The sequence below is a fragment of the Rutidosis leptorrhynchoides genome, chromosome 6 (assembly GCF_046630445.1).
Source record: "Rutidosis leptorrhynchoides isolate AG116_Rl617_1_P2 chromosome 6, CSIRO_AGI_Rlap_v1, whole genome shotgun sequence".
In the NCBI taxonomy this organism is placed as follows: Eukaryota; Viridiplantae; Streptophyta; class Magnoliopsida; order Asterales; family Asteraceae; genus Rutidosis; species Rutidosis leptorrhynchoides.
Window position 1 is genome coordinate 45,992,017 of NC_092338.1, and position 72,089 is coordinate 46,064,105.

The window sequence follows — 72,089 nt, forward strand, 5'->3', positions numbered from 1 at the left end:
AGCGAAAAAACCAGAAAAAAACCTCCCAAAATCACAATTTTTAACCGTTAATCATCAAATCTTTTACTAAAATCATGTTGAGAAGGATGCTATCAAGGAATTACTCAAAAAAACGGTAAATTTCTACCCCTAAACACCATTTAATCCGAAATTAGTGTTCTTGAGCAATTTTTTTCCCCAATTTGATTTTGATGCTTTTTAGTGTAATTATGCTTAAATTGTTTATGTATTATGCTTGTATAACCTAGATTGATGCTATTTAACATGATTAGAAGCCTTAAACTTCAAATTTTGAGTAATCTAGGGTTTGTGTTCTTGAGCAAATTTGGGGGCTTTTTGATATAAACAGGTTATGGCCGATTTTTGTCATGAATTGTTGCTAAATTAAGTAGTGTAACATGTTTAGGTAGTTAAATGATCCAAACTTTGAGCCTAAACATGATTTTGAGAATTAAAGTGGACTTTTTCAAGTCTAAAAATTCATGAACTTGATTTTTGAGAGATAATGCCATTTGAAACTTGTTTAATTGCTAGTAATGATTATTTTGACATGTTATTTGAGTTGAATGCTTATGAACTTGGCAAACATTTTCGTATATGCTTATTTGAAAAAGTGTAGATTTGATAAAAATGTGAAAATGAGCTTAAGTTTGATATAAATTGATCATGTCATTCTAATTATTTTGATTGATGATTTTGCTGACACTAATGCATATTTGGATGCACAAAAATTGTGTTTGATGTGTTTTGCAGACTGAAAGGGGTGAATCTTCATCCCAAGCTCGCAATGCTCCTGCTGAGAATGCGGAACAACAGGAGGTGGATAACTACTACAAGCAAGATATACCTCATCCAGTCATGACATTTTCTGATATGCACTTGGAAGATTTGCACCCGAACCTGAGATTTGACAGACTTTGGATAGATTATCCAAAATACCAAAGGGGTTTGCATACTCTTCATTCTAAAGTTGTTGAGGTACCTAGGGTCATAGAATGGGGACCATTAGAAGCTGTAGAATTGGCCGGGCCAATTAGGGAATTACTTGCACAGAGGTATGGTAATTCTACTTTTAATGACTGGGTACGTTTATTCACCATGCGTAGACTTGTATATAAAGTATGGTGTGAAGAATTGTTGTGTAGTATAGAATTAAATGATCGGGTAGCTAGTTTAACCGATCGATCTTTTATTAGATTTTTGTTAGGAGGTTCGATGCGCCACATGTCTTTACTAGACATGGCTCAGGCTTTACGTATATATACGCCTGAGGAGTTAGCATCTGCCGATTGTAGAGGGTTGATACTAAATGGTAGAAAAATAGATGAAAATTTTGATACACATGGTGTATGGAGTCAAATGACAAGCCATCACCGATTCAAAGGGGGGAATTACTCTTATTTGGATATAGATAGAGCTGAATTAAGAGTGATTCATAGGTTTTTAGCTAATTCGATTACACAAAGAGGTAAGAACAAGAAAAAGGTAAATGAACAAGATTTGTTTTACCATATGTGTATTCGAGACCCACAAAGCGCTGTAAGTATACCTTATTGTGTGGGTTATTATTTATCAGCTATGGTTAGGGGGATGAGACCGCATAGCATAATAGGAGGTGGTATTTTTATTACTTTGATTGCTGAATATCTCGGTGTGGATATAAGTTGGGGGGGATTATTAGTCGAAGAACCAGAACCCCGCGATACTATAGGTTTAAATGTATACCATGGTGCGAAAGTTGTGAAGAGGTGAAATAACGCCGCAGTACAATACCATGGTAGACATCCACAGGTTGAGAGAAACCAACAGCAAGGTAATGTAGGAGGGGGAAATGAAATGCAAGAAATGCAAAGGTTTATAGCTTCACAGGAGTACGAAAATGCTAGACAGAGAGCATTTGAAGATTGGCAAGTTCATCAAAACCAAATCATAGCTCATTGCCAACATATAGGTAGAAACTATATTCCTACGCCAAAACCCATATTCCCTCCCTGGTCTATAGAGATGCAACCACCGTATCCTACGTATAACCCTGCCGAAGCATTTTATAGCACCTATGGTTATGCATGGAACCCCTATTGGTACCAGTATCATCCCTAGTCTACTTAGTTTTATTTATTTTGTAATTTGTAATGTTGATACGTTTAATACTTATGTTAATATTGTAATAGTTTTTATAATTTTATAACTTTTATTCTTAGATTTTAATAATTTTTGAATGTGGGGTAATATACCAAACTTCAAAAATATGTATATATGTTTGCAGTTTATCTTATGTACACAACAGGGTAAAACAACGCATTTTCAAAGACTGGCATTAAGTTCAGCAAAAGCAACTAATTTTGACGACAAGATGCAAAATATATGTGAAATAACAACAAGACGGAATGAACAAATGATGTGCACCATTTATCATTCAGCAAACAAACGCCAATATATTTGAAAACTTTGGTAAAATTTAATCATTTTCACACAAATCACCCTCAATAATTTAAATTGTTACTGATTTCTTGCAAATGAGGGCATTGCAAGATCTTAAGCGTGGGAAGGGGTTAAATTCTTTCGGATTTTAAAATTTTTACTTTATACACTTGGTTACCATTAAAAATACTAGTAAAGCAGTAGTTGTATTAGAATCTAGTGCTCTCTGATAATAAAGAACAGCCCTAATCTTATATACTGACTACCCAATTCTAGTAAAATTTTTCAAAATTTTCAATTAAATGAACTCAAAATCATGTTTATACATATTTATGAACGATAAAACTAGGTTTTAACACCGAAATTATTGTTACCTCAGAGAGGACATAAATTGAGAAACAAACCAAAATGTTCAAATTCATTTAAAATGGAATAGAGGACGATAAAAAGGAAAATAAAAGCTAAGTGTGGGAAAATTTACCAAGTTATCTTAAACATATGTCACATATATCTGTAACAAATAACTGAAAATACTTTTGCTTTGGACTAAACTAAACTGTTTTACCCGATGAAAGAAAAGAAGAGATGGATCTACACGATGAATCAATTCCATCATTAAAAGGAAGTAAAGTCTTTCGAAAAAGACACGCGCTTCTTGATTTAGGTCATGAAGTTGTCGTCCAGACCAGCTGTAGGTTGACGAAAAATCTAGAAAAGTCATCACTAAAATAGCAGGAAATCCACGGACCTCAGCATTAAACAGGGTCGCCGAGTGGTCAGATTTATCCTAACCATGAGAAGGATTTATCTCGTAAAATGGGGGGGGCACCATGCAAATTAGCTGGATAAGACTAATGAATCAGATCCCCAGAAAGGATAATCTCCTTAAAAGATCAAAAATCAGCTTTTAAGCCTGATATTACTCAATCCTTGAGATTGACCTTAAAGATTGAGAATTACAAACTCATGGAATTCAATGATATCTAAACTCGAGCTTGAACGAGAAAATATTTTGATCAAAATTACAAACCGATTTGTTTTCTGAAAACCCTATTTTCAATGCATTCATTACCATTGAACGTAAAATCCTAGGAATTCACCTGGAATTCATTAGGTCGCCTGAACTAAATCGGGTGTCAACCGTAAGAACGGTGGTTGCATAGTGGTCAAAGACAGGACCTTGTGCCAGACCGAAAAATCATAAGGGTGAGCTTTACTATTGCTCCTACCAAGGATAGTAATTGCGTCCGACACGTTATAGACCATAATTAAAAGCTTGTCAGGGGACATTGCCTTAACAGTTGCTTGTTCAACGCTTTCCTTTACAACCGGACGGTAGTTTACTGAAAGGTAATATACGGGACAAGTAAACTGGATGTGTTGCTTTCCAAATACAAGGTTAGCAAGTGGGTGACACAAAACCGCAAGTTTTGAGCTAAAATTTTCAAATCTGAAACCCACCAAATCCACAAAAATATTTTGCAAACACCGGTAAAGGGTTATTCCGGAAAACTTATCTAGGGTAAAAACTAGATTTAATTTTCAAAAGATCAAATGTTTTCATAAAGATCCAATTTCCTTAATGGATCTAAATTTTTATAGTCATGTGGGACTGTAAACCATATCGTTACTACCATTATTTATACCGCCGTATAGAAATCACTGATGTACAAAGTGTGAAGAATAAAGAAGTGATTCTAGTATTTCAAGACGATATTGCTTGAAGACAAGCAACGCTTAAGTGTGGGAATATTTGATAATGCTAAAAACGAACATATATTTCATAGCATTATTCCTCAAGAAAGACAAGCTTTTAGTTGCAATTGTTCTATTTAAAAGTGATATTCGTTTAAATAATAAAAGGTGAAGACAAAAGACAGATTCGACGAATTGAAGACGCAAACGACCAAAAAGCTCAAAAGTACAAAATACAATCAAAGAGGTTCCAATTATTGATAAGAAACGTCTCGAAATTACAAGAGTACAAGATTCAAAACGCAAAGTACAAGATATTAAATTGTACGCAAGGTCGTTCAAAAATCCGGAACCGGGACCAGAGTCAACTCTCAACGCTCAACGCAACGGACTAAAAATTACAAGTCAACTATGCACATAAATATAATATAATATTTAAATAATTCTTATAATTATCTATATATTATATAAATAAAATAAACCGTCGGCAAGAAAGACTCCAAAATGAGTGAGCTGTATTTACAAACTCCGCGACTCGCGGAGTTTGAAGGCAAAAAATGCCGCGAGTCGCGGAGCCCCAAATTCTGCAATTCCCTATAAAGCCAACCGAATTCTGATCATTTTTCATCATCTAATATCCATCTCTCTATCTATATCGTAATATTTATATTTATAATTTATATTTTAATTTTAATTTTAATTATAATTCTAATAATAAGGGTATGTTAGCAAATGTTGTAAGGGTGTAAGTCGAAATTCTGTCCGTGTAACGCTACGCTATTTTTAATCATTGTAAGTTATGTTCAACCTTTTTAATTTAATGTCTCGTAGCTAAGTTATTATTATGGTTATTTAATCCGAAGTAATCATGATGTTGGGCTAATTACTAAAATTGGGTAATTGAGCTTTGTACCATAATTGGGGTTTGGACAAAAGAACGACACTTGTGGAAATTAGACTATGGGCTATTAATGGGCTTTATATTTGTTTAACTAAATGATAGTTTGTTAATGTTAATATAAAGATTTACAATTGGGCGTCCCTATAAATTACCAAATACACTCAATCGGACACGATGGGCGGGGTATTTATATGTATGAATAATCGTTCATTTAACCGGACACGGGAATGGATTAATAGCCACTAGAATAAATAAAACAGGGGTGAAATTATGTACAAGGACACTTGGTATAATTGATAACAAAATATTAAAACCTTGGATTACACTCAGTCGACATCCTGGTGTAATTATTAAACAAAGTATTAAAATCTTGTTACAGTTTAAGTCCCCAATTAGTTGGAATATTTAACTTCGAGTATAAGGATAATTTGACGAGGATACTCGCACTTTATATTTATGACTGATGGACTGTTATGGACAAAAACCAGACGGACATATTAAATAATCCAGGACAAAGGACAATTAACCCATGGGCATAAAACTAAAATCAACACGTCAACCATCATGATTACGGAAGTTTAAATAAGCATAATTCTTTTATTTCATATTTAATTTCCTTTATTTTATATTTAATTGCACTTCTAATTATCACATTTTTATTGTTATTGTATTTAATTGTACTTTTAATTATCGTACTTTTTAATTATCGCAAGTTTATTTTATCGCACTTTTATTATTCGCAATTTCATTATCGTTATTTACTTTACGCTTTAATTTAAGTCTTGTATTTATTTTTAATATTTTACATTTGGTTTTAACTGCGACTAAAGTTTTAAAATCGACAAACCGGTCATTAAACGGTAAAAACCCCCCTTTATAATAATAATATTACTTATATATATATATATATATATTTGTATTTTTATAAAAGTAAACTAATATAGCGTTAAGCTTTGTTTAAAAAGATTCCCTGTGGAACGAACCGGACTTACTAAAAACTACACTACTGTATGATTAGGTACACTGCCTATAAGTGTTGTAGCAAGGTTTAAGTATATCCATTCTCTAAATAAATAAATATCTTGTGTAAAATTGTATCGTATTTAATAGTATTTCTTGTAAAATTTAATAGCTATTTTATATACACCTCGCGACACATCACTTGGCAGGGTCAACTTTAATTCCATGTTTACTGACAACATGGCCCAAAAATTGTACTTCTTGTAACCAGAAATCACACTTCGAAAATTTTGCGTACAGTTCTTCTTTCTTGAGTACCTCTAGTACCAGTCTTAAGTGTTGCTCATGTTCTTCCTTGTTCTTCGAGTAAATCAATATGTCGTCGATAAAAACAATGACAAATTTGTTTAAATACGGTCTACAGATGTGATTCATTAGATCCATGAATACTGCTGGAGCATTAGTCAATCCAAAAGGCATGACTAAAAATTCATAGTGACCGTAACGGGTTCTGAACGCAGTTTTAGGAACATCTTCTTCCTTTACTCTCAGCTGATGATATCCGGAGCGTAGATCAATCTTAGAATAAACACTTGATCCTTGCAATTGATCAAACAAATCATCTATCCTCGGTAATGGGTACCGATTCTTGATCGTTAATTTGTTTAATTCTCGGAAATCTATTCACATTCTCATAGATCCATCCTTCTTCTTGACGAACAGAATAGGAGCACCCCAAGGTGAAAAACTGGGACGAATAAATCCACGGTCCGATAATTCTTGCAACTGGTCTTGTAATTCTTGCATTTCTGAAGGTGCAAGTCTATATGGGGATCAGGCTACAGGTGCAGCTCCTGGTATGAGATCAATCTGGAATTCTACACATCTGTGTGGAGGTAGCCCCGGTAATTCTTCTAGAAATACTCCGGGATATTCTCTTACAATCGGCATGTCATCAATGCTTCTTTCTTCAGTATTGATCTTCTTTACGTGTGCCAGAATAGCATAACAACCTTTTCTTATAAGTTTCTGGGCCTTCATACAGCTGATAAAGTTCAGCTTTGAGTTGCTCTTCTCCCCATAAATCATTAATGACGTTTCATCCTTACGAGGGATGCGGATTGCTTTCTCAGCGCAAACAACTTCCGCTCTTGTTTTGGACATCCAGTCCATGCCAACGATTACGTCAAAACTTCCTAATTCTACGGGTATCAAATCGATTTTGAAGGTTTCACCAGCGAGATTCATTTCGCAACCATGGCAAATTTTATCGGCTTTTATCAGTTTACCATTAGCTAATTTAATAGTATATTTATCGTCTAGAGGTAATGATGCACATTTTAGTTTAGAATTAAAGTCTTTACACATATAACTTCTATCAGCACCCGTATCAAACATAATAGAAGCTAGTTGATTATTAACGGTAAACATACCCGTGACAAGATTAGGATCCTCACGTGTTTTACTGGCACTAACATTAAATACCCTCCTACGTGCGGGTTCTTTGTTCTTCTCCTTATCAGGGCATTGATTTATAAAGTGACCAGACTTCCCGCATCCATAACATTTCTTGACATCGGTCGATTTTGTCTTTACTTCAGAAACGGTGGCATAACAATCTTTTGCCACATGTCCTTTCTTGTTGCACTTATCACAGACCACTTGGCAATAACCTGCATGATGTGTGTAACATCTTTTGCAGAACAGATGGGGTCCCTTATAGTTTGGACTTGCAGTTGCCCCATCTTGTTTACCTTTAAAAGTTTCTTGTTTCTTCAGGTGAGTACTTTTGCCCTTATAGTCTTCCCATTTCCTCTCTCCTTCAGTTGTCTTGACTTCGGTAATTGGTGCCTTAATCGAACTCTCTGTGATCTGGTCCATGAGTTGGTGTGCCATTGTCATGGCTTCCTGCATCGTATTTGGTTTGGACGATGTAACATTTCCTTTGATATTGATCGATAAACCATCAATATACATTTCTATCTTTCGTTTCTCGTTTGGCACCAATTCGGGACACAACAAGGCTAGTTCCATGAAACGCTTTTTATAGTTATTGAGATTCGCACCGATAACCTTCAGATTACATAACTCAGATTCCATTTTTCTGATCTCGTTTCGAGGACAGTACTCCTCGATTAGCATCTTTTTCAGTTCTTCCCAAGAGATATCGTATGCCGTATCTATTCCTTCTGCTTTAGCATAATTGTTCCACCAAGTAAGTGCACCGTCTTGCAACGTGCACGAAGCATACTTTGACTTGTCTCCGTTCGCACAATTACTGATTTTGAAAACGGACTCCATCTTTTCAAACCATCGGGTTAGACCGACTGGTCCCTCGGTTCCACTAAACGTCAGTGGTTTGCATCCTTGAAAAGTTTTGTATGAGCATCCGTTTCGTGAGTTTGTGTTTATGGCTGCTGCTTTGGCTGCTGCTTCGGCTGTTGCTTTTGCTGCCTCGGCTGCAGCAATTCTTTCATTCACACGTTTCTCGACTAGTTGCTCAAACTCAGCATCCGACATTTGAGACATGTTTCTTCAATAAACACAACAGAGATAATTTAATCATATAGAATATTATAGGTAAAATGAGTTGTCAATAGTTAATCGTAGCATATTAATAATATGAACCAATTATTATAAAAGCCTTTTCTTCTTATTAGCATTTTATAATTATTTCTAGGGTATTACCTACCCGTTAAGTTCATACATAATAGCTAGTACAAGGAATTAACTACTAAAATCCTAATAATATTCCACTATGAAAAATTATAGCGAGTTACTACATTATTATGTAATAATAATAATAAGAAGTAGTAATAATACAAATAATCATTCCATGCATTTATTATTAATAAACCAAAATAATACAATACCATACAATACTAATATTTTACATATGCTTATTTTACATAACAAGATAGAGTAGCACACATAAGCAATAAAATAGCGCATGGAAGATTTATGGTTGCGAGGTCGTTTATTCAGAACTATAAGAAACTTCTTCCCATTTGGTTCTCTCTGCCAATTGTTTGTGTGCACATGGTCTGACAGACATTCTGGCAGTGTATTTTATTTTTTGTTGGGGTTTTGAGGTACTCGTTGCCTCAGTGGGTTTAATACAATAAGGGTGGTTACGGATCGAATGGTCCTGTTCCTTTTTAATAATTAAGGACTTTTTATTATTGTGGTTGTTTTTATTATCTATAGCAAGTTGGAATTTCTCCTTAGTGATCTCTTTTATTTCATTAGCGAAATCCTCCTCCTTACTGATCTCGTCTGATGACGAACTGTCTGAGTCATGTGTAGGAGAATATGATGACGAACTGCGAGAATATGTACCGGTGGTCATGAACCAAAATCTGCCAGGCGTAATCGGCACAACCCGCCTGTCGGTGGTATATCTGGACCAATGTCCATATTTGTTTAGAAATGGACGATCCTCGTTTACTCCAGGGATCATGGGTCCATGCCAATGATACTGTGGCTCCGGAAAACTAAAGCTGGGTGGAGCTGGAACCTCCTCTGGGTTTACCGGGAGTTGAGATTCCCCGGCTAACACAATTTCTTCTTTAATAGGTATTGGAACGCCCTTTTCAGTTGTGGATAGAATAGATTCAGTGTCCGATTCTGAGTCGTACAAAATGATAGGATTAGAAGAAGTCATCTATCACATAATTGAAACAACAATTACGTTAGCATATAAATATATCACATATAATGTTTTTGACCAAATAATAAGCAAAAATCAGTAAAAACATATATGGTCATAGTCCAGACTCACTAATGCATCCTAACAATTACCAGTTAAATACACTAATGTAATTTCTGGTTCCCTATGGCCTCAAGCTCGGATACCAACTGTAACGACCCGTCAAAATCGCTATTGACGCGGCACGTTAATCATTGATTCCATAGTGAGGTTTTGACCTCTATATGATACGTTTTGATAAAATATTGCATTCATTAAAATAAGTGACTTTCTAAACATAGAAAGTTATAAACATGTGGGCGAGTGCTTAGGTATAAGCCAAACCCCGAAATACATAAGTCTTTAATTTACAGGTTGACATCACAGTCCAATTATTTATTACACAACGCATTTTTATTTTGAATGCAATAAACTTTGTACAAAGCATGAGAGACTCCATGCAGGCAACAAGCACATCACAGCGGAAGCATTCTAAGGACCTGAGAATAAAACATGCTAAAAAGTCAACACGAATGTTGGTGAGTTATAGGTTTAATTGCTCGAGTCATAAACATATATAAAGATAGACCACAAGATTTCATCAAAAGTTTATCAATAGATTCTACGTAACAGAGCACCCTGGTAACTAAACTTAACGCTATAGTGATAATTACCCCATTCGTTTTAATACACGCAAACCAACGTGTCTTAAACTCAAATAACATACGTCCGTTAAAAGGCTAGCGCTCTAGCTCGGACGGGGATGTCAAGCCCTATGGATCCATATACAATTATTCGCGCCCACCAGTCCATATCCTATGTACTGGCAGCTACTAGATACCAAAGCTAAGGGATTTTCGGTTTAACTCAGTGTAGAATTTAGTATGTACTTGTGTCTTATTGCGTTTAAAATAATTTGCATGTATTCTCAGCCCAAAAATATTTAAAGTATTTAAAAAGGGAGACTATAACTCACAGTTCAATATTGAGACTCAATATTGTAGGCAAATTGCGTAGACGTAATGATGGTAGACGACTGTATGGTTGGCCTTGGATTCAAGAACAATACCCCGAACAATACCCAATATTTCCTTAGCTTAAAGCGGTTTGAAACCCGAATTAAAAACACCCTCGTATATACCATATTATTATTAAACTTAAATTTAAAATTATAATTATAATATAAATATTAATATTGAGAGATAATTGTGAAAAAACTTCGTCGAACAAACTGCGTATTTATATTACTTTCGATTTACTGTAGCTCATGCGATCGCATGAGTTTTCAGTGGTTTTGCCATGCGATCGCATGGCCGCCTTTTCCGTTTTTGTTTGCTAGTTCGTCGACATCTAATAGTGTTTACTACAGCAAATAGGGTTTACTGTAGCAAATAGTGTTTTACTGTAGCAAATAGTATTTTTACTGTAGCAAATCAGCAAAGTCGTTTCACTGTAGAACTGTAACAAAATACGGTTTCACTGTAGCAAATAGTGTTTCACTGTAGCAAATAGTATTTTACTGTAGCAAAGTAATTTTTACTGTAGCAAATAGGGTTTTACTGTAGAAAAGTCGTTTTTACTTGTACATATATATATATATATATATATATATATATATATATATATATATATATATATATATATACATACATATAATTGTTCATGAATCGTCGAGAGTAATCAAAGGTAATTGTATATATGAAACAGTTCTAAAATTTTGAGACTCAATCTAACAGACTTTGTTTAGCGTGTTAAAATAATAAATCGTATAGAGAATTGGTTTAAATAAATCAAAAATTTTCGGGTCATCACAGTACCTCCCCCTTAAAGAAAATTTCGTCCCGAAATTTTGAGTAGTACCTGTTTCATGAGCGATATCAATGAACAAATGTGGATACTTTTGCTTCATTTGATCTTCACGTTCCCAAGTAAACTCGGGTCCTCGTCTTGCGTTCCAACGAACCCTAACTATCGGTATTTTGCTTTGTTTTAATTGTTTGACCTCACGGTCCATGATTTCAACAGGTTCTTCGATAAAATGGAGTTTATCATTGATTCGTATTTCATCAAGAGGAATTACGACATCCTCTTCAGCTAAACATTTCTTCAAATTTGACACGTGAAATGTGTTGTGAACACTACTAAGTTCTTGCGGTAGCTTTAATCGATAAGCAACTGTTCCAATTCTTTCAGTGATTTCAAAGGGTCCTACGTACCTAGGACTTAGCTTTCCTCATTTACCGAATCGCACAACACCTTTCCAGGGTGACACTTTCAACATGACTTTGTCGCCCACTTGAAATTCTATCGGTTTTCTTCTTACATCAGCATAACTCTTTTGGCGACTCATGGCCGTTTTCAATCACTGTTGTATTTGAATGATCTTTTCGGTGGTTTCGTGAATAATTTCTGGTCCAGTAAGTTGTCTTTCTCCTACTTCACTCCAACATATAGGAGATCTGCACTTTCTACCGTAAAGTGCTTCAAATGGCGCTGCGTTGATGCTCGTATGATAGCTGTTATTGTATGAAAATTCTGCCAACGGTAAGTGTCGATCCCAACTGGTTCTAAAGTCAATCACGCATGCCCGTAACATGTCTTCCAATGTTTGTATTGTTCTTTCACTTTGACCATCTGTCTGTGGGTGATAAGCGGTGCTCATATCTAATCGAGTTCCCAATGCTTTTTGTAATGACTGCCAAAAACGTGATGTGAATTGGGTGTCGCGATCAGATATGATGGAGATGGGTACACCATGCATGGAAACTACTTCCTTCAAATATAGGCGTGCTAATCTTTCCATACTGTCTGTCTCCTTTATTGGTAGGAAGTGAGCTGATTTAGTTAGACGATCAACTATCACCCAAATAGTATCATGACTACTTGTAGTCCTTGGCAATTTCGTAATGAAATCCATGGTTATTCTTTCCCATTTCCACTGCGGAATTTCTGGTTGTTACAGTAATCCTGACGGCTTTTGGTGCTCAGCTTTAACCTTTGCACACGTCAAACATTTGCTTACATAAGTAGCAATTTCTGTCTTCATATTAGGCCACCAATAAAACTTCTTGAGATCGTGGTACATTTTCCCATTTCCTGGGTGAATTGAGTACCTTGTTTTGTGTGCTTCATCCAGTACTAGTTGCCTTAGATTACCATGTTTTGGTACCCATATCCTACCAGCAAAATACAGGGTTCCATCGGCTTTTACTTCAAGCTGTTTTTCTAACCCTCTGCTCATTTCGCCTTTTTCATTTTCTTCTTTTAAAGCCTCTAACTGTGCTGCTTGAATTTGCTTTGTGAGATCAGTACGAATTGTAATATTCAAAGCTCGGACCCTAAGAGATTTTACTCTTTCTTTCCGACTTAGGGCATCGGCTACAACATTAGCCTTTCCGGGGTGGTAACGGATTTCACAATCGTAATCGTTTAACAACTCTACCCAGCGACGTTGCCTCATATTGAGTTGTTTTTGATCAAAAATATGCTGAAAACTCTTATGGTCGGTGTCAAGGTTGGAGATCTCGGATCTCGGGGAGATCTCGTTTGGACAATTTTTGGGAGATCTCGGCATCTCGGAATAATCTCGGGGAGTTCTCGGACGTTGACTTACATTGACTTTTTAGTTTTTATAGAATAAATATATACAAATAAATCAATATATGTATATTTATATACATTTTTATAATATTTTAAAAGAAATACAAGAAATGAACAAGAAAATTCGAAAAATTACGAGATTTTATGAGAAAATTCTAGAAATGAGCGAGAAATTTTGAGAAATCGTGGCTTTGACCAAGTTTGACCCCGTTGACCGAGAAATCTCGGGAGATGGACATCTCGTCTCGGTGGCTTTCCAAAAACGAGATCTCGGAGAGATCTCGGGGAGAAATAAGGAGATTTACAACACTGGTCGGTGTACACTGTACACTTGGTGCCATATAGATAGTGTCTCCATATTTTGAGTGCAAAAACTACTGCTCCAAGTTCCAAATCGTGCGTCGTATAGTTCTTTTCATGAATTTTTAGTTGTCGTGAGGCGTATGCGATGACTTTTGTGCGTTGCATTAATACACATTCTAAACCTTGGCGCGAAGCATCACAATAGATCACGAAATCATCATTTCCTTCCGGTAATGACAAAATGGGTGCAGACGTTAACTTCTTCTTTAATAACTGGAATGAGGATTCCTGTTCCGTGGACCAATCATACTTCTTTCCCTTTTGAGTCAATGCAGTTAAGGGTTTGGCGATTCTAGAGAAATCTTGAATGAATCTTCGGTAGTAACCAGCAAGACCTAAGAATTGGCGGTTTTCACTGTAGCACTGTAGCAAAATACGATTTCAATGTAGCAAATAGTGTTTCATTGTAGCAAATAGTGTTTTACTGTAGCAAATAGTGTTATACTGTAGCAAAGTAATTTTTACTGTAGCAAATAGGGTTTTACTGTAGGAAAGTCGTTTTTACTTGTACACATATATATATATATATATATATATATATATATATATATATATATATATATATATATATATATACATACATACATATAATTGTTTATGAATCGACGAGAGTAATCAAAGGTAATTGTATATATGAAACAGTTCTAAAATTTTGAGACTCAATCTAACAGACTTTGTTTAGCGTGTTAAAATAATAAATCGTATAGAGAATTGGTTTAAATAAGTCAAAAAAATTTGGGTCATCACAACAGCTGACTTAATAAACTTAAAACAGTAAAACGTATTAAAAATGTTGTGAATATATTTTGAACATACTTTGATATATATGTACATATTTGTTATAGGTTCGTGAATCGACCAGTGGCCAAGTCTTACTTCTCGACGAAGTAAAAATCTGTGAAAGTGAGTTATAGTCCCACTTTTAAAATCTAATATTTTGGGATGAGAATACATGCAGTTTTATAAATGTTTTACGAAATAGACACAAGTAAATGAAACTACATTATATGTGTGACGACCCAGAAATTTTCGACCAAATTTAAACTTAAATCTCTATATGATTTCGACACGATGAGCAAAGTTATTCTAATTGAGTCTCTAAATCTTAGAACTGTTTACATAAACTTTTAACTATTCCCGACGATTCACGAACAGTTGTTTGTAAATAAATATGTACATATACATAACGTAGTATATATAATAATTTGAAATTTAATTTAAACATTAAAACTAAATATGTAAGATAAGATATAAAATAATTAAATTGTACTTCAAATGAATTTGTATATATAAATATAGGAATTCTATAGATAAATATTATAATATGTATATTGTAATATATATATATATATATATATATATATATATATATATATATATATATATATATATATATATATATATATATATATATATATATATATATATATATATATATATATATATATATATATATATATATATATATATATAAGAATTTAATATTTAATGTAAGTTACTATATAGATAATCATTGAAAATCTCATAACTAATAAATTGTATATATTAAATGTAAATACAAGTTAAGAATATAGTCGTTATAATAACCTTATTATTACTCTCATTAATACTAATACTAATATCAGTATCAATATTAGTTTTATGTATATATTATAATTGCAAGTTAAATATTATCAGTTATTATAATTGTTATTATCGTGTATTGTATTATAATTATTATTAGTATAATTATTATTAGGAATTATAAGTATTATGATTATTGTTATCATTTTTAATATCACTAGTATATTAGAATGAGAAAAAAAATTCTGATTAAGATTATTATTATTTAAAATTATAATTATCATGATCATTAAAATCATTATTTATATTATAAATATTATTATAAAAAAAAGAATACAATATATTATTATTATCATTAATAATATCATTGTTAATATGGTTATTAATTATTATTATTATCACTAATAGTTATAATATTGTTATTAGTGTGATTATGATTAGGATTATTATTATTATTATTATTATTATTATTATTATTATTATTATTATTATTATTATTATTATTATTATTATTATTATTATTATTATTATTATTATTATTATGAAAATAATACAAGTTATCATTACTCTTATTAATATTAGTAAAAGTATCACTTTTATAACTATCAGTATTATTTTTATTATTAAACAAAAGTATCATTATTAACAATGTCATTATTTTTATTAATACTATCATTTTAATAAGGATATTATTATTATTATTATTATTAGTGAATCATTAATATCATAACTATCGTAAACAGTAAAATTAATATCTTTATAAGTATTATTATAAATATCATTGTTATTAGCAATAATAGAGTTATTATTAACATAAGTATATTATTAAAGTTATTATTATTATATTTATTAATATTAACTTAGTATAATTAGAACTACTGTTTTGTTAAACAAATAAAATACATAAATATATATATTTAACACTTATAACATAACAAAAATTTAATACATTTTTTTTAATACAAAATGAACGTGTAAAACATCTATATTATTAATATAAAAATGATATAACTAATACATTTATATATATATATATATATATATATATATATATATATATATATATATATATATTTATGTGTTCAATTACAACTATGTATATTAATAAATATACAAATGTTATAGGTTCGTGAATCCGAGGCCAACCCTGCATTGTTCAATATAGTCATACGTATTTTTACTACAAAATACATTAGGTGAGTTTCATTTAATTCCCTTTTACTCTTTACATTTTTGGGACTGAGAATACATGCGATGTTTTTATAACTGTTTCCTAAATGCTTTTGAGATATATTTTTGAACTGAGAATACATGAACTGTTTCTATAAACGTTTGACGAAATAGACACAAATATTCAAAACTACATTCTATGATAGAATTATTTGGATTCAGAGGTTCGATTTCTATAAAGATTGTATTATCGACCATCAGTGAGATGATTTCGTCATTGCACTACGCGTTAGCTACTGATATGGTTTGATTTAGTAGTTAGTAACGGTGAGATGATTTCGTCATTGCACTACGCGTTAGCTACCGTTTTAACTACCATCGGTGAGATGATTTTGTCATTGCACTATGCGTTAGCTACCGATGTATTGTATTATATTGTATTATAGTCAACTTTGTAGTTGGTAACGGAGGGATGATTTTGCATTGCGTACGCATTAGCCCCCGTTTCAGCTACCCTCGGAGGGATGATTTTGCATTGCGTACGCATTAGCCCCCGTTGTAAGAATTATATTGTATTAACTACCACGGTGAGATTGAAAGGACCCGTTCATATACATTATAAACGATTCACAATAGTTGATTTCATTGCGAGGTACTTGACCTCTATATGATACATTTTACAAACATTGCATTCGTTTTTAAAAGACAAACTTTCATTTACATCGAAAGTTGACGGCATGCATACCCTTTCATAATATATCCATATATAATTGACTTAATAATAATCTTGATGAACTCGACGACTCGAATGCAACATCTTTTAAAATATGTCATGAATGACTCCAAGTAATGTCTCTAATATGAGCTAATGCACAGCGGAAGATTTCTTTCATACCTGAGAATAAACATGCTTTCAAGTGTCAACCAAAAGGTTGGTGAGTTCATAGGTTTATCATAAAACAATAAAATTCATCATTTTGATAGACCACAAGATTTAAATCCTGCATGGTACAAATGGGCCCGAATCCTATACCCACCTGTAATGTACATGCGATATCTTTTAAATACAGTACACCTTTCTCGTATACGAAATCATCTTTCATAAATCTTATTAACCGTACACATATCTTGTGCACAAAAATAACATACACATAACCTGTGTATAAAATCATTCTCTCGATACATAACATTCACTTTTCATTGCTTTCATAACTTGGAATGGTAACCGACCTTAACATATAATGCGCATAATAATATCTCCAAAATAGAACATCTCGTCTTTATAATAATCATATAAACTTCGAAGTACTAAACACCACGCCCACTAGCCCTTCCGTCTAGTGAACATTCTGGGTGGGGGTGTTAAATCCGGTAGCTACCTTTAGGATTCGCGTCAATTAGGCGTGCACTAATTCTCAAAATTAGTGATGTTCCCTAATTCTTAGGTTACCAAGCAATAATAATCAGGGAAAAAATATTCATATCAATTGTGGCAATTATCACGTTCACATAATTCAATGGTGGCAATTATCATGTCCACATAATTTATTCAAGGAATGTTTTGCTTGTGTCTATCTCATCAAACATTTATAAAAGCATTTCACATGTATTTCAAAAGCATTTAATAAAGCAATTGTAAAAACAGCGCATGTATTCTCAGTCCCAAAAATGTAAAGAGTAAAAGGGAATCAAATGAACTCACTATACGATATTTTGTAGTAAAAATATGCATATGACGAAACTGAACAATGCAGGGTTGGTCTCGGATTCACGAACCTATATCATTTATATATATATTAACACATATAATTGAAATCAAACAAATTTATATATATATTTATTAGTGATATCATTTTATATTATTAACTTGTATGTTTCATAAATGTATTCGTTTTATGTATAAAAATATAGTTATATTATATGTATTAAGTTATTAAGTATAGTTTTATATAACTAATAGTTACTTGATTAAATAATATTAATATGTAAAAATAATAATAATAATAATAATAATAATAATAATAATAATAATAATAATAATAATAATAATAATAATAATAATAATAATAATAATAATAATGATAATAAAATAATAATGATAATAATAATACTAATAATAATGATAATAATAAAAATGTTTCAAAATATTTATAATATTAATATTATTAGTTATATTAATAGTATTTATGAAAATGACTAGATTTAATAATGATAATGATAATAATAATAGGTTTGGTAATAATAATAATAATAATAATAATAATAATAATAATAATAATAATAATAATAATAATAATAATAATAATAATAATAATAATACGTAATAAATAAACTACCTCAAAGAAATAGCCCTTAAAAAAATGCCCAAGTCCAAGCTCAAACCCGAGACCTCTTGCTCAATAATCCATATCCTTAACCATCCCTCTGCTATTTTCCTTTCTGTTTTAATAAGGATTTTAAATCCTTTAAACCTTAAATTGCTATTTAACCCCAATCCCACTTGCATCTTCATCATTACTCTTTATCATCATAACACATAACCATCATCATTTTCATGATTTCATGCATCACTTTCATTATCATAACCTCAAAAATTTCATCATAATCCTAAACGTTAATACCATCATTATTTGGCATTAAATTCCTTGGCCCAGCAGCAAAAGGGATCGGCCCAACAGGACATAAAAGGTTTCGGCCCATTCATTAAATTAATATTACGGTCCAAGAAAAAAAATGAAATCCTCGTCCAACACAAACAGAATGAAATCTTCGGCCTACTCAAAAGAAAAATACAACTTCGCTGAATCCTTTATCCCAATTATCGTTATACTATTTATTCATAACCTATCATCTCTTAATTTCGTTATCTTCCTCCTTATTTATTACGATCATATTCATACTCAGCATCTCATCATCAACATGCACGTTTCATCTTGTCATCGTTATTGATTCAATATCTTCCTTCATCTCGTGCAATACCAATCATCACCTTAACACTATCATCATTGTCTAAAAATATCACCATCATTAAATCCCTAATCACCACTAATTTAATAAATCAAAGGGGTATGTTGTCTGCCATAAAAGAAAAAGGCACGCACTAGTAGTCTATAAAACAATATGTCACATTTTTCCTTCTTCACTATTATGCTTATTTTGGTTTGAACTAAAAGGGCAGACGCAGAGAAGTAGTACTTGTGGGTTTTGGAACAATGACCTGGAAAGAAAACGTGACCCACTTCTCCTTACATGTCCAATTATCTAAACCCAACAATTAACTAAACCCAAGTAAAAGATGTGGGATTCCGTTGGCGTTTAAAAGGAACGAATGGCAGTAAAAATTATATAACTCGTCCCACAAATAATACATTCTATCTCAACCCAATAAAATAAGTGATAGCAATTTGGTTCTAATATGTAAACCGAATCCTATGTCCCTACCAACGAGTGCTGTATCCACATCTCTATCACCTCATTCTTTTTAATATTCAAATTGTTTATTTGTTGTAAAGATTGTCGGCCAATAATTCCTACTTTGTTCTATATGAAATCATTTGATAATGTATTGTAAAGGTGTATATATTATATCCAAGTTGATAGAACTTTTAAATTATGAGTACAATCGACCTATTTTAATGTGTTAACTTACTCGACCTTATTCTCCTTTTCTTGCTGTACAGAAACAGAAGACGAACACGCAGTATGCAATTGGTTTGAATGGTTTGATCGATTGGATGTGTTGGTGTTTGGTTCTGGGTCTGATCGAGTTTAAAGAAAACAGTAAGCATGCAATTGGTTTGGTTGAAGGTGGTAAGCATCATAAAAAAAAATGAATGAGATGAGAGGGGTGTTATCGAAGGGGGTTTAAGGTGGTTCGAAATATTGGGTCTCGAACAGAAACATATTCAACCATAGTTTGATGGTAGATGGTGTTGGAGGAAGGTGATACTTCTCGTGGTTGTGATGGTTGTTGTAATAACCATGGTGGTGGTTTTCGTTTAGATTGGTGGTTTGGTGTGAGTGTTCAATTTAAATAGAAAACCTACTGTTGCAAAAGTAGATTGTGATGAGCAGATGTTAAATTAAGTGATGGCGATGGTGAGTGAAACTGGAAACAGAATCATAGAGTGGCAGTTGGAATCGCAAGCTATAGCAGTAATTACAAATGAGTTTCACTTGACCTTGTTCGAACCAAAACTCAAAAGTGAGTAGTAACAATTATAGCTCGGGTGGTGATCGATTGTACAAAGAAAAGAAGAAAGGAAGTATTAAGCAAGGTATGAAAAAGATTAGGTTGATGGGTTTTTCTGAGTAATGAATGAATGCTAATACTTATAATCGATCAATTTTTATTGTGTGGTGTTTATTGAGGTCGACGGGTAACAATACTCTGACAGGGTTATACAGTAACAAGATTTAAAGGACGATTGTGAAGTCGACGTGTAACAGAAGGTTCTTCAAACAAGAAGAAGAGAACAAGAATGTATAAGTCAGATGTAACAAATTTGTACAATTTATTATTTTGATATCTGACACATTTTTGTTTTGTATCTCCGAATGGAGATCGATATGATTTAGATGTAGTACAATTCATGAGCAGGAGATGAAGAATTTTATGAAAGTTGATTGTGATGGAAACAGAATATGTAACTATGTATTTACTTATGTATGACTGTATTTATCTATAACTATATTTGTATATATATATTTATATATTTATATATAACTGTATATTGTATATGTATTTATATATATATGTTTGGGTTTAGCTAATATTAATAATTATCATTGTATTAATGATAATAATATTATTTACATTGATAATAATATGAATATTAATGTTAATAACCATAATAATAGAAATAATAATAGTGTTAATATAAAACTGATAATAATAGTAATATTATTACTTATCACCCTAAATATAAAAATTTATATATTTCAATTAAATAATACAAATAATAATTTTTAATAATACTGATATTAATATTAATAATAATAATAATACTAATTATACTAATTCTAATATTATTAATGATAATAATAATATTTGTAATAACAATACTATAACAATATATATATATTTTATATATTATTATATAATAATATTAATGATACACTATTTATATTAATATTAACAATAATAATAATAAAAGTAATGAATATATTATTAGTATAACATTTATATTCAAACTCGTAATACAATTTATTAATTATATCCTATTTAGTAATTAATATAATGAATCTTTAATTTTTATTGATTACAATATATAATATTATTTATGTATAGAATATATATATATAATATTATTTATGTATAGAATATATATATATATATATATATATATATATATATATATATATATGTATATATATATATATATATATATATATATACACATTTATTTAAAAATAATTATTCGTGAATCATCGGGAATAGTCAAAGGTTAACTGAATCCATATAAATAGTTCAAAAATTTTGAGACTCAATATTACAGACTTTTCTTATCGTGTCGAAATTATATAAAGATTAAGTTTAAATTTGGTCAGAAATTTCTGGGTCGTCACAGAGATGATTTCGTCATTGCACTACGCGTTAGCTACCGTTGGTTAGTTGTTTGAAAGGTTCCGGTGTTCTTCATATGAATGATTTTTACAGCAGTGAGCAGACCTGCACAGATTGTTTTCTAAATATGAATATCTTGTGGTCTATTATACTATCGGAAATGATTATTTATGATAAACTAATGAACTCACCAACCTTGTGGTTGACACTTGAAAGCATGTTTATTCTCAGGTATGAAAGAAATCTTCCGCTGTGCATTTGCTCATATTAGAGATATTACTTGGAGTCATTCATGACATATTTCAAAAGACGTTACATTCGAGTCGTTGAGTTCATCAAGATTATTATTAAGTCAATTATAGTTGGATATATTATGAAATGGTATGCATGCTGTCAACTTTCGATGTAAGGAAAGTTTGTCTTTTCAAAACGAATGCAATGTTTGTAAAATGTATCATATAGAGGTCAAATACCTCGTGATGTAACCATATGTAATGTATTCGTCCAGATGGATTAGGACGGGTTATTATAGGTGGTATCAGAGCGGTGGTCTTAGCGAACCAGGTCTTGCATTAGTGTGTCTAACTGATAGTTGTTTAGATGCATTAGTGAGTCTGGACTTCGACCGTGTCTGCATGTCAAAAGTTTTGCTTATCATTTCGTGTCTAAAATTACCTGCTTATCATTCTTAGGGAATCACTTGATTATCATCATTAGTCTAGACACATCTTATTGCATTGATTTCATGATTAGTGTATACAAAAAATTCATATCTTAGCATATCTGCTAATTCATATCTTAGCATATCTGCTAATTCATATCTTAGCGTATCTGTTACTGTAAACTTTGCCTGACATATTTCGTAAATCTCTCCGTAATCTACGAAATCTTTTGTTCTATATATATATATATATATATATATATATATATATATATATATATACAGATAGATATTCTATGTAAATTAGAATACCATCCGATAGCCAGAAAATCATTTCATATTGAAAAATCCTTTACTCAATCGTACGAAATGGAACTCGTCACTAGTTCAAGTTCTTCGGAACCCGATAACTATTCCGACATGGATGTTCACCTAAGCTCCGGAAGCAGCGTCACCAAAATGAATCAGCCAATCAGCCATCCTCAATTCATCTGATGGGTTCGTAGTCGACTTAATCAATGGAGACGCGAAGAAGGTGATCCCTTCCATCCACCACATTTCCATCTTGGCAAAGAACCTGAAGCACTTACCGGCGAACCTGTTCGTAATACTATTTTCTCCATCATTACCCGAATATCTCATCATGATTATATACTATCTCAAATTCAAAACCTTATTCATCCACTCGTTCTGACCAACAATCATCCCGGAATAATAGAAGAAGTCAATGAACTTCGCGCTCGAGTAATTAATTTGGAGAATATGGTGCAAAACTTATCAGCTTCAGCAACATCATCGGCACCAACAGTACCACCAACAACCCAAGTTTCAACATCACATGCCTCAACATCTCATTCTGTACCTCGAGTATAATCATCGTTCTACATGACGTTCTACATCATTTATCTTCGTTCGACATGATGGTTATGTAACCTCTAATGTTTTAGAGATTATGTACTCTGGTTCTAACCGTAAACCAAATGAGTTTAATATCATATTAACTCACTAAATCCATGATTACATCTAAAGAAAATATATATGTATATATGTTTTCATAAATATTGTAATTAAAAATTCTTTTGTACAAACTGTTAATGGTGAAAATATTTTAACGGGTAGGTAATACCCGAGGAATATTAGATTTCACCTTAATAAGTTACACTTTACATTCGTCGAAGCTGATTCAACAGTCATTTACTATCCTACTTACATCCACAGATATACAAAACCGTTCACCACAGAATAACCATTTTCATTCAATTTCATATTTAGATTTTGACTTATCAGAATCCAACAAGTAGCATAATGAAGAAAACATTGGACAAAATAAAATTTGTTAGAAATAAACAAATTAACTATGAGAAATTCTGTTAAGAATCCACGCTAACTGTTCCTAGCTAACCGTTCCTAATTCCTTATTACATTTAATTATCGCAATTTTAATTCTCGCAATTTTATTTATCGTCATTTAATTCCTGCTATTTATTTTACGCACTTTAAATATCGGGACACATATACAAGGTTTTGACATATCATATCGACGCATCTATATATATTATTTGGAATAACCATATACACTCTATATGCATTAATGATCGAGTTAGCTATACAGGGTTGAGGATGATTCTACAATAATATATATACTTTGAGTTGTGATCGAGTCTGAGACATGTACACGGGTCACGATACGTATTAATTAATTCGAATATTATATATTACACTGTATATGAATTATTGGACTGTTAAATGTGGACTATCGACTGTGGACTAATAACATTGGACAATTAAAATGAATTAAAATATTGATTATAACATATGAAACTAAACAATTCTTCAAGTTTGCCACTTGATTTCATCTTAAACTTCATTTGTATCTTGACGATTACAATCTGCGTTCAAACCTTTCATGATTCTTGAAAACACCTCAATCAAGAGGATGAACCAACCGCACTCCATCTACGGAAGAAAAGATTGATGCATATATTTATGCACCTGAAAACACTCAGAACCTGAATAAACGTTTAACACATATATGTGCTAGCTCCTTTAGCGTGGTTATTACGAAAAATAGCTTTGCAATCCCTTTCCAAAGTAGCCAATTTTGTCACAGCTTCAGCAAGTCAACTTCAACTTTTTGTTTGCAACAACCTTATTATAACCTAGATATATGTGCGTGCTCTTTTATTGTTACCGGGGAACCTTTTATATTTCACCATATTACCAGCAGACGTGTCAGCAACCTCATTGCTCTTTGGCTTAAATCTCTCCGACAAATCACTATATTTATCTATTGAAGTCTTATCATGAACTCATCGGCATCTTGTAACGATAATCACCATACCAAATACCGGGAGGTATCAATCGATAATCTCAAATTTCTCAGCGTTTCTACGACAACAATTATATATATATATATATATATATATATATATATATATATATATATATATATATATATATATATATATATATATATATATATAACTTCTATCTCCTGGATTTGCGAACTTCAATTCTGAAATTTTGAAAAGCACCCAGCCTACGAATAAATACATTGAACTTTGAAAAAACTGAATGAAGTAGCAAAAACTGTAGACAACCGTAAACGACCTTAATCGTCGGAAGTTTGATGATAAAGAATAGTATGTTGGAAAAGCTCAGAAAAGTTGGAACTGGAAAACGGATTGAGCTAACCACGAAGGAGACCAAGGACAAATACAAGGACCAAACCCTATATTCAAAGAATCCAAGTAATTCTGGATCCGATGAAATCTTTAGAGAATATCTTGCTCCGAAGTCATGTTAAAAATCTTGCAGAAATTTTTTCTTTATCAACTTTCGAACTTAGAAATCCCAAAATATCATCATAAATATCTTCGATATTTCTGAGGATATTTTCATAAATATTCTTGTCTGAAATTATCTACTTCTTCGTGTTTTCTATATTCCATTATATTGAAAATTTCTGTAAAAATCTAAGTATAAACTATGAATGAATTCTGAAGTAGTGTTGGAAACTGAAGCATGAGTTAGTATAATATAATGACACTTGAATAACGTGATTATATTACAGTAAGTTATGCTGAGTTTCTATTGGAACGTGATGATTCACAGATCATAACGTCATCATGTGCCATGTTACACGACTCTTACATTCTATCTAATCTCGAAACATATCAAGAATATATTTTCTTGATAGTTCTATCTTTTCTCTTGAATTCTGGTAATTTAACCAATCAAGATCGTGCTATTACAATCTCTCTCCTAGAATATTAGTCATGTTCATTCGAAATTCCATATCTACGAATTCTGGATCATTATTCGTTTAAACTAAAGTCGAGAAGAGAAAACAAAAGTTTGAGTTGAGGAAGAAAGAATAGAAGCGTGAACTGTGAAAATAAGGAAAGGAAGAGGGTGGATTTATAGTGAAATATCCAACAGAGCAATCGAGAAAGATCATCACATTTAACCGAAGAGGATCCTAATCTCCTTAATTACCGAAGAACCAAATTTTATCACGAAGATTTTCTCTAAATCCCTTGAATTCCGGAAATCAACTATGACTACGTCACCAGTTAAGACGAACTTGCATATACTCATTTCATTCTTTTGTGATAACTCCACTCGTACTCTTCACATAAACGAATCGTTTTATCCATGTTACTCATTGATGATAAAACTCTAATTTCCAACTCATATGAGTCATGAATACATACTTAGTGTCAGCCATGACCACCCCAATCAAATTTCAGGACGAAATTTCTTTAACGGGTAGGTACTGTGACGACCCGGAAATTTCCGACCAAATTTAAACTTAAATCTCTATATGATTTCGACACGATGAGCAAAGTTATTCTAATTGAGTCTCTAAATCTTAGAACTGATTACATAAACTTTTGACTAAACCCGACGATTCACGAACAGTTGTTTGTAAATAAATATGTACATATACACAACGTAGTATATATGATAATTTGAAATTTAATTTAAACATTAAAACTAAATATGTAAGATAAGATATAAAATAATTAAATTGTACTTAAAATGAATTTATATATATAAATATAGGAATTCTATAGATAAATATTATAATATGTATATTGTAATATATATATATATATATATATATATATATATATATATATATATATATATATATATAAGAATTTAATATTTAATGTAAATTACTATATAGATAATCATTAAAAATCTCATAACTAATAAATTGTATATATTAAATGTAAATACAAGTTAAGAATATAGTCGTTATAATAACCTTATTATTACTCTCATTAATACTAATACTAATATCAGTATCAATATTAGTTTTATGTATATATTATAATTTCAAGTTAAATATTATCAGTTATTATAATTGTTATTATCGTGTATTGTATTATAATTATTGTTAGTATAATTATTATTAGGAATTATAAGTATTATGATTATTGTTATCATTTTTAATATCACTAGTATATTAGAATGAGAAGAAAAATTCTGATTAAGATTATTATTATTTAAAATTATAATTATCATGATCATTAAAATCATTATTTATATATTATAAATATTATTATAAAAAAAAGAATACAATATATTATTATTATCATTAATAATATCATTTTTAATATGGTTATTAATTATTATTATTATCACTAATAGTTATAATATTATTATTAGTGTGATTATGATTAGGATTATTATTATTACTACCTCCGTCCCACCACAAGTGTCCACATTTCTATTTTGGGATGTCCCATTTCAAGTGTCCACTTTGTGTTTCAACCAATGAAAAGATGTTATTCTGGAGAGAGAAGATTTCTGATTGGTGGAGAATGAAGTTAGAGAGATTTCCTAAAACTATGTGCAAAAAGTAAGTGGGCATTTATAATGGGACGGAGGGAGTATTATTATTATGAAAATAATAAAAGTTATCATTACTCTCATTAATATTAGTAAAAGTATCACTTTTATAACTATCAGTATTATTTTTATTATTAAACAAAAGTATCATTATTAACAATGTCATTATTATTATTAATACTATCATTTTAATAAGGATATTATTATTATTATTATTATTATTATTATTATTATTATTATTATTATTGTTATTATTATTATTATTATTATTATTATTATTATTATTATTATTATTATTATTATTATTATTATTATTATTAGTGAATCATTAATAACATAACTATCGTAAACAGTAAAATTAATATCTTTAGAAGTATTATTATAAATATCATTGTTATTAGCACTAATAGTGTTATTATTAACATAAGTATATTATTAAAGTTATTATTATTATATTTATTAATATTAACTTAGTATAATTGGAACTACTGTTTTGTTAAATAAATAAAATACATAAATATATATATTTAACACTTATAACATAACAAAAATTTAATACATTTTTTTTAATACAAAATGAACGTATAAAACATCTATATTATTAACATAAAAATGATATAACTAATATATATATATATATATATATATATATATATATATATATATATATATATATATATATATATATATATATATATATGTGTGTGTGTGTGTGTGTGTGTGTGTGTGTGTGTGTGTGTGTGTGTGTTCAATTACAACTATGTATATTAATAAATATACAAATGTTATAGGTTCGTGAATCCGAGGCCAACCCTGCATTGTTCAATATAGTCATACATATTTTTACTACAAAATACATTAGGTGAGTTTCATTTGATTCCCTTTTACTCTTTACATTTTTGGGACTGAGAATACATGCGCTGTTTTTATAACTGTTTCCTAAATGCTTTTGAGATATATTTTTGAACTGAGAATACATGAACTGCTTCTATAAACGTTTGACGAAATAGACACAGATATTCAAAACTACATTCTATGATAGAATTATTTGGATTCAGAGGTTCGATTTCTATAAAGATTGTATTATCGACCATCGGTGAGATGATTTCGTCATTGCACTACGCGTTAGCTACCGATATGGTTTGATTTAGTAGTTAGTAACGGTGAGATGATTTCGTCATTGCACTACGCGTTAGCTACCTTTTTAACTACCATCGGTGAGATGATTTCGTCATTGCACCACGCGTTAGCTACCGATGTATTGTATTGTATTGTATTTTATTATAGTCGACTTTGTAGTTGGTAACAGAGGGATGATTTTGCATTGCGTACGCATTAGCCCCCGTTTCAGCTACCCTCGGAGGGATGATTTTTCATTACGTACGCATTAGCCCCCGTTGTAAGAATTATATTGTATTAACTACCACGGAGAGATGATTTCGTCATTGCACTACGCGTTAGTTACCGTTGGTTAGTTGTTTGAAAGGTTCCGGTGTTCTTCATATGAATGATTTTTACAGCAGTGAGCAGACCTGCACAGATTGTTTTCTAAATATGAATATCTTGTGGTCTATTATACTATCGGAAATGATTATTTATGATAAACTAATGAACTCACCAACCTTTTGGTTGACACTTGAAAGCACGTTTATTCTCAGGTATGAAAGAAATCTTCCGCTGTGCATTTGCTCATATTAGAGATATTAATTGGAGTCATTCATGACATATTTCAAAAGACGTTACATTCGAGTCGTTGAGTTCATCAAGATTATTATTAAGTCAATTATAGTTGGATATATTATGAAATGGTATGCATGCCGTCAACTTTCGATGTAAGGAAAGTTTGTCTTTTCAAAACGAATGCAATGTTTGTAAAATGTATCATATAGAGGTCAAATACCTCGCGATGTAACCAAAGGTAATGTATTCGTCCAGATGGATTAGGACGGGTCGTTATAATATAGTTGAATGATCGAAGCCGAATATGCCCCTTTTTGCTTGGTAGCCTAAGAATTAGTAAACCGATCTACTAATTGACGCGAATCCTAAAGATAGATCTATTGGGCCTAACGAACCCCATCTAAAGTACCGGATGCTTTAGTACTTCGAATTCGTTTTTTTATCATGTCCGATGGATTTCCCGGAATGATAGGGGATATTCTTATATGCATCTTGTTAATGTCGGTTACCAGGTGTTCACCATATGAATGATTTTTATCTCTATGTATGGGATGTATATTGAAATATGAAATCTTGTGGTCTATTATTACGATTTGATAAATATATAGGTTATACCTATAACTCACCAACATTTTTGTTGACGTTTAAAGCATGTTTATTCTCAGGTGATTATTAAGAGCTTCCGCTGTTGCATGCTAAAATATGGACAAGATTTGGTTTTAGCATGCTTGTATAATATTGTTTAAAACTGCATTCGAGATTTACTTTGTTGTAACATATTAATATTGTAAACCAATATGTATTGGTAGTGTGTAAGTGTGATATTTTTAGATTATCATTTATGGATAATCTAGGTGGTGTCCTTTTAACCTTGTCGATAAAATAAATGTTATGGTTTGTTTTAAAAACGAATGCAGTCTTTGAAAAACGTCTCATATAGAGGTCAAAACCTCGCAACGAAATCAATTAATATGGAACGTTTATAATCAATATGAACGGGACATTTCACCATCACTTAGCCTTCAATTTGTTTCGTTAAATCATGTCATGTGTCAAACATGTGAGGGTATTTTTTTTTTTATATATATAACTCATTTTTTACATCTTTATTCACCTCCATCTTCTTACACCTGTCTACATATTTATACTAGGCATTTTTCTTATTTACATTTTTTTTTAACAAAATTCTAAGTTTCATTGAAAGTCTCCATTCAAAAGAGTAAAGAAGCATTGAGATCATCTATAAGAATTTGTATGTTTTGAGAGTTAAAAAAAGACAAATTTATGCCGATAATCCCTAATCTTAATTCTTTTACAAGCTTAATCCCAAACTTTTAATTTTGCATTGATAGTTAGTTAATTATATTTGGTTCCATTGTAGTCCCTCCATCACTTAGTCTTCAATGTGTGCCGTTAATCATGTTAAGTGTCAAACATGTGAGGGTATTTTGATTTTTTTATTTTTTCTTATATAACTCATCCTTTTACATATTCATTCACCTCCATCTTCTTACACCTATCTACCTGTAAAATAAAAAATAATTTGGTTTTTCTTTTTGAGTTGAAATCAAACAAACAAGCTATAAACAAATTTCAAAAATAACAGAAGGCATTTAATGTTTGGAAGGCACTTAACGCCTGTTAACCTAAAAGAATCAGCGACAAATTTTTTTGAAACAATAAGGTTATGTACATAAAAAAAAAATACTTTTGATCCATCTGCGAAACTTTAAACAAATATAAGGGACCAAAAACGTAATTTTGTACAGAAAAAAACAAAACATCTTTCTTGACTAAACCACCCCTACGGCGGAAAATAGAGGAACTCATTCAGGCATCTCGCAAAATACAGTCTCCGATGTATCAAGCAAGAACCAAAGCATCTCATAATATGAAATGTTTCAGTTACGTAGTATTTTTTTAAGGTATTTAACTTTTCAAGTCGTTGTTATTCTTCATCATCATCATCATCATCATCATCATCATCATCATCATCATCATCATCATCTATATCCCTCAACAAACCCTTATCATTAGTTAAAACTTACGCCACCACAAATTATTTTCTAAACCCTAATAATAGTTTGGATTTTTTAGTAACTAATTCTCCAAGTCACCAAAATCCTATTAAGGTTTATACCCGGGCCTACAATACGAATGTCAACAATAATTATGATCAAAAGGATAGGCAGTTACGTGGCACAATTGAGGAACTTGATGCTTTATGCAAGGAGAGGAGATTAGAGGAAGCTATTGAAATTTTAGGTTTACTCGAGCAGCAAAACGTTTCTGTTGATTTAAATAGGTTTCTGTTGTTGATGAATGAATGTGGAGAGGCTCAGGCACTTGAAGAAGGTAAAAAGGTTCATGAATACCTTGTTAGATCAGTATCGCATATTGATGTTTGGGTTTCTAATAAGATTATTGAAATGTATGCAAAATGTGGGTCTATGGAAGATGCATTGAAGGTGTTTGATAAAATGCCGCAGAGGAATTTTACATCTTGGGACACGATGATTACATGGCTGGCTAAAAACGGGTATGGTGAAGATGCCATTGATATGTTTACCGAGTTTAAAAAGATTGGTTTGAAACCTGACAGTCAGATGTATTTTGGCGTGTTTACTGCGTGTAGTGTTGTGGGAGACATGAAAGAAGGGTTTTTGCATTTTGAGTCAATGAGTAAAAATTATGATATTATTCCATCCATGGATCATTATAAGAGTGTAGTGGATATGCTTGGGAGTGCAGGGTATTTAAACGAAGCGTTACATTTTATTGATGAAATGCCTATGGAGCCGAGTGTTGAAATTTGGGAAACGTTGATGAATAATTGTCGTGTTCATGGGGATACAGAGCTTGGAGACCGATGTTATGAGCTTATTGAGCTTCTAGATCCCACACGTTTAGATGAACAAACGAAGGCGGGTCTGATACCAATAAAAGCTTCAGATATTGCAAAAGAAAACGAAAAGAAAACAAATTCCCTAGAGTTTAAACCTAAAGTGCACGAATATAGAATAGGGGACACATCTAACCCTGATCATGAGAAGTTATATAGTCAACTTATTTGTTTAAAACAGCAGATGATAGAAGTTGGGTATGTTCCGCAGCCAAACTTTGTAGTTGATGATGTAGGCCAAGAAAGCGAGGACGAAGGTCTTTTATCACGTAGTGAAATACGTGCTTTGTCTCAAGGCCTTTTGACCAGTCCAGCCCGTAAACCAATAACGATAATAAAAAGTCTTCGGGTTTGTGGTGATAGCCACAATGCACTCAAGATTATTTCTAAGATCGTTGGAAGACAGATTGTTGTGGTGGAATCCTGCATGAGCATACAACATCGTTTTGAAAATGGTGTATGTTCATGCGGAGATCATTGGTGATATACTTACTACCTTCTACAACTAATTTGGTTTTGCTAGTTTTGTTGAGGATAACTGAACTTTCATCATTGATTACTTTTTTAGTACTTTGTATTTATGCATAATATATTTATCTTAGACAGTCAAAATTTTGGCTATCTAATCTTAGATCAGGAGGTATAGTATTAGTATTATATATCACAAGTATGAGGTATTATGAAGTAACATTTTAGACTATACTGATGCAAATTCTAGAAGTTGTGAAGTTAAAATGGGCGGGCATACCGGCTGAGTAATACTATTTCTGGAGTTTGTGATGGTAAAATGAATGGGTCAAAATACGATTTCATAACAGAATTTAGGTTATTATAAAGTTCTTGATTTCACATAGATTTTGGCATTGTTGAGAGGTTGTCAATAGTGGAACAGGTTTAATAAGTAAGTAAATTTTGGATGTAGTTCAAATTCTTTCAGTTTTAATAATTTATTCTTATTTATAGCATGATATACACACATCAGTTCCATATAATTACGAAGCAGTATGATCACAATACTATATAAACTATTCTTCGATAATGCAAGTATTAGGTATTATGTATCTGAGGTATTAAAATTAAATTTGCTATGTATAGGAAAAAATGAGAGAGAGAGTGGGTGAGAGAGAGAGAATTTCGAGAGCAGCGAATAACGGCAACAAGAGGAGCACGGCGGCGGCGAGAGGCGACTACAACGGCGACGGCTACTTCAGACGGAATCATAGATCAGGCGGCAGACAGATAACATCTTTTTTGTTTTACAATTATCCACCCTCATGGGATGTCCCAGAATTATGGCGATTCTTCAAACAACATGGGAAAATCAATGACATTTACATGGCCAAACGAACACTACCCAGTGGCCAGAAGTTTGGATTCGTACGATATGAAGACGTCAGCAATCCAGAAAAATTCGCTGAAAGATTAAGATCTTTTAAACTGAAAGATTTATATCTTAAAGTCTATAAATCAAGAAATGAAACAGAAGCAAAGCACAGAGAAGACAAAAAGTCACGTGGTGACTATGCCAATACCACCATGAATACTTCACCCAATCTGCAACCGAACCGCTACCTTCAAGACTTTCCTCCACTAAACACCCCTCACAACCCTCCCCACCATAACCAACCTCTACCACCATGGCACCCCAATCCCATTCCCAAAACACCTCACAACCTCTCTCGGCGCCGGGCACCACCACCACCTTCCTACACTAACACACGTCATCCTCCTCCACCTCACCACACAAACCAACGAACCCACAACCACCTTCACCCACAACAATACACCTATCGACCAAAACATACCTCCAATAATCACAACCACACCCACAAACCCTACATCTCCACTACCACACCCCAATCCAAACCAAACAAAGAGAGACTTGTCCTACTTGATGATGAGAACATAACCAATTTCGATTCAAAAACCCTAATTGGTGAGGTTCCCAACATAGACATATTAGAACACATCCAGGATCTATGTCATGAAGAAGGTTTAACTGATTTCACCCTCAAGTACCTAGGCGGACTTGAGGTCATGATCATGCTTGAGAATGATGAAACAGCACAAAACATCCTTTCTAATGATATACATGGGATAAAAAGATGGATACCAAACCTTTGTACATGGAAACCTAATCGACCATGCCCTGGTAGACTAACGTGGTTAAGCATATTTGGAGTTCCACCCACCCACTGGAATGAATCCACATTCAAAAAAATTGCAGCATGGTGGGGTAGAATTTTAAAGTTAGAAAATTGTTCAATCAATGATAAAAATCAAAATCTAACTTCAGGCAGAGTTTTGGTAAATGTGCGTGGACACGTCCCAATTCAGGAAACGGCTATGGTCAAAACAAACAGTGGTATTTTTTATGTGAACATCACGGAACTAATTCGAGATATATCTGAACTAGATATTAATGGCGAAGAATTCTCCGAAGATTGGCAATCCGACAATAACTCGCGTGTAGATATTAATTCTGATGATGAGGATGCCGATTCTATACCGGAGACAGAGTTTCCGGTGAAGATTGATCGGAATATGGAAGAAGACAAATCATCAAAGTGCATGGGGACTGCTGCAAACTTCAGTGTCCACAATAATGATGATGAGATCCCCAAGAAGGATGTTGCCCTAGAAAAAGATGAAAGCAAATCTGCAACATCTTTACCGAAGTCGAAAGGCTGCATCGGGCCACACACCTACACATCCCCAGGTAACGATTCATTTCACGCTGATCCTCTTAACCCTAGTAACCCAACCCACGTTTCACCTACCCAAAAGCCCAATACAGGAGAACCTTCAAGTCCATTAAACCCAACTCAACCCAGCCCAATCTTTAATGAAAATGCACAACCCAATTCAAGAATGCATTCAAGCCCAATTCACCCAATCAACCCAATCAATTCAACACTTCTTAGTCCAATTTTAAACTCTGATGTCCCCAAAGACGATAACCGTACCACCCCAACTAGACAAACCTTAACCGACAATCGAAAACAAACCCCAAAACAAAAGACATCGCAACCAAAACGAAAAACGACACAACCAAAAAACGCCACACCAAAATCCCCAAACCCTACTAACAAGTGTCATAAACCAAATATTCCAACCAACACCTCAAAATCCCGTCTCATAAACCCAAAATCTAATCCAAACCCTAAGACGATACCCCCCACCACATCACCCCTACTCAATAGCCCAACCATTGGTAAACCTGATAACCCCATGGATAACTTGATCAGTCCAATTAGAACATTAAATTTGCAAGAAAAATTTTCTCATATTCCCATTACACAAACTCAAGTGCCATCAACCCAGGCTCCCATGACTGATCCCACTACCAACCAAAACCGATTAAAGCCCAATAGGCCCAATCATGAGGATGTATTCAATTGCTCCAAGCCCATCAAACCTCCCAAACCAACCTGTGTTCGTGATCCCATTACCCCCATTCCCCCACTTACGCACAACTCCACTTCCAGTCAACATCTACCTACTCCCAAAAAATGTTCAACCTCAAAACCCAAACCACGTATCGATCCTTTGTGTTCTAAATTCATTCAATTTAGAAACCGCACAAAAATCACCCCTAAATCCCTTTCCAAGCAAACTTCCAAATCTAACCAATCCAACCAAACCTCCAAACCTTCAAAAAGTTCTAAACACCAGATAAGCATCTCACATGAATCTTCGGCCAGTGTGGGTCTCAATGAATTTGGTAACAAATTGGGACTGAGATGGGAGGAAAGTACCCATTGATGACTTCAGGTCACTTCTCGCTTCCTTATGTTGTTTAATGAAGATCATGACTCTTAACATTCGAGGCTTCGGGAAAGATAAATCGGGTAAAAGTAAGGTAGACTGGTTTAGAAAGTTGAGACTCAAGGAGAACCCTGACATAGTTGCAATCCAGGAAAGTAAACGTAATCTTGTTGATGATAGTTGGATCGAAAAGATTTGGGGTTCATCAAATTTCCAGTACATCCAAAAACCAAAAATAGGAAAGGCAGGGGGTATGCTGCTAATCTGGGACCCTCTTATCTTTGAAGTCAACGAAGCAGTGGAGAAACAATTCTTCTTGGCAATTAAGGGTAGATGGAAAGGAAAGTCTATGGACTCGATTATTGTAAATGTTTATGGTCCGCACAAAGACGATGACAAGAAGAAATTCTGGGATAGTCTTGAGGATCTACTTTCCTTTTCGAATGCCGAGTGGGTTATCGGTGGTGACTTCAATGAGGTACGATCGGAGGACGAGAGACTTAACTGTGATTTCAACGCTCGGAGAGCAAGTTTTTTCAACAACTTCATAAGCAACAACAACTTGATCGATGTCCCAATAGTAGGCAAACGTTTTACTAGAATTAGCGACGATGGAACTAAATTTAGCAAGATTGATCGATTTCTTGTATCGGAATGTTTTATGAATAATTGGGGAGACGTTTCCACGCTATGCCTAGATAGACACAAATCAGATCACTGCCCCTTAATTCTTCGCGACAAATACATTGATTTCGGACCCAAGCCATTTAAAATCTTCAACGCATGGCTGGAAACGAAAGATGTCGAACCAATCATTACTGATGCGTGGAACAAAAATGTCACCTCGTCAAGACCAGATTGTAGATTTCGAGACAAGTTGAAAAACGTTAAGATTGAATTAAGAAAATGGAGCAACTACCGATACGGTGGCCTTGACATGGAGATTGAGAAATGGAAGAAAATGGCTACTGAGTTCGAGATAAAAGCAGATACAGGTTCCATAACTGATGAAGAAAGAACTTGTTGGTTGAATGCGAGGTCTACCTGGTTCCAAAAAGAAAGCGAAAAGGCAGAGATGTTGAAACAAAAGGCCCGATTAAAATGGGCCGTTGAGGGGGACGAAAACACTGCCTTTTTTCACTCCTCCATTCGAAGACGAAATAACAGCTCCAATATCAGAGGACTTTTCATCAACGGTATGTGGCAGGAGGACCCTAATATCATCAAATCGACTATTTTTGATTACTACAGGAAACTGTTTGAAAGAAACCCGAATTGCCAACCTGATTTCAACAGTCTAGTTGGTATCCCCTTAAGTCGAATCAATGATGAGGACAATGCTTTACTGGAAAAACCGTTCACTGAAGAAGAATTATGGGAGGCAATAAAAAGCTGTGATTCTTCAAAGGCACCGGGGCCGGACGGATTTAACATGTTTTTTTACAAGAAGTTTTTTTGGTTGGTAAAAGACGACCTCATAAGGGCAGTCGAATGGTTTTGGCTTAATGGAACCATATCCAATGGATGTAACGCTTCCTTCTTTACGCTTATACCCAAGAAAAGAGATCCTCTAAATCTTGGAGACTATAGGCCGATAAGTCTAATCGGAAGCTACTACAAGATCATATCGAAGATGCTCACACTTAGATTGCAACGTGTCGTCCATAAATTAATTGGTGTGGAGCAAAGCGCGTTTTTAAAAGGTCGATATATACTTGATGGTATTCTCATAGCCAATGAAACTATTTGGAATCTGAAATCACAAAAGAATAAGGGTCTCTTATTCAAAGCCGACTTCGAGAAAGCTTTTGATAGTCTTAATTGGGAATTCCTATCCATGATAATGAAGCTGATGGGTTTTGGTAATAAGTGGTGTTCATGGATCGAAGCATGTTTAAGCTCGGCATCGATTTCTATACTCGTCAACGGATCTCCTACCAAAGAATTTGCTCTTCATAGAGGCGTACGCCAAGGCGACCCGTTATCTCCCTACTTGTTCATCATTGCGGTTGAGGCACTGAATGCACTAACTAAGAAAGCAATCTCACTAAACATGTTCAATGGCTTGAAAATCGGTTCGGATTCCATTATCTTGTCTCACCTCCAATATGCCGACGATACCGTTTTTTTCGGAGAATGGAATAAAAGAAACATTGGTAATCTATTCAAGATACTAAAGTGCTTCGAAATCTTTGCAGGCTTGAAAGTCAATTTCTCAAAAAGCTTTCTTTATGGTATTGGAGTACAACCACGTCAAGTTGAATGTATGGCTGAGTACATCGGATGCCAAGTCGGGTCACTACCATTCACATACCTTGGCCTCCCAATTGGTAACAAAATGACCAAAGCGAGTGAATGGGCTGCTATAATCGAAAGGATGCAAAATAAACTTGCGGATTGGAAATCGAAATTGATGTCTTTCGGTGGTCGTCTCACTTTGATTAAGTCGGTTTTAAGTAGCCTCCCGTTGTATGCATTCTCCCTCTTCCGTGCACCATCTAATGTCCTCAATTCGCTTGAAGGTATGAGACGCAATTTTTTCTGGGGCGGGACGAGTGATAAGTCTAAAATACCCTGGGTTAAATGGGAAAAGACCCTATTAACCTACGAAAAGGGCGGGTTAAATATAGGGTCCCTCAAAGCAAAAAATCTATCACTACTCGGGAAGTGGTGGTGGCGTTTCAAGAAAGAACCCAATTCATATTGGGTTAAAATTATCAAAAGTCTGTATGGGCGGGAAGGGGGGTTAAGCTCTCACGATTTACTTAATTTTCGAAGCAGGCATACTACCTGGGATGGCATACGAAAAGCTGGAATCACCATAGAAGGCCTGGGAATCAACTTTTTAAATTCTTTCAGCAGAGTTATTCATAACGGAGACAACACTAGATTTTGGGATGACGTATGGATTAACAACGCCCCGCTAGCGGTTCAGTTTCGTAGATTATATCGGTTAGATACGAAGCAAACATGTTCGATCAGTGAGCGGGTAACCAAAAATCCAAACGGCTGGGAATTCGTTTGGAGTTGGAGTAGAACACCAACTAGGAGAACAAGCTGTGAACTCGATGATCTTGTCCAATTACTCCAACAGTTCCCGTTTCCAATTGAAGATGGTGAACAAGAAGATGGCTGGATGTGGAATTTAAATAGCAAAGGAGTTTTCTGTACTTCGGATCTTACAAAATTAATCAATGAGAAGGTGCTATCGGGAGGAGCAAACGCAAGTGCTACAATGACAAACAATCTCGTGCCAAAGAAAATAGAAGTGTTTATCTGGAGGGCTGTCCAACGACGATTACCGACTTTAATCGAGCTAGATAAACGGGGTATAGACCTACATACGGTCCTATGTCCAATTTGTAGCAATACAGTAGAAACGATCGACCATATTTTATTCAACTGCTCATTCGCGGAGGACATTTGGAACAGATTGTTCCGTTGGTGCAATGTCGTGACTCCAACCACTCTAAATTTCGACACCATGCTGAAGGGCAACACGCGCATCTCCAATACAAACACCGAATCAAAAATCTGGCAAGGAATCGAATGGATAGCGGCTTTTACAATTTGGAGAAACCGTAACCTCACAGTTTTTAAAAAGGAAAAAGGAAACGGAGCTGTAACACTAAACGAAATCCAAGTCAAATCGTTCGAATGGTTGTCCAAACGCTCGAGAGGAAAGTCTATAATATGGTCGCAATGGCTCATCAACCCGAACGTGTTCTTTTAGGAACTATGGATCCTAATTGTGCTAGTTTTTTGTGATTTTGTGTCTGTTTTCTAATGTAGCTGATATTAGAGGCACTCTCTCATGCCTCCCTTGTAATGTTTAATTTTTCTTATCAATAAAATTTTTCTTCTGCCTTTCAAAAAAAAAAATTATGTATCTGAGGTTGAATGGGTTAATTTCAACCCATTCTGCCCGGCCAGCCTATTTTATGTCTAGTCAAACTTTCTAGCTATAACAGTTTGATTCTGTTTGTGACAGAACATATGCATATCGATGTATTGAAACATTACATTAGGTAACCAGCCGAGTTGATGGCGAGATTAGAGTATCATTTATCTGAAGTTAAAGTATACCTATTAATGATATATCTGTGTCTGTGTTGTAAGTTTTTCCTATAACTGTTGGAACTATATCTTTAATATTAAATAGTAGTAGTAATAATAATTGCAATTCAAGTTGGGTAACATACTAATTTGCAGCTTACATGTACACTAAAGAGTGCTGCCATATATACATGAAAGGATGACACTTTGATGAACTTTGTGAAGCTGTTACCAAAAAATTTATGCTAATTCGTGACTGCAGAGATCTTAATTTTCTTCAAAAAATAGTTGTTAGTTCACTAGCACCGAGCTAGTGGCTGAGTGGCAAAAAGCCCCATGTTGTTTGCTGGCCTGTATCCGTGAAAAAATCGAGGTTCGAATCCTTGGGGGAGGTTTCTTCAGGGTTCAGTTGCGGTGACAAGGTGCATGTCGTAAGCCACTCAGTTTAACCCAAAGCACACCCGGTACGCAATGCGCGATGGTGTGCAAGGAGTTTCCTTCTAACGTGTGAGTCGGTGGCATATGATCGCGAAGGTGGTTAAGTCCCCTCTGAGTGACTCCAAAACTGTCGTTCTAAAAAAATAGTTGTTAGTTCACTCAAGACCGGTCATCGAATCTGTCAACTTGCCAGATTAAGTAAATTGTCTCAAACTGTTGCCAGATTTAGCATCTACAGAAGTTCACATGCTTTTCTAGTTGTGTAATAACTTGTTAAACACTGATAGTTAGTGGTCTTACTTCTGCTAATTGATAGTTTGGGTTTTCTAATTTCTCCGTTTTATGATCTATAATTTGTAGCTTGAAAATTGAAAGATGATATTTTCTGTTCAGTCTGAAGATTACCCTAATGTTACTTCAATTGTAAGGGTAACACAAATAGGGTGTTAACCCCTAAGGGGTGGCTTGGTGGTAAGATGTTTGGAAAGTTTCAAAGAACCCAGGTTCAATTCTCACCTGCTACACTTTGGGGCTTGCTTGAAAATTGAAAGATGATATTTTCTTTTCAGTCTAAAGATTACCCTAATGTTACTTCAATTGTAAGGGTAACACAGATAAGGTGTTAACCCCAAGGGGTGGCTTGATGGTAAGATGCTTGGAAAGTTTCAAAGAAACTCATGTTCAATCTCCACCTGCTACACTTTGGGGGCTTGCCTAAAAAAAAAAAAAAAACAGATAAGGTGTTCCCATAGTTAACCGGGGAGGTACACGTTACGATCTAACTCGATTATCCCATAACCATTTTCAACGTTTTTCCCAACCAGCCAATTTACACTGATAATGATGTTTGAACCTAGACATCTCAAGACTACAAACTTCTTTTCACTTCAATTTTACTCTAGCAATAATGACACTTCATTATTTATATTTATATTTATATTAAATTAAATTATATTACTATTGATAGTAATGTATTATCAAAGTGTCATTGGCCTACTTGTATTGAGGTGATCAGTGAGGGTGTGAGTTGTGTTTACAATTAGTATTTTTTTTTTTTTTAACGGCATGTTTACGATTAATATCTCGATATCTTTCTAGTATTGCAAATAATTGGTTTTACCAATTGGGCCAATAAAAACAAGTGAGGTAGCAACATAAAAATGTGTTACAGTATTATTTTATGAGCACCATTTACTGAAGTGGTGCTCTGACAGTCAATTTGAGGTCATGGGTTGGTTTTGATCCCATTCATTTATGAGTCGAGCGGTGGTTTTGGTTCCTCTAACTAATCATATATAATTCTTCAATCATCAATAGATGTATTTTTTTGTTTTTATATTCAATTGATGTATTTTTTGGCCATTAAATTGACACTGCATTTATCACTTATACTTCTGTTCCCTACTTGTCATATGGCATACGCTATCCAAACGTATGATAAACACTTTTCGTTAAGCAAAGAAATTAATGGGATTTTAGTACTTGCTCTTTGATTATGACTCCTTTAACGCGTTTAATTAGGACAGATGTATACATGAGTTCTTATTGGAGAGCCTGTCCTTTTCACCTATCCAACCTTCTCACGAGAAACTTCAAAATATATATATATATATATATATATATATATATATATATATATATATATATATATATATACCAGTTGAAAGACCCGTGCAACCACGAGTTTGTTAAAGAAATACCGTTGAATGTTATATTTGATCAATCTTATTAAACAAACGCGCTAGTTAGTTAAATATAATTTGATTTTCTAACAAAATTTACCAATAATATATGACAACGTAGTTATTATTGAGTATCTGATAATTTCCTTAACCCGCCCAAATAGCAACATAACGTTGATGTGTTTGAGAGACAGTACGCGGACCCTGCTCGTAAGCAAGTAGTACCGTTGGAAGCCAACTTCCGGATTGACTGGGCCTCACTTGACGTCTGCAGGAAAAACACATCAACCCCAGCTGGGATCAGTCTGGGGTCAAAGAGAATACCAGTCTACCAGGAAGGGATCTGGGTTTATGAAAATGATAAAACACACCAACGACGTTCATTTGGTTACAAAGAGGACGTTCATTTTATATTAGTTTTAATGTCAAAATGAAGAATCGTAATAGAGTCACCACTTATGAGTTATTTATGAAAGGTTATTTGATTTATATCAACAATTATTTTAGTAGGATTACCTTTTAAATCAACGTCTTGTAATTTATTAAAAATAATGTTACTGACAAAATACAAAATGCAAAATGCAATTATTTAAATTACTGTGGTTAGTTTTTATGAAGCTTTTTATTGTCATATGAGAAATTTTTGAATATAATTTGAGAGAGATTAGTGGTAGGTAATATCATTCTTAGTTTTTAAGAGTATAACTTAATTATTTGAATTTGAATTGATTTAATTTAATTTTTATTACACAATGATGACATCACCTAAGATGTTATGATAATGACATGTGGCATGATTAAGATTAAGAAAGGGTTAAATTAGTTTAAAGGTAACAAAATCATTTTAGAATTTTATTAGATAGTATAGAGAGATAGAAGATTCATTAATTTTTTTAAAAGGCACTACATATATTGATATATACTATACTCATGCACAAATTTGCAAAAGATGTGAGACGGGGTCGAGACGATCAGATCCTAAAAAGGTCGAGACGGGGTCGAGACGAGGGTCGAGACGGACGTTGATCAAAGTTGACTTTTAAATATATAAGTATATAAATGTATATATATGTATACATATTTTAAAGCCAAAAACTTTAATCGCTTAATTTGTATCCATAATTGCTATATATCACCGTTAATTTAATACAAATCACTCAAACTAAAATACGACAAATTTGACCGATTTTACCGACTTTCTGACTTTTCTGAAATTTGACCGACTTTGACCCATTTTTTTTCAACTTTGACCCGAATTTTGACCATTGACTGTCATATTAGACGATTTTCTTCAAGACGGGACGAACTAGTCACCAAACCGTCGCAACGGCTCAAGACGGGCTGTTTTGCAACAGTGCTCGTGGATGTAAGTAGCAACAATCTAATTGAACCCATCATAACCTTAACCTATATCTTTATATATATAAACGAGGTTAAAACTTAATACTCCCTCCGTCCCATTATAAGTGTCCACTTATTTTTTGCACACAGTTTTAGAAAATCCCACTAACTTCATTCTCCACCAATCAGAAATCTTCTCTCACCAGAATAACCTCTTCTCATTGTTTGAAAGTACAATATGGACACTTGTAATGGGACATCCCAAAATAGAAATGTGGACACTTATGGTGGGACGGAGGAAGTATAAATTTTACTCGTATTTGTTTTCAATAATTACTCTATCTTAATGAAATGATTTAGTAATCCAGTTGATAAAAGTACAATCAATACTAAGAGATGTAATGTTTATAAAGTGAACAATTAGTTTGTTAAAGACTAAAATATAGATATATGTACAGTAAAATTTGAAGGATGCAATATATGTATCATTGTTTTTCTTACTATAAGTGACGAATTCAGGAAATTGTATAGCGGTAATGATACCGCAACCCGCAGGCGCACCACATATGTATGCGGGCAATCACTATTGTGCGTATGCGTGTTCTTGTGTGCGTTATGCGGCGTGCGAATGCCTTTGTTCCCGGTACGGCGGTTGCTTAGCTGTCAAGTAAATATCTTTTCCATAATTATATCCGTGATTCGGGGGAGTCAGTTATGGATGAGGTTATCATGATCTGGGACGGTTCTAGAATTAGGGTTTGCCTATAAATACAAACCCTAATCATCATTCACCGGACACAGCATATTACGTAACCATCACCTACGATACACATTACGTAAAAAAGCATCATTCAGCATCTTTTCAAGGTTAACAGGTTAGTCTTTCGTAAGCTAGTACCTACGACCTTATTTGGGGCCTCTTGATCGACGACCGTTATCGAAGGTGGACTTAATCACTTGGCCACCCCGCCGACATCATCATGTCGGCCAGGGTTATTCACGGTAGCCGGACCGGAGAGCCACGTTCTAAGATCCTTAAACCCCTCTACGTATTGAGCAGACATATTAAACCCCATGGTAAAAATATGCATGATCAAGTGGTGCTTTCATTGAGAGTCGAATTAATTCAAGACTGTTTAATTGCTTTTTCTTTTAAGGTTTTGAATTGTATGACCCGTTATTTACAAAATTTTTGAATTTTTTCTTTAACAGTGTCATGACTTCCGAGGAATCATCGGAACATACCGAAACATATATTCAAAACGCACCGTCTGGTAGTCAACAGACACCGGTTATGACTACGGAGGCGGCTATTCAGGCGGGGTCCACGATGTACCCTCCACCTATATCCGGCGAACCCTTTCAGAGGTACAAGCCGATATATTCAGACGGGATTACACCGCCAAGATCAAACTCACCAGTCACAACCACGCGGCTGGACTTTTCGTCAGTGGATCCAAGGGTCATCTTGGCAGGCACTAGCGGTGGAACAACGGGGCCACATGTGGTTTGCTGCGGCCAGGTACCTATTTACAGTACCACTGTTTCAATACCTCTGCATACGCAGAGCATTCAGCAGAATTCGTCATTTACACCGTTGCAACCTTGGCAACCACCGCGCCCAGTTTCACAACTTTTAACTCCTGCGGATGCGCAGGCGTTACTTAATAGTTGGGGGTTTGGTGTCATCCCAGATGCAAACTCTCATTGGGCGCCGATAACAGCACAGCAGCAAAGCACAGCGCATACAGTTGGGCTTTTAAGTGTGTATCCTCAAGTTTCGCAGATATCTGCGCCACAGGTCTTGCTTCCTTTACAACCACCTGTGTACTCTGCGTCTTCAAGTCATCCCTCTTTTCCAACGCAGCAGCCTTGGTTATATCCGCAGACGCAGGGTCAACCTTGGCAAAATGTTCAAGGGCAGGCAAATCTTGCAAGTCAATTCATGCAGGCCGCACCTCCTGATATGGTTCACTTATTTTCACAACCTGACTTTGTTCAGGACATGATGAAGCGTTTCTTTGCGGGCTTGAAAGGGGATCCTGTTAAACCACCCTTCGAGCTACCGACTACCTTTGACAAGTTTCCTCCGCATATAACCGCATACCCGTTTCCATCAGCACCAAAGATACCTAGCACGTTGGGTACTTACAATGGCCTGACCGATCCAGATGATTTTTTACAGCGTTTCGAAGGCGCAATGCGCACTCAAGGCTGGGTGGATCCGGTTGCGTGTCAGATTTTTCCTATGACACTACAGGGTATTGCTCGTGAGTGGTTTAATAAGTTGCCGGCGGGTAGTATTGTCGGGTTTATGGACCTGTGGACAAAGTTTTTACTGCAATATCAGAATCAGAGACCACGCAAGCGCACTCACATTGAATACCATGACATCGTGTAGAAGTCCAAGGAATCTTTGGGCGAATTTCTCACAAGGTATACTAATGAGTGCATGCGCATACCAGATCTTAAGCCAGAGCAGCAGATTTCAGGGCTCATACATGGTATAAATTCAGAGCGTCACCCGACGCTGGTTAAGCGTTTACGCCATACGGTGCCCGCAACTTATGCTGAAGCACTTAAAGAATGCCATGATTATATACGGAGTGGCGAAGATAACGATATTCCCACCGCTAGCTCGCGAAATGAAAGAAAAGATGATGATGATCGATCGCGTGATCAAAGTCGCGGAAGTAACTCTCGCGGACGATATCACAGTGGCGGTCCTATCAGGAGTGACAAGGGGAAGTCCAGTGGCAATTATCGAAACAATAATTAGCGCGGCATCAATAATCAAAACTATGCGCTGCTCAAAAGTTTGTCCAAAACGCCCAAGGAAATTTTGGCAACGGAGCCAATATGCGCGACCTTCGCGGTTCCAACTCCGCTTACAGAATTTGGCAAGCGGGACAAAACAAAGTATTGTGAATTTCATGACGATTATGGTCACGACACCAATCGGTGTAAAAACTTGATGGAACGGGTTCTGGAAGCGCTTCGCGCAGGCAAATTAGATCATCTGAAACCACCTAAAAAGGATAAGGGAAAGGCCGCAGAAGAGGCTTCGAAGTCGAAGACTTTCGCGTGGCAGAAAGTTGACAAAGCAAAAAATGCCGACTTAACCATTAACATGGTTGACGCAGAGAAAATCAGCCAGCGGAGAAAGTACAATGATCACCAGGATTGGGAGCTTCTCCCAATCACTTTCCCTCCTGTAATGGCAATTGATACAATTAATGAGCCCATTATCATCAAGTGTCGCATCCCTAATTGCGGAATCCAGATTAAGCGCATGCATGTTGACACTGGCAGCGGTGTCGATATTATGTATGAGCATTGTTATCGTTTCCTTTCGGCAAAAGTCAAAGCGCAGTTACGCCAGCCTGATATTACGCTATCAGGTTTTTTCGGAGAAAACTCGTGGCCGCTAGGCCGGATAGAATTAATGATAGAGCTTGCGGATGACAGGAACCCGCAGATGATCAGGCATGAATTGGTCGATTTTTATGTGGTTCATTCAACTTCACGATATAACGCACTGCTAGGGAGAAACTTCATACGGCGTTTCAACATCATACCATCGGTAGTGCATGGTTTGATTAAGTTTCCCACAGTAGGAGGCGTTGGCACAGTTGCGTCACATCAAGCAACCGAGTTGTGTGGCTCTGTCGCGTCTGTAAGCGCTCCTAGCGTAGGAGAGCAACTTGCAAACTGTGCAGTAATAGCAAATCGCTTGCATCCGGATAAGCGAATTAAAATCGGCGCAGGCTTGTCAGCCGAAACGAAGGGTAAGTTGCATGGAATATTGTCAGCTAACGCAGATATTTTTGCATGGCGCGAGTCAGACATGACCGGGGTTCCGCGGGATATTGCGGAACATAAGTTAAATGTTAATCCATCATTGACACCCGTTAGGCAAAAGAAGCGGCATATGGCTCTAGACCGCAGTGATTGGTTGTGCGCAGAGGTGGACAACCTTGTCAAAGCAAACATTCTGCGGGAAGTGCGTTATCAGACATGGGTTGCAAATCCTGTGTTGGTAAAAAAGGCTGACGACAACTGGTGAATGTGCGTTGATTTTAAGGACATTAATAAGGCATGTCCTAAGGACAACTACCCTCTCCCGGAGATAGACTGGAAGGTAGAATCACTATCGGGATTTAGGTACAAGTGTTTTCTGGATGCATACAAGGGTTATCACCAAATCTTAATGGCTGCGGAAGATGAGGACAAGACTGCTTTTCAGCCGCAGGGTATTTATTGTTACACGAAGATGCCTTTCGGTTTAAAGAATGCTGGCGCGACCTATCAGCGTGTAATTGACGCAGCATTCAAGCACCAAATCGGTAGAAATCTTGAAGCGTACGTCGACGACTTGGTAATTAAAAGTAACACCGAAGAAGACATGCTCGCGGACATCCTGAAAACGTTTGCATCTCTGCGCAGGATCAACATGAAGCTTAACCCGCTTAAATGTAGTTTTGGGGAAGAGGAAGGCAAGTTTTTAGGTCATGTGGTGACAGCGCGGGGTATCAAGGCCAATCCCAAAAAGATTGAAGCCATTGATAATTTGCCATCTCCGAAGACAAAGAAAGATGTGCAGAGTTTAACTGGGAAGCTTGCGGCTATCACACGGTTTTTGTCGAAAGTCGCAGAACGACAGTTACCATTCTTCAATACTGTGAAAAACTGTTTGAAGAAAAAAGACTTCGTATGGACTCAGGAAGCAGAATCAGCCTTTCAGGAGATGAAAAAGGTGCTTGCGGAATTACCAATACTTATTGCGCCAGTATCAGGAGAAACGCTAACGCTGTACCTCGCGGCATCGAAGGAAGCTGTCAGTTCAGTTCTCATCGCGGATCGCGAAAAGGTAATCCATTAATTTACATGCTTTATTTATTTCGCAGAAACTTAACGACTGAGGTTTTTCTCAGAAGCAAATTCCGGTCTACTTCGTAAGCAAGACGCTGACATCAAGCGAAGTAAACTACTCACCGATAGAAAAGCTCGTATATGCGCTGGTCCATACGGCGCGGCGTTTGCGCCGATATTTTCAAGCACATCCAATCGTGGTCCTAACTGATCAACCAATCAAACAGGTTGGTAAACGAATACTTTGCGGCAATGACCGGGGTTACCGCATTGACTAACGCAATCATTTTTCTTTCAGGTGTTATACAAGCCTGAGATTTCTGGCCGAATGGCTAAGTGGGCAGTTGAATTAGGAGAACATGAAATAAATTTTTCTTCGCGCATTGCGGTTAAGGGTCAAATACTTGCTGATTACCTAGCAGAATTACCTGCGGATGTCGAGGCATCAGCAGAACATCAGGATCCACCTGCACTAACTTTGTCACCATGGGAATTGTACACCGATGGTGCGTGCAGCGCATCTGGTGCAGGTGCGGGTGTAATTTTAACAGGCCCGGATGGCGAAGAGCATACATACGCATTGCGGTTTAATTTTTCTATTACGAACAATGAAGCAGAGTATGAGGCTCTGTTAGCAGGTATGCGCATTGCGCATAAGTTAAATGTTAAAATTTTGCACGCTTATGTGGATTCAAAGCTAGTATGCAGTCAAGTCAGCGAAGATTTCGAAGCGCATGACATAGCCATGCAGCAATATCTATCGCTTGTTCACAACCTCGCTGACCAGTTTGAAGCTTTTAAAATCTCCCACGTAATGCGGGGGCAAAATAAGAAAGCGGATGCGCTAAGCAAACTGGCTGCCTTGGCTTTTGATCATATGGGGAAGAAAGTTCTAATAGAAGAACTCAATGCGAAATCCATTATTATGATGCCTTTAGTGGCACCAGTTGAGGAATCAAGCTCAACATGGATGACGCCCATCGTGGCTTTTCTACGGGATGGCACTTCTCCTGCGGATTCCGCTGATGCAAAGAAAGTCCGCGTTAAGGCACCGCTGTATGCCCTTGAGGGTGACGTCCTATATCGAAAGAATTATTTGGGACCGCACTTAAGGTGCATTGGCCCGAAAGAGGCGGAGGAAGTTGTACGCGAGGTGCATGAGGGTGCATGCGCACTCCATTTGGGCCCACAGGTCCATTGTGTCAAAAATAATGTGGCTAGGATATTATTGGCCCACCATGTACGCGGATACTGCGCGCATAGTTAAGCAATGCGAATCATGCCAAATACATGCACCTATTAGCAGAGCACCTGCGCATCCAATGATACCAGTCTCCTCACCATGGCCATTCTGCAAATGGGCAATCGACATAGTCGAACCATTCCCAAAAGGTCGAGGTAATTTTATCATTTATTTTCTAAACATGCTACTCACATCAGTATCTTACGCACATTCTGCACACGCAGGAATCATCAAATTCTTGATTGTTGCAATCGACTATTTCACAAAGTGGGTCGAAGCGAGACCGCTAGCAGCAATCTCAGGAAAAAGGGTGCGAAATTTTGTATGGGAAGACATCGTCTGTCGATTTGGTATACCAAACGAAATTGTTAGTGATAACGGTACGCAGTTCGCGGGTGACCCTTTTCGCAGCTGGTGCGCGGAGCTTAATATTAAGCAAACTTTTACATCTGTTGCGCATCCGTAGGCGAACGGCTAGTGCGAAGTCACCAACCGGGATATAGTAGCTGGAATCAAAGCTAGGTTGGGTCATGGTCGCGTTGGTTGGGTGGATGAACTACCGAAGGTTTTATGGGCGCATAGAACAACACCCAAAGCAAGCACTGGTGAGACCCCGTTCAGTTTGGTCTATGGATCAGAAGCTGTTGTACCCGCAGAAATTGGGGTACCAACGTTCCGCATACAAAATTTTGATGAGCAAAATAACTCTGAAGCTTTGCGGGAAAATCTTAATTTGCTGGAAGAGCGCAGACTCTCTGCGGCTGTCAACGAAGCAAATAAAAAGCAAAAAATTGCAAAGTACTATAATCAGCGTGTGCGTTCGCGCTCTTATAAGTGCGGTGACTTGGTTTAGCGTCAGAACGACGCAAGTCATGCGGAGGATACTGGGAAACTGGGCCCTCGTTGGGAAGGTCCATACAGGGTAGCGAAGGCAAACAATACCGGGGCGTACCATCTCGAGACATTAGATGGAAAACCTGTGAAACGCACTTGGCATGCGACGTTATTGAAAAAATGTTATACGTAGCTAGGTGGACCTGATCACTCCAGTTTATTGTAGCACATTATTTTTTCTATGTAATTTCCGTCTGTTTGGATGTGTCGCGGTTGTAATTGTGATTAACGCCAATTAAATATTTACTCGCGCGTACTTTTGTTGTTTAAATATCTTTTTTGTATGCGGTTCCTGCCTACTTAAGGGGTGTCCTCTAGCCCCCGTGTGGCAGAAGCCTGTTTGGTTACAAGGCTAGACGCTAACGGCAGGCAAAGGAAATTGGTTTTCCCATAGCCAAGCGCCACGCAGACTAGATGGCTGCAAAGTCGACTTAAAAAATTACAAGCATTGGTTTGCTTGTGCGTAATTACTCTCGCATTGGTTTGCTTGAGGAACTCTTAAGCATAAAGACATTGGCTTGTTTTTAGTTGCGTTGCTTACCATACAGCTACCGTGCACCTCTAGTACATGACAAAGCAAAAACGCAGTAGCTTCTGAGTCTAAATTGTTAAAGTATTGGTTTATTTTACGCAGTACCATCCGCATACGCATGAGTTTTGGTTAACTATGCGCATGGGCATGCGGTTCACCTTTTGTTTTGATTCGCGATATATAAACAAATAAACACACTACGCATGCATAACAGAAATATATATACATCAAATTAAGTTGTTACATAAGAGGTAATTGTTTGAAACGCCTGCCCAACACGGGACTTAGGGCTGCAAAAATACAAATACCTGCCTAAGCATAGGACTTACGGCGCAATCCAACACAAACTAATAATCCTCCTTCAAAAACCCATCGATCGACATGTTCGGGTCCGCAGCAAATGCGTTGATTATGGGGATAGGGATGGACTTGATGGCTTCTTCCTCCTCCATTAACGCCGCAGCCGTTCCCTCTTTTAGCTTCTTTTGAACGATGTCGGGGAACGGCGGTGTTAGACCGCAAGCTTGGATTACCTCCTGCACAGCCTTGTTGATTTCATGGTCCCTGACCGCATCAACGTAGGCATTGAACTTGTCGGGCACAGGCTCTGAGTCCATCACCTTTTGCGCAATGGTAGGGAGTGCGGTGCGCAGCTTCGCTAGATCCGCCTCTGCCAGTTCGCAGTTGGTTACCGCGTCATCCCTTTCCCTCGTCACTTTCTCAAGCTCCGACCACAAACGCTCTGCATCCCCTTTCGCCTGCTCAACCGCACCAACCAGCTCGCGGCTCTTTTTTCTTTCCTCAATCAGCGCAGTTTTGGTTTCATTCGCGGTCGACTCGACCGCCTTTCGCGCCTCCTCAGCAGCATCCCTATACTTCTTGACCTGATCTACACCCGCCTGCAATAGCCCTAGCTCTACCTCTTTGCGCAGAGCTAGCTGGTATATGCTGGAGGAGCGGCGGGCCTGATCCCTAAACATGCCGAAAAATACCAGGCCGTTTTGAATGAAGGCATTGTGCGCCTGGTTGAACGGCAGAGCGGCCAGTTGCTCGCGAAAGTCGGCCGGAAAGATTTGCTGCAGGAACGCAGACTGCTCTGCGGCATTTTCCGCAGAAGACTGTGTGAGTTGGCTGAGGTTGGCAAGGCGGAAGCTACCTTGCGGAGGAGTTGGTGTGGAATCGGAATCCACGTGTATCGCCTTATCCTTTGATGTGGCGGTAGCTTCGAGATCTGGGTTGACCCGCGGGGTGGACGGCTGCGTCTCCTCCACATGCTCTGCATATCAGTAAATAGTTATAACGTAAACTTTAGTATGCGGTATACGCGCAAGGAATGGACGCTTACCAGTAATGTGGGGAGGTAGTTCTGCGGAGCGCGGCTCGATTGGAACAAAGTTATCGTTCCGCATGTCCTCCCTTTGTTTGGGAGTCATCTTCTTCTTCTTCTTCTTCTGCTGAGCTGCAGAAGTCTCAGCTGCTTTGCGTTTGTTGCCAGATGCCGCAGGCGATAGCTCCACGTTTTCGCTAGCTTTCTCCTGCTCTAGCTGTACGTTCACATCTTGCTTGCAGAAGGAGATTCCCGCAATCTCTTCCGCAGTCAGCACCTTCTTCATCCTCATTTCTGCAAAGATACACGCATGCGTTAGATAATATACATACAAAAACAGTTGTTAGTACGTGATTATACTATTCCTACCCTTTCCATCCGGTCCGACTATGGTTGGGCGCACATCCTCCCATGGCCAATGTGCGGATATCTTCCCTAGCCGCAGCATCACGTTCCCATATGATCGATGCACTAGCTGTGCGTTTGCACACTCCGCTAATAGTTTCCTTTCGTCCTTATTCAGGGTGGGGGTCTTGTTTACATCCTTCTCCACCTTCTCGAACCATATCAGCGTTTGCGAGAAGTTTGCACTCACCACAGTTTGGTCGTGAAAAAGAATGTCTCTTTCCAATTCCCCGCATTCGATTTTGTGGTCTTGGTGAAGTTTTGACGAGCGAAGAAGGTGAACCACGATTTGTGGTGGTTGGCTAGTCGGTATAAATGGCAAAACACCTTCACCAGGGGCACTTTGTTGAGTGCAACGCACCACATCTCGAACAAGACTATTTTCCCTATAGCGTAAGGGTGTAACTGACCTAATCCGACCTTAAAGTGATCTAGCACGCCTAGAAAGAAATCGGTGGGAGGAACCCTAAAGTTGCCATGCTTAAAAGCATGTTCGTAAATAGCCACCTTTTTCTCCGGTGGCTCGTGGGCTCGTTGATTGGACAAAGGGGGCACCGGATTGTACTTGGCTAAGGGGGGGTACTGTTTCACTAAGTGATCTATGTGCTTCTACTCTATAACAGACTCTACACTATCTACATACATCTCGTTAGCTTTAGTCATTTTCTAGGAGTAATCGGATGAATACTAACCTTAAAATGGTGGCCGGAATGTTTGATTTTTGATCGGAATTCAAATTAGCAGCGTAACGAGGAAGCTTGAAGCAGGAAAGTGGAAATGAGTTGCAAAATGTGTAGTGACCCGAACTTTTCCATGTTTATATATATTAATTGAGATGGATATTTACATGATTAAATGTTTCCAACATGTTAAGCAATCAAACTTGTTAAGACTTGATTAATTGAAATATGTTTCATATAGACAATTGACCACCCAAGTTGACCGGTGATTCACGAACGTTAAAACTTGTAAAAACTATACGATGACATATATATGGTTATATATATAGTTAACATGTTTTTATTATAAGTATGTATCTCATTAGGTATTTTAACAATGAGTTATATACATAAAAATGAGACTATTAATTTAAGAAACTCGAAAACGATATATATAACGATTATCGTTATAACAACGTCTTACTAGGTACATATGAATCATATTAAGATATTGATACACTTGATTAATTATGTTAAATGATAAGTAAATATATTATTAAGTGTATTAACAATGAAATACATATGTAAAAATAAGACTACTAACTTAATGATTTCGAAACGAGACATATATGTAACGATTATCGTTGTAACGACATTTAACTGTATATACATCATACTAAGATATATTATATATCATAATATCATGATAATATAATAATTTAACATCTCATTTTGTCATAACCCGTCCTTAACCATAAGAACGTGTTAAATAACGTATGATTTCATTGCGAGGTATTGACCTCTATATGCGACATTTTTAAAAGAAAAACTGCATAAAGTTGGTGAGATATAGACATGTTTGAAAAGGTCAACATAAAGTTGGTGAGATATAGGTTTAGTGCCGGCAGCAATATATATATATATATATAGACCACAAGATTTCGTATATAAACAGTTTAATAAAAATATTCTAAGTGGTTGAGCACTTGGTAACCATACTTAACATTTAATCACGTCGCATATTCCCTTTAATATGAAATCTTACTACACCGTACCAAGTGTAGTCACAAAACGAAGTACTGTGCAACCGTTGAATACTGGTCGTCCAGTCCGGTTGGGGTTGTCAGGCCCGATAGATCTATCAACAGGATTCGCGTTTACAATACCGCTGTAAATATTAGTTACCAAGCTACAGGGAAGTATGCCAGTGGTACAACTCAACGTAGAATATATTTTTCAGTTACTTGTGTCCATAACGTAAAACATAAAATACATGTATTCTCATCCCGAAATATTTAGAGTTTAAAAGTGGGACTATATACTCACGTTCGTCTTGAAGATATATATATTTTTGACTTGGTCTTCCGGTTGATATCACGAACCTATCCATATATAATATATCAATACCTTTTCTTTTTAAACAAACGTCTCATATATATACTTGTTATACTTTTAATACTTTGAATAATTCCTTAGTCCGTAGTTAGCATTTCGTTGTTAGTAATTCAATTTTAATGGTTCATTTGTAGATGTTTAATATACCCGCAATGAAATAAATAAAACCCCCAACGAAATAAATAAAACCCCATCGTATATGTATTGGTCGAGATTAATCTTGACCCACGGTACCGGTGTTGTCAAATGACGTGTTGCGTACATAAAGTACCGGTGTTGTCAAATGACGTGTTGCGTACAAACATGGGATCTTATGATTAATCTTCTCGTATTGTTTATGGGTGATCCTGAACCATATAAAATTGAATTATAAGTACATATATATAAAATATCATGTTATCTTAGAAAGATGTGATTTTATTTAATTTTTCCCAATTAATCCCGAAGTTAAACAAGTCTTGGATAACCAATTTTGTTTCGGTCATAGTTTCTTCGTTACAAATCCGTTTTCGTTGATTCAACTTGCCATCTCCTTGGATCGAGTTCCTCTTTAAGACTATGAACTGAAAATACCTTGGTTTGTATTCAAAATCACACGGCATAGGTGAAACTTTAGTGAAACTTATGAAGTTAAACATTTTCCTTTATGTAAACAACCTTAAATGATTATTTTTCTAAAAATACTTATACTTTGAATTAATTCATGAAATTTTTATGTGTTATCATATTCATATTAAAAATCATTTTTCCAGAAGATAAACTTCCAATTCAAAGTTTAAGATGGTTTTTAATTATCCAACCCAAAACAGTCCCCGGTTGCACTCCGACGTCGTAAAAACAGTTTTTAAGGTGTTCTTTGAAAAACCAAGTTATACCTTGTTAAATTAGCATGTAATTAAGTTATATTACAGGTCTTGAAGTATTTTAAAAGTTAAGTTAGAAGGATCTATTTAGTTTGCAAACAAGTTTGAAAACTTTCAAACTATGTTCTTGTTGTTAAAATTTTATACCACAAAATAAGATAGCTATATATATATGAATCGAATAAGGTTATGAACATAGTTACTACCTCAAGTTCCTTGGACAAGGTTGCTGTAAAAGAGGAGTAAGAACCTAGAACTAAAAGGGTGATGGAATTGGATGAAAGATTGGAAGTAAGTTTGTGTTCTTGGAAGGATTCTTGAAGTGTTTTTGTAAGGGTTTTCTTATGGTGATTAAGTGATGTTTTTGAAGCTAAATGATGGAGAAAATGCTTGGAGATGATCAAGTATGAAGTTAAGAGTATTTTGAGAGAGAAATGGGAGTGTAAGTATGAGAAAATGGGGTGAAGAAATGGTGTGCATGCATAAAAACGTTTTTAGGTTATAAAGGAAAAAAAAGATACCTAACTTTGTTTTCTTGCTAAATAATTCATGCTACTTGACAAATGGTTGGTTCCACATGTTTCTTAATCATTTAAGGCTGCTAAGGAGTAGATTTTTATTGGTATATACCAATAGTAAATACATCTAGAAGCTGCGTATGATACGGGTACATATACCCTAGATATACATGTAGAAATCTTTGAGAAAACGGAACGAGGATTCAAATATAGCTATCTTTTGTAAATATACTTATATTGTTTTATGTATGTAAGCCCTTTAAAAGTGATAAAATACATATCTATACGATGCATGTATAAGTATTATAGGTTATAAGTATTTATGTCGAAGAACGTTACGTATAGTTATCGTTTTGAAAACTTAAGTTAGTAGTTTCAAAATATACTTATAACTCATTGTTATTAGTACCCAATGAGATGTTAAACATCCTTAGATCATGTTAAATATATATAAATACATATATATACATAAACGTATAATTATCGTATGTTATATAGTTCGTGATATCATCGGTCAAATTGGACGGTCAAACGTTGTGTAAAACTCTTTTCGAAGACATAAGTCTCAACAATTTGGATTTCTTGTCATGTTGGTAAGGTTTAATTTATGTAAATATTAATCCTATAAATATAGAATGATCGAAAAAGTGCGGGTCGTTACATTACCTCCCCGTTAAATAAATTTCGTCCCGAAATTTTAAAATTGTACCTATTTTGCGTCATCGAGAAACAAGTGTGGATACTTTTGTTTCATCTGATCCTCCCGTTCCCACGTAAACTCGGAACCTCTTCGAGCATTCCAACGAACCTTAACGATCGGTATGTTGCTCTGCTTGAGCTGTTTAACTTCACGGTCCATGATTTCGATTGGTTCTTCGACGAATTGTAGTTTCTCGTCGACATGGATTTCTTCAAGAGGAATGGTGAGGTCTTCCTTTGCAAGACACTTCTTAAGGTTCGAGACGTGAAAGGTATTATGTATTCCGGCGAGTTGTTGCGGTAACTCGAGTCGATAAGCTACCGGTCCAATGCGTTCGATGATCTTGAACGGGCCTACATATCTTGGGTTCAGTTTACCTCTTTTACTGAAACGTATTACACCTTTCCAAGGTGACACCTTTAGCATAACCATGTCACCGATCTGAAACTCTAATGGTTTCCTTCGGACATCGGCGTAGCTCTTTTGGCGACTACAGGCTGTTTTCAATCTCTCTTTGATTTGTACTATCTTTTCAGCAGTTTCATGTATGATCTCGGGACCAGTTAATTGTTGATCTCCTACTTCATTCCAACAGATAGGAGATCTACACTTCCTTCCGTACAATGCTTCGAATGGTGCAGCTTTAATGCTCGCATGATAACTATTATTATACGAGAATTCTGCTAATGGTAGATACTTATCCCATCCGTTTCCAAAATCGATCACACATGCCCTGAGCATGTCTTCAAGAGTCTGAATTGTTCTTTCACTCTGCCCGTCCGTTTGCGGATGATATGCGGTACTCATATCCAAACGAGTTCCTAGTGCCTCCTGTAGTGATTGCCAGAACTTTGAGGTAAATCTACTATCACGATCAGATATAATGGAAATAGGTATTCCATGCCTTGAAACTATTTCCTTTATATATAATCGTAATAATTTCTCCATTCTATCTGTTTCCTTTATAGGCAAGAAATGTGCAGATTTGGTAAGACGATCAACAATTACCCAAATGGTGTCGTATCCCCAGGCAGTCTTTGGTAACTTCGTGATGAAATCCATGGTAATACCGTCCCATTTCCATTCTGGAATTTCTGGTTGTTGAAGTAAACCTGACGGCTTCTGGTGTTCTGCTTTGACTTTGGAACAAGTTAAACATTCCCCAACATATGTTGCAACGTCTGTCTTCAAATTAGGCCACCAATAACGTGTCTTAAGATCTTGATACATCTTTCCAACTCCAGGATGTATCGAGTATCTTGTCTTATGTGCCTCGTTCAATATCAACTTCCTTAATCCACCCAACTTCGGTACCCAAATACGATTTGCAAAATATCGAATTCCGTCTTCCCGTATAACGAGTTGCTTCTCATACTTCTTCATTATTTCATTTCTTATGTTTTCTTTATTGAGTGCTTCTTGTTGAACCTCTTTGATTTGTGAGTTGAGATTCATGCGAATTTTTATGTTCATTGCTCGAACTCGGATTGGTTCTCGTTCCTTTCTGCTTAGAGCATCGGCCACTACGTTCGCTTTCCCGGGATGATAGCGAATTTCACAATCATAGTCGTTTATTAACTCGACCCACCTACGTTGCCTCATGTTCAATTGTTTCTGATCAAAAATATGTTGAAGGCTTTTATGATCAGTAAACACAGTGAATTTAACCCCATACAAGTAGTGTCTTCACATCTTCAATGCAAACACAACTGCTCCCAATTCTAGATCATGCGTCGTATAATTCTGCTCGTGAATCTTCAATTGTCGGGATGCGTATGCAATAACTCTCTTCCGTTGCATAAGAACGCAACCAAAACCTTGTCGTGAAGCGTCACAATATATTTCAAAATCATCGTTCCCTTCTGGTAACGATAAAATAGGCGCCGTAGTTAACTCCTTCTTTAGTATTTGAAATGCGTTCTCCTGCTCAGAGGTCCATTCATATTTCTTCCCTTTTTGCGTTAACGCTGTCAACGGCTTAGCTATTCGGGAAAAATCTTGAATAAACCTTCTATAATAACCGGCTAAACCCAAAAATTGGCGTATCTGCGTTGGTGTCTTAGGAGTCTCCCATTTTTCAATGGCTTCAATTTTTGCTGGATCAACCTGAATTCCTTTGCTACTAACAACGTGGCCAAGAAATTGCACTTCTTTCAACCAGAAAGCACATTTAGAAAATTTAGCATATAGCTGTTCTTTTCTTAACAACTCTAATATCAACCTTAAATGCTGCTCATGCTCTTGCTCACTCTTGGAATAGATAAGAATATCATCAATGAAAACGATAACAAACTTATCTAAATATGGACTACAAACTCGATTCATGAGGTCCATGAATACAGCTGGCGCATTTGTCAACCCAAACGGCATGACCAAAAATTCGTAATGACCATAACGTGTCCGAAAAGCAGTTTTCGGTATATCTTCTTCTTTGACACGTAATTGATGATAGCCCGATCTTAGGTCAATTTTCGAGTACACACATGATCCTTGGAGTTGATCAAATAAGTCGTCAATTCTCGGTAGTGGATACCGATTCTTGATAGTTAACTTATTTAATTCACGATAATCTATACACATTCGGAAAGATTCGTCTTTCTTCTTGACGAATAAAATTGGAGCTCCCCACGGTGAAGTACTTGGTCGTATGAATCCACGATCCAGTAATTCTTTTAACTGACTATGAAGTTCTTTTAACTCGGACGGTGCAAGTCTATATGGAGCACGGGCAACCGGTGCAGCTCCTGGTACAAGATCTATTTGAAATTCTACAGATCTAAATGGAGGTAATCCTGGCAACTCTTCCGGAAATACTTCAGGAAAATCTCTTGCCACAGGCACGTCATTGATGCACTTCTCTTTTTCTTTCTTTTCGACTTTATTAACATGTGCTAAGATAGCATAGCACCCTTTCTTCAAGCACTTTTGAGCTTTCAAATAACTAATGGGTTTTAGCTTTGAGTTACCCTTCTCTCCATAAATCATTACTGGCGTTTTATTCTTACGAGGAATGCGAATTGCCTTCTTGGCGCACACAACTTCGGCTCCTATTTTGGACATCCAGTTCATGCCGACTATTACATCAAAACTTCCTAATTCTACGGGTATCAAATCAATCTTAAATGTTTCTCCGGCTAAATTTATTTTACAATCACGGCAAATTTTATCGGCTTTAATTAGTTTACCATTAGCTAACTCAATCATGTACTTAGCATCTAGAGGTAATGATGAACAATTCAATTTAGCGCGAAAGTCTCTACACACGTAACTTCTATCAGCACCAGTATCAAATATAATAGATGCGGATAAGTTATTAATGGTAAACGTACCCGTAACAAGCTCCGGGTCTTCACACGCCTCTCTAGCATTAATAACAAATGCTCTCCCTCGTGCAGGTCCGATATTTTTCTCTGGATTCGGGCACTGGCTCTTATAGTGACCTTGTTTTCCACACCCATAACAAGTAATGGTAGCCAAAGCAGTTCTATTTGCATTGGTGGCAGGAGTCTTGGTACCATTTGTATTTATAACGAGAGCCCTACAATCTTCAGCAAGATGACCCTTTCGATTACATTTGTTGCATACCACATTACAGTAACCAGAGTGATGTTTGTGGCATCGGTTGCATAAAGGATTTTGTCCTTTATAACCAAAGCTTAAACCACTACCCGCACCTTGCGTGATTTCTTGTTTCTTAAAAGATTGTTGTTGGTTACCTCGATCATAATTTCCATTCCACTTTCTTTTGTTACCTGATACCTTCACATCAGTATTGGATACTTTCTTATCCATGATGACCTGATCCATTAGCTCGTTTGCCATGGTTATAGCTTCATGAATTGTCTTAGGTTTCGATGCTGTAACGTTTGCCTTGACCTTTTTGGGCAAACCATCTTTGTACATTTCAATCTTCCGTTCTTCGGTTGGAACCAATTCAGGACATAGCAAAACTAATTCCATGAATCGCTGATTGTAGTTGGTGATTTCAGTACCAACAACCTTCAGACTTCGTAATTCATCTTCCAACTTCCTAACCTCGTTCCTTGGACAATATTCGTTGATTAACATTGTTTTGAATTCTTCCCATGGAGTATCATAAGCTACATCTCCTCCTACAGCCTTCACATAATTTTTCCACCACGTGAGTGCACTATCTTGTAAAGTGCATGATGCATACTTGGTCATGTCCTTTTCAACACAACCACTGATTTTAAACACAGTCTCCATCTTTTCTATCCATCGGGTTAAACCGATCGGTCCTTCTGTTTCACTGAATGATGAGGGCTTGCAAGCTTGAAAAGTTTTGTAAGTGCACCCCACACGAGGATTTGGGTTAACTGCAGCACCTCTTGCAGCCTCGACCCATAACATTCTGTCGTTCACTCGTTGATTGATGAGTTCCTGGATTTCTTGTTCCGTCATTCGGTTCAATCGCGCCATATTCTTCTATAAGAATGAAAAGAAAATAATTATTCACATGGAATATTATAGATGTAGTGTATATTTACAGTACATTATAGCTTATTAATAATATGAACCAGGTATTATTATAAAAGCCTTTTCTTCTTATTAGCGTTTTATAATTATATCTAGGGTAGTACCTACCCGTTAATGTCCATACTTAATAGCTTAGTACAGAATCAATTACTACCATCTAAATAATACTTAACCATGGAAAATTATTGCATTTCACACTTCACTATTTTACATATGCTTATCTTACATCGAACATTAAGCAAACCACACTAATAATATTATACAAAACATTATATGATCCCATGGTTTAATACGGCAGCGCATCGTTTGGTCTATTTTCTAGGACGTTTAGGTTCAAAGAATCTCTTAACGCTTATCCTGGATGTCTGCCTATATTTTGGCTGTGGGACTGAAGAACTGGATGCCGGGATAGAACGAATAGGAATAGCGGGAATAGGGGTGGTAGTGTCTAGTGGAGTTGGTGCCACATCATCCTTATTAAACTCAGGATTTGAATTTTCTAATTCATTAGCCTTTCGTTTCTTTCCTAGTTCGAACTCGTCTTTTGTAATTTCCTGTATTTCTTCCTCGGGTTCACTTTCCTCCTCGGGTTCACTTTCCTCCTCGGGTTCACTTTCCTCCTCGGGTTCACTTTCCGGGTTCTCTATAGTTGGTTCATCCAGAATTTGTGAGTCTTCCCCAAAGATATCATTTTCGTCATCGGATAGGTTAATGACTGGAACACCATCTGAAGATTCTGGTTCGGAGTCGCTGAATGTGATAACAAGTTTTGAGCCCGACATCTATCATACAACAACTAACCCATTAGTACTACATAATATTTACATATAAATTTTAACCAACAATGATAAGCAATGGTTTTTAAATCAGACCCGGTCAAAGTCCAGACTTACTAATGTATCCTAACGACTTATCGGTTAGACACACTAATGCAAACCTGGTTCGCTAAGACCACCGCTCTGATACCACATGTCATAACCCGTCCTTAACCATAAGAACGTGTTAAATAACGTATGATTTCATTGCGAGATATTGACCTCTATATGCGACATTTTTAAAAGAAAAACTGCATATATTATACATTACAAACCATGATTCTTATTTTTGTTACAAGCTTTGGACAACATAAAAATGATTATCGTTTAGCGATAATCTTAGACTTACAAACTTTACATATTATGATAACAACACGGTTTCTAGCATATTTTACAACACAGATCCTCGGGTATGCAGTTTTATTTTTGACACAAATATGCGTACGCAAGATCCTGCTCAAATTCAACATTATGCAGCGGAAGCTTTAGTAATCTCCTGAGAATAGACATGTTTGAAAAGGTCAACATAAAGTTGGTGAGATATAGGTTTAGTGCCGGCAGCAATATATATATATATATATAGACCACAAGATTTCGTATATAAACAGTTTAATAAAAATATTCTAAGTGGTTGAGCACTTGGTAACCATACTTAACATTTAATCACGTCGCATATTCCCTTTAATATGAAATCTTACTACACCGTACCAAGTGTAGTCACAAAACGAAGTACTGTGCAACCGTTGAATACTGGTCGTCCAGTCCGGTTGGGGTTGTCAGGCCCGATAGATCTATCAACAGGATTCGCGTTTACAATACCGCTGTAAATATTAGTTACCAAGCTACAGGGAAGTATGCCAGTGGTACAACTCAACGTAGAATATATTTTTCAGTTACTTGTGTCCATAACGTAAAACATAAAATACATGTATTCTCATCCCGAAATATTTAGAGTTTAAAAGTGGGACTATATACTCACGTTCGTCTTGAAGATATATATATTTTTGACTTGGTCTTCCGGTTGATATCACGAACCTATCCATATATAATATATCAATACCTTTTCTTTTTAAACAAACGTCTCATATATATACTTGTTATACTTTTAATACTTTGAATAATTCCTTAGTCCGTAGTTAGCATTTCGTTGTTAGTAATTCAATTTTAATGGTTCATTTGTAGATGTTTAATATACCCGCAATGAAATAAATAAAACCCCCAACGAAATAAATAAAACCCCATCGTATATGTATTGGTCGAGATTAATCTTGACTCACGGTACCGGTGTTGTCAAATGACGTGTTGCGTACATAAAGTACCGGTGTTGTCAAATGACGTGTTGCGTACAAACATGGGATCTTATGATTAATCTTCTCGTATTGTTTATGGGTGATCCTGAACCATATAAAATTGAATTATAAGTACATATATATAAAATATCATGTTATCTTAGAAAGATGTGATTTTATTTAATTTTTCCCAATTAATCCCGAAGTTAAACAAGTCTTGGATAACCAATTTTGTTTCGGTCATAGTTTCTTCGTTACAAATCCGTTTTCGTTGATTCAACTTGCCATCTCCTTGGATCGAGTTCCTCTTTAAGACTATGAACTGAAAATACCTTGGTTTGTATTCAAAATCACACGGCATAGGTGAAACTTTAGTGAAACTTATGAAGTTAAACATTTTCCTTTATGTAAACAACCTTAAATGATTATTTTTCTAAAAATACTTATACTTTGAATTAATTCATGAAATTTTTATGTGTTATCATATTCATATTAAAAATCATTTTTCCAGAAGATAAACTTCCAATTCAAAGTTTAAGATGGTTTTTAATTATCCAACCCAAAACAGTCCCCGGTTGCACTCCGACGTCGTAAAAACAGTTTTTAAGGTGTTCTTTGAAAAACCAAGTTATACCTTATTAAATTAGCATGTAATTAAGTTATATTACAGGTCTTGAAGTATTTTAAAAGTTAAGTTAGAAGGATCTATTTAGTTTGCAAACAAGTTTGAAAACTTTCAAACTATGTTCTTGTTGTTAAAATTTTATACCACAAAATAAGATAGCTATATATATATGAATCGAATAAGGTTATGAACATAGTTACTACCTCAAGTTCCTTGGACAAGGTTGCTGTAAAAGAGGAGTAAGAACCTAGAACTAAAAGGGTGATGGAATTGGATGAAAGATTGGAAGTAAGTTTGTGTTCTTGGAAGGATTCTTGAAGTGTTTTTGTAAGGGTTTTCTTATGGTGATTAAGTGATGTTTTTGAAGCTAAATGATGGAGAAAATGCTTGGAGATGATCAAGTATGAAGTTAATAGTATTTTGAGAGAGAAATGGGAGTGTAAGTATGAGAAAATGGGGTGAAGAAATGGTGTGCATGCATAAAAACGTTTTTAGGTTATAAAGGAAAAAAAAGATACCTAACTTTGTTTTCTTGCTAAATAATTCATGCTACTTGACAAATGGTTGGTTCCACATGTTTCTTAATCATTTAAGGCTGCTAAGGAGTAGATTTTTATTGGTATATACCAATAGTAAATACATCTAGAAGCTGCGTATGATACGGGTACATATACCCTAGATATACGTGTAGAAATCTTTGAGAAAACGGAACGAGGATTCAAATATAGCTATCTTTTGTAAATATACTTATATTGTTTTATGTATGTAAGCCCTTTAAAAGTGATAAAATACATATCTATACGATGCATGTATAAGTATTATAGGTTATAAGTATTTATGTCGAAGAACGTTACGTATAGTTATCGTTTTGAAAACTTAAGTTAGTAGTTTCAAAATATACTTATAACTCATTGTTATTAGTACCCAATGAGATGTTAAACATCCTTAGATCATGTTAAATATATATAAATACGTATATATACATAAACGTATAATTATCGTATGTTATATAGTTCGTGATATCATCGGTCAAATTGGACGGTCAAACGTTGTATAAAACTCTTTTCGAAGACATAAGTCTCAACAATTTGGATTTCTTGTCATGTTGGTAAGGTTTAATTTATGTAAATATTAATCTTATAAATATAGAATGATCAAAAAAGTGCGGGTCGTTACACATTTGTTATAATAAACAATGGGTTAACAACATTCAACAAGATCGTTAACCTAAAGGTTTCAAAACAACATTTACATGTAACGACTAACGATGACTTAACGACTCGGTTAAAATGTATATACATGTAGTGTTTTAATATGTATTCATACACTTTTGAAAGACTTCAAGACACTTATCAAAATACTTCTACTTAACAAAAATGCTTACAATTACATCCTCGTTCAGTTTCATCAACAATTCTACTCGTATGCACCCGTATTCGTACTCGTACAATACACAGCTTTTAGATGTATGTACTATTGGTATATACACTCCAATGATCAGCTCTTAGCAGCCCATGTGAGTCACCTAACACATGTGGGAACCATCATTTGGCAACTAGCATGAAATATCTCATAAAATTACAAAAATATGAGTAATCATTCATGACTTATTTACATGAAAACAAAATTACATATCCTTTATATCTAATCCATACACCAACGACCAAAAACACCTAAAAACACTTTCATTCTTCAATTTTCTTCATCTAATTGATCTCTCTCAAGTTCTATCTTCAAGTTCTAAGTGTTCTTCATATATTTTACAAGTTCTAGTTACATAAAATCAAGAATACTTTCAAGTTTGCTAGCTCACTTCCAATCTTGTAAGGTGATCATCCAACCTCAAGAAATCTTTGTTTCTTACAGTAGGTTATCATTCTAATACAAGGTAATAATCATATTCAAACTTTGGTTCAATTTCTATAACTATAACAATCTTATTTCAAGTGATGATCTTACTTGAACTTGTTTTCGTGTCATGATTCTGCTTCAAGAACTTCGAGCCATCCAAGGATCCGTTGAAGCTAGATCCATTTTTATCTTTTCCAGTAGGTTTATCCAAGGAACTTAAGGTAGTAATGATGTTCATAACATCATTCGATTCATACATATAAAGCTATCTTATTCGAAGGTTTAAACTTGTAATCACTAGAACATAGTTTAGTTAATTCTAAACTTGTTCGCAAACAAAAGTTAATCCTTCTAACTTGACTTTTAAAATCAACTAAACACATGTTATATATCTATATGATATGCTAACTTAATGATTTAAAACCTGGAAACACGAAAAACACTGTAAAACCGGATTTACGCCGTCGTAGTAACACCGCGGGCTGTTTTGGGTTAGTTAATTAAAAACTATGATAAACTTTGATTTAAAAGTTGTTATTCTGAGAAAATAATTTTTATTATGAACATGAAACTATATCCAAAAATTATGGTTAAACTCAAAGTGGAAGTATGTTTTCTAAAATGGTCATCTAGACGTCGTTCTTTCGACTGAAATGACTACCTTTACAAAAACGACTTGTAACTTATTTTTCCGACTATAAAACTATACTTTTTATGTTTAGATTTATAAAATAGAGTTCAATATGAAACCATAGCAATTTGATTCACTCAAAAAGGATTTAAAATGAAGAAGTTATGGGTAAAACAAGATTGGATAATTCTTCTCATTTTAGCTACGTGAAAATTGGTAACAAATCTATTCCAACCATAACTTAATCAACTTGTATTGTATATTATGTAATCTTGAGATACCATATACACGTATACAATGTTTCGACCTATCATGTCGACACATCTATATATATTTCGGAACAACCATAGACACTCTATATGTGAATGTTGGAGTTAGCTATACAGGGTTGAGGTTGATTCCAAAATATATATAGTTTGAGTTGTGATCAATACTGAGATACGTATACACTGGGTCGTGGATTGATTCAAGATAATATTTATCGATTTATTTCTGTACATCTAATTGTGGACAACTAGTTGTAGGTTACTAACGAGGACAGCTGACTTAATAAACTTAAAACATCAAAATATATTAAAAGTGTTGTAAATATATTTTGAACATACTTTGATATGTATGTATATATTGTTATAGGTTCGTGAATCAACCAGTGGCCAAGTCTTACTTCCCGGCGAAGTAAAAATATGTGAAAGTGAGTTATAGTCCCACTTTTAAAATCTAATATTTTTGGGATGAGAATACATGCAGGTTTTATAAATGATTTACAAAATAGACACAAGTACGTGAAACTACATTCTATGGTTGAATTATCGAAATCGAATATGCCCCTTTTTATTAAGTCTGGTAATCTAAGAATTAGGGAACAGACACCCTAATTGACGCGAATCCTAAAGATAGATCTATCAGGCCCAACAAGCCCCATCCAAAGTACCGGATGCTTTAGTACTTCGAAATTTATATCATATCCGAAGGGTGTCCCGGAATGATGGGGATATTCTTATATATGCATCTTGTTAATGTTGGTTACCAGGTGTTCACCATATGAATGACTTTTATCTCTATGTATGGGATGTGTATTGAAATATGAAATCTTGTGGTCTATTATTATCATTTGATATATATAGGTTAAACCTATAACTCACCAACATTTTTGTTGACGTTTTAAGCATGTTTATTCTCAGGTGATTATTAAGAGCTTCCGCTGTTGCATACTTAAATAAGGACGAGATTTGGAGTCCATGTTTGTATGATATTGTGTAAAAACTGCATTCAAGAAACTTATTTTGTTGTAACATATTTGTATTGTAAACCATTATGTAATGGTCGTGTGTAAACAGGATATTTTAGATTATCATTATTTGATAATCTACGTAAAGCTTTTTAAACCTTTAGTGATGAAATAAAGGTTATGGTTTGTTTTAAAATGAATGCAGTCTTTGAAAAACGTCTCATATAGAGGTCAAAACCTCGCAACGAAATCAATTAATATGGAACATTTTTAATCAATAAGAACGGGACATTTCAGTTGGTATCAGAGCGTTGGTCTTAGAGAACCAGAAAATTTGCATTAGTGTGTCTTATCGAGTTTGTTAGGATGCATTAGTGAGTCTGGACTTCGACCGTGTTTTCTTTAAAAATGATTGCTTAACATTTTTGTTGGAAACTATATATTTTTAACATATGAATATTATGTGATATATTAATCTCTTAACGTGTTTGATATTATGTGATAGATGTCTACCTCTAGAACAAGTCCCATTGACTCACCTAATAATAATGAAGAGTCAAATGTAAATTGGAATGATTCGTGGACTGATTCACAAGTTCCCGAAGAGGAACCGGAAGAAGAGTCGGAACCGGAAGAAGAATCGGAACCGGAAGAAGAATCGGAACCGGAAGAAGAAATAGAACCGGTGGGGGAAATAATAAAACGGTTAAGTAAAAGAGAATCCTCAACCAACCGACCAAGGTTAATTATGGTCAATGGTGTTTCCGCCAAGGAAGCAAAATATTGGGAGGATTACCAATTCTCCGATGAATCGGATTCCGACGAGAATTCCGATGATGTTATAGAAATTACCCCAACTGAATTTAAAAAGGCAAAAGAAAATAATAGGGAAAGGGCATAAAAATAGAGAAATCTAATTCCAACCCCGATGAACTTTATATGTATCGTCAACCCCCGAAGTCCTTAAGTTGTAACAATGACCCGGGAACCTCTAAACCACCAGGTTTTTCTAAACCAATGTGGACAACGACGGCTCGTATTAGGGGAACATCATATATCCCTAGAAACTTGGCAAAACGAACCAAAACCGAACAAGAAGAAATGAGCGAGTCGGAATAAGATAGTTGTATTCGTGTGGTGTAATATATGTAATATAGTGTGCTTATGCTTTATGATATATGTAAAAATTGCTTGTATTAATAAGTATTTTTTTTATGAATCTAACTCTTGTCTATTTTACAGTATAAAAACACAAAATGGATAGACAACCCAATATTTTAAGAGACCTACCCGGAGACATGATTGATGAAATCTTGTCTAGAGTCGGTCAGAATTCCTCGGCACAACTATTTAAGGCGAGATCAGTTTGTAAGACATTCGAAGAACGTTCCAAGAATGTCTTGGTTTATAAGAGACTTTCGTTTGAAAGATGGGGGATATCACATTGGGAAACCCATAAGTTACGATGTGTTTACTTTGACGCATATATTGCGGGGAACCCAAATGCTATTTTACGCAACGGGTTAAGAAATTATTTTGACTCAATATATTCGAATATTGGACTTCGTGATTTAGAAAAAGCGGCTAACATGCAAAATAAAGAAGCATGTTATGCTTACGGATTAGTAATGTTCGCTTCTCACCAAAGTGAGAACAAGAACATCGGGCTACAACTATTAAACAAAACGTTTCCACAAGTGACGGAGTCGGTAATTGGGGTAAGAAATGAGGTTTTTAGATTGTTACGGGACTGTTGGACATTACGTAACCCTCGTCCCTTTGACGACGTTACAACACACTGTCTTATCAACGGCCATAACGGTTATGTTCCACAAGACCAAGGATGGGAAGTAATCCTAGTAAAACCAGAATGCATGACTTGTTTCTGGACGTATGAATTACGTGTCTTTATTGCCTTTGCTGAACGACTTGTGTACTAGCTAGAATTATCTTCACAACTATCTTGTATCAAAGTTATTGTGTGCTATATTTCATGTTTTATGTAAAATAAGCGGTATTGTAAGTTTGTAAAATATTGTATAAAAGTTTGAACGCGAAATATTATTATAATCAGTTTTTCATATAGAATTGTAGTAGTTGAATTGTATATTAGCTACTAAGTATGAACTTAACGGGTAGGTACTACCCGAATTTAAACTTATAAAACGCTAATATGAAGAAAAAGCTTTTATAAATGAGTTCATATTATGCTACGAAATACTATTAACTACTCTTAATATTCTGTATGATTAACTTGTTCCATTTGACTATTTTGAAGGAAATGGCACCGACTACTCGACACACCGTGAATATGAATGAAGAGGAATTCTGTACTTTTCTAGCTTCAAACATAGCCACAGTACAGGCTGCGCTACATACCAACAATAACCTTGGATCTAGCAGTACAGGAAATCGTGTAGGATGCACCTATAAAGAATTCACTGCCTGCAAACCTTTGGAATTTGATGGAACCGAAGGACCGATCGGATTGAAACGGTGGACCGAGAAGGTCGAATCGGTGTTTGCCATAAGTAAGTGTACTGAAGAGGATAAAGTGAAGTACGCTACGCATACCTTCACAGGTTCTGCGTTAACATGGTGGAATACCTATCTAGAGCAAGTGGGACAAGACGATGCGTACGCACTACCGTGGTCAGCATTCAAGCACTTGATGAACGAGAAGTACCGTCCCAGAACCGAGGTCAATAAGCTCAAGACAGAACTTAGAGGGTTACGAACCCAAGGATTTGATATTACCACGTACGAAAGACGATTCACAGAATTGTGCCTATTGTGTCCGGGAGCATTCGAAGATGAGGAAGAGAAGATCGACGCGTTTGTGAAAGGATTACCGGAAAGAATCCAAGAAGATATAAGTTCACACGAGCCCGCCTCCATACAACAGGCATGTAGAATGGCTCACAAACTAGTGAACCAGATTGAAGAAAGAATTAAAGAACAGACTGCTGAAGAGGCCAATGTGAAGCAAGTCAAAAGAAAGTGGGAGGAAAACGGTGATAAGAATCACCAATACAACAACAACAGCAATTACAACAATAATCGCAACAATTATCCCAACAATCGCAACATCAATCGCAACTACAACAAACAGCCCAACAACAACAACAACAACAACAACAACAACAACAACAACAACAACAAAAGCAACTACAACAATCATCCCAACAACAATAATAACCGCAACAACAACAACAATCAGAAGCAGCTATGCCAAAGGTGTGAAAAGTATCACTCGAGGTTCTGCACCAAATTTTGCAACAAGTGTAAAAGAAATGGTCATAGCGCGGCGAAGTGTGAGGTCTACGGACCAGGGGTTAATAGAACGAAAGGAACAAATGGTGTCGAAACGAGTAATGGCGGAGCAAGTAGTGTCGGAGCAAGTTATGCCAATGTAGTTTGTTATAAATGTGGAAAACCGGGCCACATTATTAGAAATTGCCCGAACCAGGAGAACACGAATGGACAAGGCCGCGGAAGAGTTTTCAATATTAATGCGGCAGAGGCACAGGAAGACCCGGAGCTTGTTACGGGTACGTTTCTTATTGACAATAAATCTGCTTACGTTTTATTTGATTCGGGTGCGGATAGAAGCTATACGAGTAGAGATTTTTGTGCTAAATTAAGTTGTCCATTGACGCCTTTGGATAGTAAATTTTTACTCGAATTAGCAAATGGTAAATTAATTTCAGCAGATAATATATGTCAGAATCGAGAAATTAAACTGGTTAGCGAAACATTTAAGATTGATTTGATACCAGTAGAGTTAGGGAGTTTTGATGTGATAATCGGTATGGACTGGTTGAAAGAAGTGAAAGCAGAGATCGTCAGTTACAAAAATGCAATTCGCATTATACGAGAAAAAGGAAAACCCTTAATGGTGTACGGAGAAAAGGGCAACACGAAGCTACATCTTATTAGTAATTTGAAGGCACAAAAACTAATAAGAAAAGGTTGCTATGCTGTTCTAGCACACGTCGAGAAAGTACAAACTGAAGAAAAGAGCATCAATGATGTTCCCATTGCAAAAGAATTTCCCGATGTATTTCCAAAAGAATTACCGGGATTACCCCCACATCGATCTGTTGAATTTCAAATAGATCTTGTACCAGGAGCTGCACCAATAGCTCGTGCTCCTTACAGACTCGCACCCAGCGAGATGAAAGAACTGCAAAGCCAATTACAAGAACTTTTAGAGCGTGGTTTCATTCGACCAAGCATATCACCGTGGGGAGCTCCTGTTTTGTTTGTCAAGAAGAAAGATGGTACATTCAGGTTGTGTATCGACTACCGAGAGTTGAACAAACTTACCATCAAGAACCGCTACCCACTACCGAGAATCGACGACTTATTTGATCAACTACAAGGCTCGTCTGTTTATTCAAAGATTGACTTACGTTCCGGGTATC

The 72,089-nt window shown here is 35.5% G+C and overlaps 1 protein-coding gene across 1 annotated transcript; it reads left to right on the forward strand.

Moving 5' to 3' along the window:
• The first annotated feature begins 20,450 nt into the window (after positions 1-20,450).
• LOC139853606 (pentatricopeptide repeat-containing protein At4g32450, mitochondrial-like) lies at positions 20,451-39,810 on the forward strand. The gene is made up of 3 exons (XM_071842986.1): positions 20,451-20,565; positions 31,229-33,100; positions 39,697-39,810. Exons 1-2 carry the CDS (start codon positions 20,451-20,453, stop codon positions 32,515-32,517), a joined length of 1,404 nt encoding a protein of 467 aa, XP_071699087.1. The 3' UTR covers positions 32,518-33,100; positions 39,697-39,810.
• Positions 39,811-72,089: the final 32,279 nt, after the last annotated feature.

Coding starts and splice junctions, on each gene's coding strand:
- LOC139853606 (XM_071842986.1), top strand. CDS start 20,451: ATGGCGATGGTGAGTGAAACTGGAAACAGAATCATAGAGTGGCAGTTG. Junction 20,566..31,228: donor GTTCGAACCAAAACTCAAAA/GTGAGTAGTAAC, acceptor TGGATTTTTTAG/TAACTAATTCTCCAAGTCAC.